At 51.7% G+C, this 71,010-nt stretch overlaps 1 protein-coding gene across 1 annotated transcript; it reads left to right on the top strand.

The window, feature by feature from the left end:
• The first annotated feature begins 10,497 nt into the window (after positions 1-10,497).
• On the top strand, positions 10,498-61,893 carry APCDD1L (APC down-regulated 1 like). The gene is made up of 4 exons (XM_047746863.1): positions 10,498-10,831; positions 51,380-51,518; positions 54,420-54,972; positions 59,599-61,893. The coding sequence occupies exons 1-4, from the start codon at positions 10,783-10,785 to the stop codon at positions 60,364-60,366; spliced, it is 1,509 nt and encodes a 502-aa protein (XP_047602819.1). The 5' UTR covers positions 10,498-10,782; the 3' UTR covers positions 60,367-61,893.
• Positions 61,894-71,010: the final 9,117 nt, after the last annotated feature.

Raw genomic sequence — 71,010 nt, 5'->3', positions numbered from 1 at the left:
AAGGTCTCTGCCTTCGGCTCGGATCATGGTCTCAGGGTCCTGAGATCAAGCCCCACATCGGGCTCTCTGCTCACCTGGGAGCCTGCTTCCTCCTCCTCTCTTTCAAATAAAATAAAATAAAATAAAATAAAAAGTAAACAATATCCATCAAAAAAATTTGATCTGGATCTCATACCATATATAAAAAATTCACTCAAAATAGATCCAAGATCGGGATGCCTGGGTGGCTCAGTTGGTTGGACGACTGCCTTCGGCTCAGGTCATGATCCTGGAGTCCCGGGATCAAGTCCCACATCGGGCTCCTGGCTCCGCGGGAGTCTGCTTCTCTCTCTGACCTTCTCCTCGCTCATGCTCTCTCTCACTGTCTCTCTCAAATAAATAAATAAAATCTTTAAAAAAAAAATAGATCCAAGATCAAGATACAAAATTAAAACTATTTAAAAAAAAAAAACTTTGGGAGAACACATAGAAGAAAATCTTTGTGATCTTGGCTTAGATAAGTATTTCTTAGGTATGGCCCCAAAAGTACAATCTACAAAAGAAAAAAAATGATAAAATATACTTCACAATGAACAATTTTTGTGCTGCAAAAGACACCATTCAGAAAATTAATAGGAATGCTACAGACTGGGAGAAAATATTTGCTAGTCACATTATCTAGGAAAGGACTTAATATATAAAGAACGCTCAGAGCTCAACAAAAAGAAAGCAAACCACCTAAATAAAAAATGGACCAAGATCCAATCAGATACCTCGGAAAAGAAAGTAGATGGGTTCCGGAGAAGCCCACGAGAACGGGCTGAACGTCATTGGCCCATCAGGGAAACCCAAGCTGAAACAGAGGGTTCCTTTCCCTTGGCTATAGGGAGAGCTCGCAAGTGTTAGAGAGGTGTTGAAGACACACCAGCTCCCAAAAGAGATGTTCTCTTTGACGGAACACCTGAGAAAGGAGGCCGTGAGACTCTCGCCCCATCTACACGGCCCCTGCCAACCAGACTTCCCGATTGCTGCCTCCTCTCTGGGCTCTTCTCCAGCCCTTTCCCAAGCATCCGTTGAATGATTGGCTACTGATGGAGACACCCTCCACCCTTCCTGGGGATGCTTTCCTGCTTTCCTCGGTTTTCCATCATGGGAATGTGTTTTATGTTGGAATCCGGAAAAAAGAGAGGAGAGAAACCTGCACCCAAGGTACCTGCCAGTTGTGGAAGTTCCGTTTCTCAAGATTGGCAACCGTACACGTCACACCTCCTTCCAACACACTGGGGCAGTTTTACAGACGAACAAGCTAATCCAGAGGGGGACAGGGACCTGCCAAGGGCACACAGGAGTCAGTGGTGGTTCAGTGAGGAGGGAGCCAGGACCCCGACTCCTCCTGCCTCTGCCTCCTCCTCACCGAAGCCAACATTCTCCAACAATCACCTTGTGCCACTCACTGGGTTGTGGCCTCACGTGAGTCTTATTGATCCAGAACAGCCCTCTGAGAACCACACAAAGCCGGCTCGTGGTGCCATCCTAGCCCGCCAGCAGAGCCCACGGGACCCGCCCTGGGCCGGGGCAGAGCTCCCTTCAAGAGGCAGGACCACCGGTGAGAGTTCTGTGGTTCCCTCCCCAGCCACGAAGCTTCTGTGGGAGAACAGACGACACAAACCCATCACACACTCGGCTTCCCAACAAACCACACAACCTTAGACCCAGCAGCAGCCAGCGGTTTTAGGTTGGGGACACAAGGCAGGCCACCCAGTGTCACCTTGGGAACCAGCTTCCAAGGAAATGCCCGCCGGTCTTAGGGGTCTGCAGGGGGCTCGCTCATGGCACACAGATGCCCACCAGCTTCCCCTCCACGGCCAGGCCTGAGGTCTGGTCACGTAGCCCCAGAAACCCCTTCTGTTCCCCTTCCATGGTAGCCAGGAGGCCACAAACAAATGTCCGACCTATGAGAAATGGGGAGAAGGTACTAGAAGAACGGGTCCCTCACAGCTCTCGGATACACTGTGGCCTCCCTTCCACCCATCGGCGCCTCTGCCTGGGCCTGCTGCTCCCGCGCGGGGGGCCGGGGCCGCTGAGCGGGGTCTGCGTGGAGATCCCAGGCCTTTGCCCGGGTATCTGGTGTTCGTTTGTTCCAAGTGTTTGCTAAAACCAACGGCACGTTTCTTAATTTCCTGGAGCTTTGGAGAAAACAGGCTGGGGCAGAAAAACCAGACTCCGATTCATTTTCTCGCCACCTTCCACGAACGAAAGAGAAAGCCGAACTCGTATCTGGCTGAGAACCGTTGAGGGGCTTGAATCAAGGCCGCGGCTCCCCGAGGCGGGACAGGCCCGCGCAGCTCCCGAGGGAGCCGGACGCCCACTCTCCCTCCGGGTTTCAATCCGAGTACCCGGCCGGCCACAGGGGCGAAGGCGAATCCCCGCAGCGTCAAACCCAAGTGTTCGCACCTCCCAGCCGGTGGGAAGACTCTTCGAGTCGGGGTGGGGAAGAAGGGAGAGGAAGGAACAACACATCCCGTGGACCCTTTCTCTCCGGGGCGTTTGCACCATGACCGCCATCGCAACACACAGCTACCTTGGCCTTGAAGAACTGGGACGTTCTACAGAACAAGCTAGAAATCCTCTTTTTTGGAAGCTTAGCAGGAGCCCAACATAACAGGTATCTGTCCAGGCCTGTTTCAGAAGGAGAAACCCCAGCCAAGCACATAAACAACCCCCCACCGAGTTTTATCGTCGAAAGGCGGCCAAACACAGGTTCTTACTGTTATCTCATTAAGTCCATTAAATATGTAGGAAAGAAAAATGCCTTCACATCTTGGGTCTGGTTTAAACTATCAGGGAACAGATTAGAGTTAATTAATGCCGTGAACTCTGAAACCGCCAGCCGGGAGGTTCCCATCGGAATCCACACCTGTCACAGACGCCGTGTAGAAAATCTAAGTGAGCACAGACGCGTGCCCCCGCCCCCATCCCCACACCCCCCGTGCTAGAACCCTGGGTGCCTCATCTGTGACTTCTGAATCTGGATCAAGAGATAACCCCCGCCCTGGGACACGGAGTCGGTGGACTCCAAGCAGAAACTGTGCAAAGGTCTCTTGCTGGTGCTCAGGAAATTGCCACGGGTGCCAGGCCGCAAGGCGAGGCTGCTCAGTCCCTGCCGACAAGCTGGAAAGAGCTTATCAATTATTCATGCAGCTGGATAAACAGGGATTTTATCTTGTAGCATGAATCAAGAGATAAAAATTCCATTTCAAGAGGGAGGGTGCAGACGAAACCCTGAATGTTAATTGTAAACTGAAAAAAAGAAGGAGAGAAGAAATCGGTAAGGGTCTTCTGCCTCGCCTGTCCAGCAGCACCTGTAGGCTCCTCCGTCCCCAAGGGCGTGCCTTTCACCTTGAAGGTAGCTTACCTCCTCACTGCACGTGGCCCAGCCTCTCCACTGACTCTCAGTGGATGGTGGGGGCACCTTTGGATGGATTTTGAAACTCCCAAGCCACCCCACCTGTCAGGTATTTCTATTTAAAATCAATTTGCTGCCTCCAGCCTGAACTCAGAAGCAGAGGAAGGTTCGTGACCTAGTACGGTGAAAGGTTCAGACAAAACAAAACACGGGCAAAGCGATATGCAGGATATCGGGATCAAAAAAAAGAGAATGACTTTGCTTTCTGCCCTCCTGTGCCCCCTTCTCCCACGGCCTTGCACCTGCCCAGTCCTGAAAGGCTGGTAAATTAGCCCAAAAGATGAAATTGGGGGAATGAGTGGTTTATTTAGACATTTACGTTATTAAATGTGACGACAGATCGGAAGAAAATTTATGTAAGGGCAGAAAACAAGCCGTGGTGTTTGGGCTTGTTCTCAGGTGGTGCCGTGCGTGACTCTCGTTTGTGTTCTTTCTCTCTGCATTTTCCAAAGAGTGTATTAAGAGCACTGTTGTTTTTATAATGGGAGAGAAATAATAAACTTTGTGCTTTCTAAGCGTATTAGATATATTAGCTAATAAATTAGCTCTGTTAGGTGCTTTTTATAATGGGAAGAGAACAATAAACATTATTGCTGGGGAAAAATCAACAGTCGGAAGCCATGCATGTCCCCTGCCTTCCTTTTTATTTGCCTCTTCCACGAAAAGCCCCTCAGACCAGAGGAATCGTCCCAGGAGGTTTGGGCCGTGCCTCTCAGCTGGTGGCCAGCGGTGGTGGAAAGGGGAGGACCCCCCCCCCCCGCCCCCAACCCATTCTGGGCGGCCTGTTCTGCAAACACCTGCAGGAATGAGGAGGAGGCTGGACCACGCTGCTGAGTCTAGGCACAGAGGGAACGATCCTGACTCACCCACCGCCGTCCTGGTAATCCCCTGCCCCTTGCTGTGCCTCCGTGTCTTCATGTTTGAGAAGAGGGAGTCAGTGGTTTCCCACCTCTTTTGCTCAGACGCAGAAAGTTGCCATAATATCACTGAATTTATCTGTGGAAGGGCCCTCACTCGTATTGACGGCGATTTCTCCCTTCCCGCCTCCGGCTCCCGTGCCCACTTCCCTCGTACAGGCATCCAGTCAAACACGCCTGATGTCCTGCCTCAGATACACACATACCTGAAAGGCATGTTGTCTGCTGTGTACAGTCCTGTGCTTGAAGTTTACATGAATGAGCCCTTCTGATTCTTTCCTGACACGCTTCGCCTCCTAGATCTCTCCGTGTTGCATGTGTCTCATTCATTGCTCCAACGGCCGAGGAGCTCATGTTTGACAGAAATGCGTAGGGGACTGCCGCACCCCCCCCCACCCCACAAACAGCTAAGGCTGCGGAGGACGCCGCTGAGGCCAGGGAGGAGGGAGAGCTGCCTCCTTTCCCATGTCCTCCTCCTGAGGAGGCCCCCAAGGAACCATCTGAAAAAGAACGAGCTAGAAGATCTCCTGAGGCCCTCCCGCTCTGACACCCTGCAGAACGGAGCCCAGTGTGAGGTCCTACATCTCTGTGTTTGGGGGACACAGCCACAAAGGGCAACAGCTACCGTCTTACCGAGGTCACTGCACCCACCAGGCCCCATGCTAAGGGGCTTATAGCATCACCTCCCAGGATCTTCCCCCAAACCCTCCAAGAAGCCTCACTTTTGATGAGTCAAAGGCTCAGAAACGTTGCCCAAAGTCCGGCTCCCCATGAATGGCAATGCCAGGAGAAGAACTCCCTCAGACACCCAAAGCCTCCCTTCTCCCCTGAGGCAGGAGCCTCTCCTCAGCCTTGGTATCGACACTGAATGTTCTTTTTTATTTTCATTTTTTTTAAGATTATGCCACAGGGAAGATTCCTATGAATCTTTTTTCTTTTAAGATTTTAGTTATTTTTCAGAGAGATGGAGAAAGAGAGTGCACAAGCGGGGGGAGCGGCAGGCAGAGGGAGAAGTAGGCTCCCTGCTGAGCAAGAAGCCTGACGGGGGACTCCATCCCCAGACCCCAGGATCATGACCCCGCTCTGAAGGCAGACGCTTAACCAACTGAGCCACCCAGGTGCCCCAACACTGAATGTTCTCGTTTCTCAGGTAAAATGGACTGGACTAACCCATTCTCTCTACAATCCACCTGTGAGCCCTGGTGGGTCTAAGTATCTCCAACCTATCCATCAGTCCAGAATGGTGAGGACTGACTGGGTGTTCTGTGGACAGACCTACTGGCATCGGACTGGGTGGCTCCTCCAGTGATCCCACAGCCAAGCCTGAGCAGGCCTGGCATCACAGAGGCTGGGCTGGGTGGGGGGAACCTGGAGATTTACAGGGAAAGCCAACCCCAAGCCTCCAGTTAAGCCAGCCTGGCAACCCTAGAGCAGCAACCTCCTCTTCACTCAGCGAGAGGCTTCAACCCTCCCCACCATGTTGGCTGTGTGGCTACTCCTAGGGGAACACAGGGTCCCACCCTTGGAAGAGTGCCCTTTCAGCACAGGAACTATGATGCAGCTCCCCAGTTTGGGAATCTGTAATCCAAGGGTGAGTGAATGCATTAATGATCACTACTAATTAATAAATGTGATGATACAATGAACAAATGACTCAGCTTAGGCACCACCCAGAACAATTGTGACAACTGTGATGTTAGTCATTCTATCCACCATCTATCCACCTGCCCACTGTACCTGCCTCCCATCCATCCATCGATCCATCATCCATCCATCCATCCGTCATCCATCCATCCATCCATCACCCATCCATCCATCCTTCCATCTACCCAACCTACCTACCCGTCCCCCTAGTCATCCATTCACCCATCTGTCCCCCCATCCATCCATCCACCCTTCATCCATCCATCCATCCATCCACCCATGTTCAATGAACACTTATGCCGGGTGCTGGGTTAAGTCCTCTAATGCCTCCCAGCTTCTACCACGGCCTGATGGAGCAAGAAGACGGACGGGTATAAGGAATTCTGGGTAGGGGGAGTTTCTGGGAAGCCCAAGGCATCTTCTCCGGGGGAGGCAGGTGAACAAGAAGGCATTCAGGACCCGAGCTGTTTAGAATAAGGCTGAGCAGCCAGACTGTCAAGTCCCAGACCACATAGTCATCCAGGCTCCATCTCACACCGGCTGTGTGACCTTTGACTCTTCTCCAGAGCCTCAGGACCTGAGAACACTGGATCCTCTACCCCAAGCTCATGTCTGCAGACACCGACTTCTTAGTCCCACTGGGCAGCGCAAGCATCATCCCCATTTTCAGAGGAAGAAACCAGGAGTCAGACTGAGCGGCAGAGCTGGGGCTAGGGTGAGGCCAGTGAGGTGCCCAGGACTCAACATGTGAGGGGGCGCTCACTCTCAGGCTCATATAGGTGCAGGGTGAGCATCTGAGAGCGAGTGACCCCTTCCATGTTGCACCCTGGGTGTCTCGCTTGCCTCGTCCTAGCCCCAGCCCCAGCCAGCTGCTAAGTGATAGCATTAAGAAGCACGAGCACGTCTTCTGAGGCAAACCCAGTGCTCATTCTGTACCACTGCTGTGCTCATTCATCCGTGCAGCAAAGATGTGGTGAGCCTCCGTGACACACAAGGTATGAGCTGGGCACAGGCGTGCATTGGGACAAGGGGAAGAAGGCCAACACCATGGCAATTACCTGATGGCCTTGGGCTCCCCTGGATGGCAGGAACATGGTTTCCCTGCCTCAGTTTCTCCATCTGGAACATGGAGGCCCCTGTGAGGATCTGGCCTATGTGACACTCTGTAGGTAAGAATGGTCATCAAGAGGGGTCCAGCCACTCTGGCCTGTCCCTCACTTCATCCAAGGCTGCCCCCCACCCTCTCCAACCAGGGAAGCCAGCCTGGCTATTTATTTGGTTATTAGATAACCAGGTCTGTGCACTGTTTCTTTGATCAGACACCCCTGATAACAAGCAGAGCAAACAGACCATTTTATAGTGAGATTTCATGGGGCCATCGTACCTTCCCACGGTGTTTTCAGCAGAGACAAGGATGAGGAGGTAGGTGTTTGGTGGGGAGGGGAAGGAAGAGGCTCTGTTCTGCGGTGCTTTCCATTGACCCGTCACTCCCAGACGTGGATATGGGGGAGGGTGGGTGGGAGATAAGAGCCAAGCCTGCCCGGCTGGCCTCCTCCTCTCCCATCATGGACACCCGGCTCAGGGCGGCCTCCCTTACGCTGGCTGTGCATGGCCCCAAAGCAACATACCCTGGCCCCCCTCCCCCACCTCCACGCCCCCCATCCGCTGCCCCCCTGACTCTGATCGCCTGGGGAGGGTCCCTGCAGTTAACAACCGGAAAAGCCCAGCTCTAGAGGCCAAAATGTGATCATGCCCATGGATGTGACCCAGCCAGAGCAGGGGCTTGAGAAATAATTTGCTTGTTCCTCAAACAGCCTTCTAATTACCAGCATTTGAGATGTTCTCAGGGGATTGCTCTGTATGCCAGAAAGGGGTGAGGGGCGGAGCATATACCCCCCTTCCTCTGGCAAAATGCACGGTCAGGACAATATAATCTTTTTCTTTTTCTTTTTTTTTTTTTTGTTAAAAATAAATATATGTTTGAAACCTGTAAGTTTGAGCGCTGGCTCCTTCTTTGTCTTGTTTGATCTCCTTGTAACGAGACCAGAGTCTTGTTCAAACTGTTCATTTTCTTTCCTTTTTTTTTTATTTTCGGGAGTAAAATCTGCTTTAGACCAGGTAGCTCGCCGCCCTGCACTTCTGTTCCCTAACCGGGGGAAGAGGGAGCGTCCTGTCCTCTCCAGATGCCCTCTCCCAAGGGGCCCCCTGCCATTCCCTTGAAGAGGGCCGGCTCCCACCCCTCACGGTCAGTCTCCACAGGGGGGTCTAGCTAGGACTTAGGAAGTGCTCTGTCCCCATGCTTCCCCCTCATCCCGAAGCCTCTTCCAAAAAAGGCTGTTATTATGGCATGGGTTTTCCCCTTTAGGATCTTCAGGCTCGGAATGGAGACAACAGCGCAGGGAGACCGGACACCCCCAAGGAGACACAGAGCGTCCTGGTCACAAGCAGCGTCTCTGCCACCTTCCAGCCGTGTGGCCTGGGGACAGCAGCCCAACCTCTCCAAACTCAGTTTCTCCATTCTGTAAACGGGGCCACAATAATTCCTACTTCTCATCGGGTCCTTTGGATGTAAGGTACGCGCGCCTAAGGCACCTCGCCCAGCCCAGGTTCTCGCTACACCCTTGGCAATCCCTCTCATTTATAAATAAGCCAGCCCAGCAATTCCTAAACGGGCACCATACTTCTCGGGGAAGTCGCACATCTAAGAGCAGTATAGTAAGTTCTAAAAACCCCAGATTATCACCCCACCTGGGACATCCACGTCACAGCCCCTCCCCATGCCAAACCCCATCAGCAGTCTGAGACTTGAAAGCACCTGCATTCGGAAAGCCCAGAGAGCCTCCCTCAGGTCTGGCCAGGACAGCACGCAGGTCTTGCAACTATTCGGAGGTGTACGTTCTGCAGAGGTAAAGACACATAATTACCACGAATAACCACAATTATGCAATCATAAACAATCATCCTGAGCAACTCCCCTCCCGCCACGGAAGTCAGCCGTGCCACTCCAGGTTCGTCTGTGCAACAGCCCAGGTGCCCGGGGAGGGCTGGACTGGCCCCGCGATGGCAAGGCTGCTCTGGTCTCATGCTGTCCCCTGCAAAGCAGAGAGCCCAGAAAAATGTCATTTTCAGGAAGGGAACTGATTGCTTCTCTCACATTTCCATTTGTGTAAGATCATGCTGTGGCCTCATTCTGCACTTTCCGCTCATCTCTGCTGCCCCCAGAGAAGAGGGAAGTGAAGACCCAGCTGGGTGGGGGTGTCCCCAGATCGAGGGTGCCTGACATTGCAGTTAGCTGAAGGGCTCCCAGGGGCCGCACCTAAGCTTCTGGCAAGGAAGCCAAAGGAGGGGTGCTGTCTTGGAGCCCCCCACGACAGGTGCAGACCCATCGGTCTACGAATCCTTCAGAGGGCAGCCAATGGCTTGGAGTGCACCCCGGGCACAGATGTGTCCTGAGGTCCCCTCGCCCACCTCGGGGCACAGCCTCCATCTCTTGTCTTCCCTCCCCGTCGATCGCCTCACACTTCCTCCCTTGGGTCCTGTCTCTCCTCTTTCTCTCTTTCCTGAGTCTCCTCCTTCGTTCTTTGTCTCTGTTGCCCCCCTTTCTCCCTTCCAGTCCTCCTTCCCTCCCTCCTTCCTCTCTGGGTCTCTCTTCTTTTTCCCTCTCCTCTGTCCTCCCAGCGAAAGGCAGCATGGATGGATCCTGCATCTACGCACCCCCAGGCCCGCCCCACACAGCTTTGCTTTCCGGCACCCAAAGGGTCCATGCGGGCAGGAACTACCCGGCTGAAACCTTCCAACCCCAGTGATGCTTTCTCTCTGCCTCATTCACAAATCCAACAGCTGGCAGAGGACCTCCTTCCCAGATGCTCACAACCTCCATTCAAGGCTTGCCTGCCACTCAGAGAGGTGCCCCGGCCTGGGGTGGGGGGCAGGAGGTGGCTAGTTTGGGGGCAGGGTGTCTGTCCTCCCTCCTCCTCCTCCTCCCAGCTGCCTTGCCTCTGGGCTGCCACCCTAAACTGACTCACCGGGATGAGGAGGGGGTGGTTGGAGGAGGAGTTGGGGTTGGGGGAGGAAACCCGCCCTGGTCCGCTCCACACTGTTTGCCTAGATGTTCTCTGGAGCAGGACGAGCTAATTACAGGGAGGCTGCTGGCTGCTGGGCACCCCGGGTTGGCCACTTTCACTGTGTTCCTGCGCTTACCAGGCTCCAAGTTGAGGAAACTTTTCCAAGAGAATCTGAAAGGCCTGACTAGAAACATTGGGGGTCCAGGGGCCCAGCGGGGCAGAGAAGAGCCTCCCACCAACCCCTTGCCCTTCCAGGGATCCGCGCGTGGCAAGGGGAGCTCTTTGGCTGTAGACGCGTGCACGGCTCTGGCTCGGCCTGGGCAAGAGTTTGAGGGAGGCCTCTGTGCTCACTGCGAAGACTTTGCGGGAGGCGAGGACCAGAGGACGGAGGGGGTCGGCTGGGGGGTCTGAATGGCAGGAGGAGCCACGCCAGAGGGCTGGCCGCGAGGCAGGGGTGTGCGCGCAACGCCTGGGGCTGTCTCCACCTCTTCTGGCAAGTTGGACCTATGAGTGCGCAGCTCGACTTACAACTATCAACAGCCTGGGCGGGTGAGCGCGTGTGAGCGCCTAGGGGGGCTCAGGACCCTTGCAACTTCTTCGCGGGCCCCCCGCTGTAACGCCAGTGTCCGCTGCCACAGGAGAACTCCGCGCGCGCCTCCTTTCCAGAACAGTGGAGGCGTCCCGGGGGGGCCGTCCTGCCAGCCCGGACGGGATGCCCACAGCCATGCTCCCCTACGCCTGCATCCTGTTGCTTTTGGGAGGTAGGTGCCGCCCTCCCTCCACCGGCTCGCTGCCCGAGTTCGGAAGGGAGGGAGCTCGCCGTCTGATGTTACTGGGAAGCCCGAGGGGACTGCTGTGTGGGCCTGTGGGCTGGGCAGGTGATGCTGCGCTCTGCTCTGCGCGCTCTTGGGGGCGGCGGCGCTCTTCTCTGGCCTCACCTGGCCTGCGCCTACAGCACCTCTAGGGTCCTGCACCACCGGGCAGTGCTCCGCGCTGTGCGCCTGTGGGGACCTGGTCTCCAGGCGCCTGGGGCAGCCCCTTGCGCCAGGCCCCAGGGGGGGCCGGGGCTTCCAAGAAGACGCAGGAGGATCCCAGGCCCACTGAGCAGCCCAGTGGCAAGTTCTGAGCCCCGGATCCCTTAGCCCAGAGCTGCAGGTTCGGTCTCGCCCACTGAATCCCGAAGCTGTGGGTGTTCAGGGTCTGTGCCCTGCAGTGGAGCTTGGAGCGTGCAGTGCCCCTGAGCCCATGCTGCTGTCCAGTAAGCCTGATGGCGTGGAGGGAGGGCAGCCAGAGGACCCCGGGGAGAGGAGGCAGTGCCTTCTCCAGGACTAACTGCTCTCCTGCTGGTCCTCTCTAGGGCGTGGGCATGGACAAAACTCTCTGAAAATGCCACCTGACCACGGTGTGTCACCATTAGCCAAAAGGACAATAACAACCACAGTCGTGGAAGGGTGTACAGCCCCGGGCTCAGCCCCGAGCACCCTCACATGGTTCAGGATTAAGAATTCTGGCCCTGGAGTCAGCTCACCCGACTCAGAACCCAGATCACCGTCAACCTGCGTGGCCTCGGGCAGGCATGTCCATTAGCTGTCTTAGCCTCAACCTTCTCATCAGTCCAGTGGGCTTACAGAATCCCCCCTTCACCTAGGACCTATGTGAGGTCTGCAGGGAAGCACTAAGCGTGCTATCTGCACCAGGGAAGTACTCAGTAAGGGGCAGCTGGTGGGATGGGTCTGTCGCTCCCACCAGGCTCGCTGCTCCATGTATAGGCAAGGCACGTCTGCTCTACCTACAGGAGCTCATCAGCTACGCTCTTTGCTTCCCAACCCCCAATTTCTAAGCAAGATATTTGAAGAAGAGACGAAAGGGGCCTGAAAGAAGGTCAAGGGAGGGCTGGGTTAGCAGTGTGAGACCCCTCACAGGGACATCCACCCACCGGAAGGGGCTCTTTTGCCTCCTGCCAGGGCTGGAAGGGAGCAGTCCCACAGCTATCCTTTGCCTTAGAGTCCTCCATCCGTGCAAAACCAGGCCGGGCCACCCTGCTGGTCCCCCGAGGGGCGGAGGGAGCAAGCAAGGACAGAGGGCAGGGTGAGAGCCTGTGCAAGGAGGTCCCGCACTTTCCTCTGGGTACGGAGGTGGGAGGAGGGCAGGGAGGAAGCCCTCCACCTCCCTCGGGATGGTGCCATTGAGAGCAATAGGGCAGATCACCCCAGAAACCTTTGGTCTTGGTCACAGCACAGGGCTGTTGTCTTTGGCAGGCCCCGAAGTCTCGTCATGCCAATGAAATCACTGGAGGTCTCGCATCGCGGCTTGCTCTCGGGGAGCCCCGCTGCTTCGCTCCCTGGCGACTTTTCGCCACAGCAAGTGCCACAGAGGCCACAGGAGAGACGCTGGGGGGCCCGGTGGCCCCGGTTGGGCAGACGGAGGCCCCTCCACAGCCCGCCGCCCCTCGAGGCCAACACAGACCCTAGAGAAGGGAAGGGTCCCATGTGGGCAGCCTTCACACTCCCTGCTCCCAACTCGGGCACCATTCTCCACTGAACGCTTTCTTCCAAAGTTCTTTTCTCCACTGGCTGCGTCGCCAGACACCAGATCCTTTTGCTTTCGTGAAAGGAAACAGAACCCATTTAATCCTTGAGATACTTACATAATTTTGGTACCTGAGCTGGGGCATGCCCGAACGTCAGGTCTGCAGTTGTGCGAACGCGGTATAGGGTGGCACACAAGCAGCCCCTGCCCAGTGAGTTCCTACTGAGCGCGCGCACGCACACACACACACGCACGCACGCACACACACACGCGCACGCGCACACACACGCACGCGCGCACACACACAACACACGCACGCACACGCACACACACACACGCACACGCACACACACACACAGGGTTTCTCAACCTCAGCAGAACTGATACCGAGATCCAGCCTGTCCTCTGCTGTGGAAGCCCTGTAGGATGTTCTGCGGCATCCCTGACCCCTCCCCTACCAGAGGCCAGCAGCTGCATCTTCCCAGTTATGACAACCACAAAGGTCTCTGGACACCGCCCTGGTGTCCCCTGGGGCTGGGGGGTAGGTTGGAAAGGAGGCAGGGGCAAAACCGCCCTGGTAGAGACCCACTGGTGTGGCGAGAGCCAACTCAACTGGTAGCTTTTCCAATGATTCTGTCAAAATCACCGGGTCAGATGAATTTTTGTTATTTTTGCTCTAAGCAATCAGGAAATCAAAGGCACAGTGAGGACCCAAGAAAAACAACACAGCTTAGGGAGTTTCTAATTTGGACGCTGATTTCTCCCTCCCTCTTGTCTCTGAAAATGTCCTCCTCGGGGGGCGACGGGGGCAGGGCCGTGGGTCGCGGTTAGCTCCCGCCACGGCAGACGTCCCCCAGGCCCCACGGTGCCAGGCGCGCCCTGTGCCAGGTCGCCGGCCTCTGGCTTGGGTTCGCTCCACAGCAATTTCTGGCTTTTAAAAATCTCCTTACTCAACAAGTTATGCTTGAGGGGGGAAAATGAAAAAAAAAAAACAAAAAAAACCAAAACCCACAGCTTCTTTTTTTTTGTCTCCCCCCTCATTTGTATTTCTTTTTGCTAATTTCAGTCCTGCTTTTATCTCGAGCCATAGACTTGGGGATGGCAAGTTATCATTTCGAGCCAGATTAACTAGCACCGAGGGACAGGCTATTCCATCATAAATGAGTCGTTGATGTGGGACTCCGTTTCGAAACTGGGGATAAAAACTGGGAAGAGAATGGACTTAAATGGGCTCATCCGAAAATCAAATGTGAATAAAGATCGGTAATTGAATTAGTTATTCAAAACAAAGAAAATTGCCATCGGAAACTCTCCCTTGCTGGGGACGGGTCACGGTGGTGGGCTGTTTAGCTTCTCTCCTGACCAGGGCTCTAATCTCCAAATTCCAAGTAACCGGCTGAAGGCAAATAGAGCCACTTCCTGAATTTCAAAACCATCTGGATGGCAGACCTGTTAGAAGCCACACATGAAGAAACACTCGGGCGATGTACTGGAAGTTAACGATGTTAATGAAAGCTTCAAACCAGAATGAGTCCGTGATAAAACCTTCCAAGACACACTGCTTTCACCACCAGAGCCGCCCTGGGAAGTGAAGATCAGTAGCCCCGTGCAAAGGAAGGGAGGGCACGGAAATCAGTTTGAACTTGAGGACAACAGAGCTGAGCTGGGGGGACAGTCGGGGAAGACCTAAATTCCAAAGCCGGCACCTGGGGGGTGGCTGTGAATTGTGACCAGGGAGTTAAACCAGAATGGCTTTCAGGATCCCTCTGTGCAAAGCCGGTCCCCTGTCCTCCTGGGAGAGTCAGAGAATTTCCAAAAGACCCTGATACAGGAAAGTGTAAATGCTAGTAAGTGAGCTGCAGAGCAGGGTAGGGTGTGAAGGCGTCAGAGAGACCAGCGTGTCCCAGACAATGTCAGACCTCCCAGGGGGAGGGCCAGCCTGGGGTCCCGAGGGTACTGAGATGGCAAGGGCGGGGGACGGAGGGACAGGACTGCTGTGCAACTACGACCTCCACCTGTGCGCCCTGAGGCCGGCTGGGCGGGTCTGAGTCCCACGTGGCTGTGTGTGCTCTGGGGAGCCGGAGAGTAGCATCTTGGGAACTGGGCAGACCCAGTTCCCATCCTAGCTCTGTCACCTTCCCATTTTACCCCTCCATCCCCATCAGTGAGTTGGGAAGAGTGACTGGTGTAGCCTCAAGCTGTGCTAGAAGGGTTCAGTGATACGATCTGGGGTCAGGGCTTGATGGAGACCCTGGTGAACCCTCCGAGCTCCTACCAGACCCTGCAGGAAACTCGCCAGCACACACACCCCCTGCCCCCACGGAGGGAAGAGGCAGGCCCCTGCTCTTGTCGCCGGTCCAACCTGCATTTGCCTGAGTCTCTTAATGTCCGTCTCCTTCCCACTCTGCTGTCCTGCGTGTCCCCGAGACACCGTGGCTGCTGGAATGGTACCGACCACTGTGACAAAATGAGTCATTGCTCGTCTTTAGGGGTGACGCAGGCTCAGCTGTCCTTGTACGGTGCCTCCTATGATCCTGAAGCCTCGGCGGCCGTCCCCGGTCCCCTTCTCTGTGGAATGGGAACTCGGGCAGCACGTACTGACGGTGTCGGGTGAGGCCAGTGGGGCGGCGCCCACGGGAGGCTCGGCTCCGCGGCCCGGCCCTGGGTGCCTCGCTGTCTACACATCACCTGCTGGGTGGTGGCGCTGAAGATAGGGTCAAAGGAAGCAGCTCCCTGTCCTCGCGGAAGTCTGAGTCAATCGGGCGACGAGATCCTAAATGAGCGAATCATGATGGGAGTGATGAGCGCCACACAGAGTGTGTCCAGGGGCATCTAGCCGAGGCTGGGAGGTGACATGGCAGGTGAAGCCTGACGAAAGAGCAAGGGTTAACTGGAGGAGGAGGAACAGCATCGGGGCAGAGGGACTGGCAGGTGCAAAGGCCTAGGTGTGGAAGAATCCGTGTCGTGTGGGGAACCACAGAGGAGGCCCCTGGGGCTGGTGAGAGGAGAGGGAGGGGCCGGGGCAGATGTGAGCTCAGAGGTTGATCAGGGGTCCATCATGGAGGACCCTGGGGGCCTTGGGAAGGAGCTGGGTTTTGTGTCAAGGGCAGTGGAGCGTCCACTGAAGGCTTTTTGGCAGCGGAGGAATGGGATGGCTCCAGAATGAGTGAGTTTCCCATCACTGGAGGCATCCAAGAGCAAACCGAAAGATGTGGGGGGCAGTGCTGGTAGGAAGTTGCCTGGACTTGCTTCCATCCCCAGATGTCCCTGAGTAAAAGGAGCCCCACCACCCTCCTGGCACAGGCCACGGGCTTTTGACTGTTGTTTCTGGCCCCCACAGATCCAGATCCCCAAATCCAGAGCCTGGCAGTAATGCTGGGAAGGGTGGTGGGCTTCGCTATCCAGTGGCCCACATGTCCCCTGGGCCCACGTTCCACCTGGCACCCGTGTCAGCCACAGGATCCACGGAGGCAGTCCCGGTGTGACCCCCAGCTTATGGGGTTCCCGGGGTGAGGACTGGTGGGACACACAGCCCCTCCCCAGCCACCGCCGCTCGGTCATCGCTCTGGCTCCCGTTCCTCACCTCTTCTCTACCCCGTTGCCGACGCATCTAGTGGCGGCTCTCAGCCCCTTCCGGGGCACACTGAGGTTTAAAGTGCTCCCATTCTGGGGCGCCTGGGTGGCTCAGTGGGTTAAAGCCTCTGCCTTCAGCTCAGGTCATGATCCCAGAGTCCTGGGATCGAGCCCCACATGGGGCTCTCTGCTCCGCAGGGAGCCTGCTTCTCCCTCTCTCTCTGCCTGCCTCTCTGCCTACTTGTGATCTCTGTCTGTCAAATAAATAAAATCTTAAAAAAAAAAAAAAGTGCTCCCATTCTGTCAAGATGTAGGGTGGAGGAAAGCGTACCGATGGCATCACTCAGGAAGTGTGGGACTCAGTCTCAGCCACATCCTCCGTCCAGTGCAGCTGTGGTCCCCCCTCGTCCCTCTTCTCTCCTCCCCTTCGGGCGCTCCTCCACCCCCAGGTGACCTCACCTCCACGCATGTCACAGACCAGCTTTCTCCCCTTCAGAGAAAACGGCGGTCTCTAGCTACCACCGTGCGCAGTCACATGAAGTCCTTTCTACTGCCCTCTCCACACACACACAGGCTGTTCCTCCTGCTTACAACTCTGCTCCCTTCCCCCAGCCTTCCTGTCACCTGCCCATCTGGGTATAAATTCCTAACAGTGGAATTGGCACAGCAGAACGTGTGTGACATTCTTTCACTGGGCTTCCTTCCCAGTGGGTTGCCCCAGTCAACACTCCGCACAGACAGCCCACGGGAGCGCCAGTTTCCACCCTGGCCAACCCTGGTCATTATCATTCTTTAAGAATCTTGCCGGCAGCGATGCTTGGTTGTCTAGGTTTGCAATCCTTTGATTCCAAGTGGACAGGAACATCTACTTGTATTTTATGGGCCCCTTTTATTGATTTCCTTAGGGTCTCTCTGGTCATGTCCTTTGCCCATTTTTGTACTGGACCTCTGAAAAAAAATCTTCTTCTTGTTGATTTGTTGGTGCTCTTTATATATAGAAGATAAACTGTGTCCTGTGGATATTGCAGGTTTTTTCAGCCTACCATCCGTCCTCCCAAGCTTTCCACCTCCTTCTCACACGCAGCAGCACACATTACCAGCTAAGTGTGCATGTTTCCCCAGAGGCGAGACTAGATGGTCGGGTATTCGTACCATAACTGACCACATGTTGAGCATTGTGCGAGAGACAGACAGAGAGACAGAGAGACTGACTTTCCCTGCAGAGAGGGGCACAACTCAAGTGCTGTGCCAAGGGCACTGGAAGATTTCCCTGCTTTGATTCCCATGACCCCCTCCCCACCCCGTGTGATGGGCATATTTTATGGAAGACAGAGGCAAGCCCAGGTACCTAGGGCCACCCGGCAGCAAGCCCAGGGCCCAGACTCATGGGCCACGGAGCTTTGTGCCTCAACTGCCCCTGCCAGTGATGGTCCAACTCCAAGCCCAGGAAAGGGCTTCCCTGCCCCGTTGCCTCCCTCAAAGAGCCAGGGTTGGGTACCAAGTCTGGGCACCGAGAGATGTGCTCGCCTGAGGCATCTGGGCTGATGGTTTCTCATGCAGGGAGCATGGAGCAGAGAGGCATGCTGGCTAATCAGGGAGTCGTGGAAGCAGGAAGGACCCTGACTGTCCATCTGCAAAGATGGCAGAGTGGGCTGGGCTCTGGAAGCCCCTTCCCACATTCAAACTCCAGCTGGTCCCTGGCTTGTTAATTACTTGATCCTTCTTGCCTCAGTTTCCTCCTTTGCAAAATCACACCTACACAGGAGGTTGCTATGAGGAGTCAGTGAGACCGTCCGGGGCGAAATGTTAGCACAGTGCTTTGTGGGGGGGTCACTCCCACCACCACCGAGGCATAGGACACTGCCTGCCCGTTCCAGCCTTGGGAGCAAGCTACTGGTTCTTCCTGACAGCTGCAAGGCATTCTGGGACAAAAGGAGCATGGCTGAGGTGGCGGGGCGGGGAGGAAGGATCAGAGATGACGGCTGGACAGGGTCAGAGGTGGATAGGCGTGCAGAACACAGGTAGGGAGGTTAGAAGCCCATGTGTAGCTTCCGCTGTTTGCTGGCAATCCGTGGCCTTCCTTGACTTTAGATGAGCCCCTCCCGTGTCTGCCTGTCCCTGTCTGTCTGTGCCTCCTCACCCCTTCCTGGAAGGAGACCGGTCACCTTGAACGAGGGTGCCCTCATCACACACCGCAGGACCTCATCTTAACTATTTACATCCATAATGACCCTATTTCTAAATAAGGTCATGTCTTGAGGTACTGGGGGCTAGGACTTGAATATATTGGGTGGGAGGGAGGCAAATCAGCCCACGACACCTTGTGTTGTATATGAAGGGCCCACTGGTGGGTGGGATGGCAGCGGGCGTTTCTGGGAAGTGGAGATTCTAGAAGTTACATGATGAGCCTGCAGCTGAGAGTTTGCGGGGCGGGGGCGGGGGGCAGTGTCAAGCCAGATCCAGGGACCCAGGGAGGGAAGGGAGGCCAGGAGACCGAAACCAAAATATTCCACCACTAGGCAATGACCTGCATAAATTGTGAGGGAAAATCGCCCACAAAGAGTTCCATGTACAAAAAACACTGGGGGATATGGAAGATATTTCTGATATCACGTTAGAACAAAACCGCAGTGTCTATACCTTTGATCTTGGTTTTATGTGCATTGGCAGGGGCTCCCTTATTCTGTAAAAATGAACTAGAAGGGGGCACCCAGGTGGCTCAGTCGGTTAAGCGTCCCACTTTTGATTTCTGCTCAGGTCACGATCTCAGGCTCAGTCATGATGGAGTCTGGTGTCGGGCTCTGAGCTGGTCGTAGAGCCCGCTTAAGATTCTCTCTCTCCCTCTGCCCCTCCCAACTCCTTTTAAAAAACATTTGAAGAGGGTGCCTGGGTGGCTCAGAGGGTTAAGCGTCTGCCTTCGGCTCAGGTCATGATCTCAGCGTCCTGGGATCGGGCACCGCATCGGGCTCTCTGCTCAGCGGGGACCCTGCTTCCTCCCTCTCTCCGCCTGCCTCTCTGCCTACTTGTGATCCCTGTCAAATAAATAAATAAATAAATAAATATCTTTTAAAAATAAAAAAATAAAACATTTGAAGAAGATAAATCAGAGGAAAACACAGGAGGGGAGTGGTGATCACTTGGAGGTGTGATTATGGGGGATTATGTCGTTTTTCTGTATTTTCTATGGGATCAGCTCCGTCTGGGCTGGGTTTGCAGCCTCCCAAGCTTGCAGGCTTCCTCCTCCCCCCGGTTTGCCAGGACCTCAGCAGGAGAGTCTGGTTAGGAAGTCTCGGAGGGTGGGGCTGGCCGAACCCGCCCGGCTGTGGAGGGGGGTCCTGGTATTGGAAGCGGACTCAGCCCCGAAAGGCACCAGGGTCCCAGGCAGGAGAGAAGCTCCCAGGCAGGCTAGGGTTCCCGGGGAATCGACTTGGGGAACAGCAGAGTTCCAACCATCCAGACACCAGGACAGGACCCTGGCCCACGCCGTGCTACAAGGCAATGGGGATGCCAGAGGTGTCCGGACAAGCAAGCAGCTGGGGCTTCAGGACGGGGAACCAGAGTCCATCCGACAGGGTACCTGCGGCCAGGCCAGAGCTCTGGGCGGGTCAGTATCAGCAAGAGCTAACGTTCCCCAGGCACCGGCTCTCACTGAGCTCCATAGGGGACATCATATCATTTCTTCACAGCCACCTTGTGATTCGGGTCCTGCTGTCATTGCCTTTGACCCTGGAGAATGCTTCAGGAGGACAGAGGCCTGGAAAGATGGCAGCTTGGCGGGCTCTCGGGTGCTCAGGAGCCATTCAGAGCATGAGCAGTGCCAGGCCCCGGAAGCCCACAGCTCACTGTCCCCTGGCGGCTCCGAGGGGCCAACGGTCCCTGCACAGGCAGCCCAGGGGCCAGAAGACCCACCGCTGACCACAGAGAGGAAGGAGGGGAGGTGGGGTCCCTCACCATCGCCAGGAAGAGTTGCTGTGCTACTTGTTGGTCCCTTGGCCCCGAGGAATCCCCACTCCCAGACCCCCTTCTCGGGTCCTCCTTGCTCGAAGCAAAATGCATTGGACAAATGCCCCCTTTGGCGCACAGCGAGATTCCCCCCATTGGCTCTCATCCTGGAGGACGTGATGGTCAAGGAACCTCCCCTCCGGCTGGCCAGAGTCTCGGGCTGGGCAAGTCGGGTACTTGCTCCGGGACCTTAAATCTTGGTGCCATGACTGGCAGCTTGAGTGGGTCATGCCCGCACAGGGGGCCTCAGAGGCACTCCAGAGTCATTCCCACCAACTGGATTCCCGGGGCAGCCCTTAGGTCAGTGAGCCCCCACGCCCTTCGAAGGGGCTCTGTTTCAGTTTGCGTGAGTCAGGTGTGGTCTCGTTGCTTAACGACCACGGCACCTAACCAAAGCCTCCAGAGTCCACTTTGAGTTAGCGAAGTGCCGTCCACGCTTTGGTCCTCCACTGTTGGCTATCCCCAGAGCTCAGCGTGCATTACAAAATCTGAGTTACCATCCCCCAGTCTCAGTGTTAAGTTATACAGAGAAGGGGAAGAAAGCAATAGCTCACACCCAACTCCACTCTTCCAAAAAAAAAAAAAAAAAAAGCATAAAAACAGAGAGCAAGACACAGATATATTTAGCTTGGAATCACCAGTGACCACAGTAAAACTAAATTACTTGTTCTTTGAAATATACAATTAGAGTTGTTTCAACATGTGTTTTTGGTGGTTGGGTGTGGTTTCTAGATAGTTTGAAACTTAAGTCTACTGTTTGGCCCATCAGCTTTATCCAAGGCTGTTGGGCTCTAATTTCCTTAACAGCGACCCGCAGTTACTGAAATGAAAACCAGCTTGCCCGTGATTAAGAGTGCCTGGCATCTTACAGTGATTGACATTCCGGCTTGTTTTCGTTTCTGTGGTCTTCTAAGACTTCTGCATGTGCCTTTTACAAAAAGGATCGACTTAAAGTAACCATTGAAAACAAAGAAGGTAAACATTGATACCTCAGAGAAAGTAACTTCGTGACCGAATGACAGCGGCCGTTTCCTAACAAACCCCCCCGCCGAGCATTCAGGGACTGTAAGTGCCTGCTCAGGGCAGTTCAGAAACCGTAGCTCCGATGCTGACGGTGCAGGGGACCGCCTGACTTCCTGAAACGTTGGCGTGTCCGGGTACAGGCGAAGGGCTAAGTCCATTCCTACCCAGGGCAATCATTATTGCTTCCATTATTGCATTCATTATTCCCCGGGCGGGAAGACAGGCAGGGGCCCTGAGCCCCATCCCCCGCCCCACATCCTGTAAGGGCTTCGCAGAGGACCCAGATTCACCGTGGCTCTTGCACATTCATCACCGGAGATCCTCCAAGTGTCTAGGCTGGGGCTGCTGGAGTTCATCATTAAACAGGTGAAATATACTCCCTGTTTACACAGATAAATTGCCCAGAAAGTTCTCTTCTTTTTTTACATCCCACTTAAGTACAAAGACAAACTTCTCTCTCTCCCTACTCCAGAGTCTAATTCGGGAACTCAGGAATGAGCATGTAGGTACTGGGTGTTCAGGTAACTTCCTGCAACTTCAACTCAGCGGTGGAAATGACTCTCCGTTCAAATACTCTGTTCCTTCCACAGGGCACTCAGGGGCGCACATTCTCCACCCTGGGGCAGGGTGACTTGACAGTGAACAAGATGGGCCTGGTGTGGCCCTCGGGGGGTCCACATTCTAGTTGGGTGCTGGGGTTGGGGCGGGGAGGGGGGCACAGGCATTAAATAGGAAAACACGAGAAAATGACCAGTGGTGACATCTCTACAAAAAGGAGAAAAGCAAGGGGATGGTGCGATTGGCGGGGAGGGGGAGCTTCCAGATGAGGCGTCCCTGGAAGGAGGTGACTTTGAAGCTCACTCCAAAAAGACAAACTGTCAAGAAGTCGACATCAGCAGGAGAGGAGGCCTTAAGACAGAAGTCACTTCAGGCAGTTTAAGGAACGGGAGGAAAATCAGAACAGCCCGCATGGGAGAGGGTGATGGAGACAAGTCAGAAAGGTGGGCGGGTCCGCTCGCGTGGGAGTGGAAGGCCTCCGACAAGGTTGTGGTCAAGTCCAGTGGCAAGTTTAGGGGCTCAAAAAGGCTCTCCCTTTGCTGGATAGAGAATGGATCTCTGGGGGGCAGCAAGGAAGGCGGGACTGCAGGGTCAGAGATGGACAGAGGCAGAACTATCTCCGAACAAATGCAAAGGCCAGACACCAGGACTTGTCACTGGATTGGATGTGGGGGTCGTGTGAATGTCCTGGGGCTGCCGGAACGAGGTACTACCAACTAGGTTTAAAACAACAGAAATGTATTCGTTTCTATTCTGGAGGCTGGAAGTCCCAAAGTCAAGGTCTCAGCAGGGCTGTGCTCCCTCCAGAGGCTTCCAGGAGGCTCCTTCCTCACCTCCTCCAACTTCTGGTGGTTCCAAGCATTGCTCGGCATGTGGCCATGTCCTTGCGGTCTCTGCCTCTGTCTTTCCACGGCATCGTTCCCTGTGTCTTCTGGATCTGTGTCCAAATCCCTGTCTTCTTCTCAGGACACCAGCTACAGCGCCCACCCTCAGCCAGCATGACATCATCTTAGCTTGATTGCCTCTGCCAAAACCCCGTTTCCAAGATTATACTCACAGGTACTGGGAGTGAGGACTTGTATCTTTTTGGGCAACACAATTCAACCCATAACAGGCGACAAAGAGATGACTCCTAGATGTGTGATCTAATATTGGGAGGATGATGGAACCTGGGGCAGGGGGATGAAGACTTTGGCGGCTCAACCATGTACTGTTGGGTAGGTTGTTCATTCTACAAGAGTGAAATGCTGTCTGTGCTCCACAACCCCAGCCAAGGGCCCTGGTGGGGGCTATGCCTACCCAGAGGGCCACCTTTTTCTAACTCACTTTCTAACTTCCTCACTAGCCTTATGGGCTAGCTGTAGCCCACGTGGGCTGCCTGGAGTGGGGGAGATCAAGAATCCTGTTTGGCTGTGGCGCACTTCAGTTACCCAAGAGCAGGGATGGTCTTAGCTGTGTTAGCGCCCCCAGAAGGCTCTGCCTCCCAACTGAAGCTGCGGTGCCTCCTTCACAGAACTCACAGAGGAGGCTGCAGAGAGAGAGATGTGTGAATGACAGCAGTTACAAAATCCCAGTGCAGGTGGGAGACGCTCCATGAGGGTGGGCTGCGCCCTTGGAGAATTAGAAAAGGCCTCCCCGAGCACAGGTGTTTGGGTGAAGTCTCGAGGGATAAGTAGGAGTTGGCCAAGAGGACAGGAGGAAGGGTGCCCCATACCACCATCATTTCTGGCTTCCAGCTGTGGTAGGAGGCAGAGGGATGGAAGATGGCACGTTGCAGTGGCCCCCCAGCCTGGCGCAGGAGCCTGGGCTCCATCCGGGCCGGAGGGGGGCTTGTCAGTGTGCAGCCGAGGAGCGACACCCTTGGGTTGGCACAGCAAGGTCGTACCAAGTTCAGATGGACAGCCTGTGTGGTCAGAGGGTTGCTTTCTGTAGTTTTTAAACTAGGTGTTGTCTTTGTTTAAAAGCCAAAATTCCAGGTTTCTCAATCGCACGATCTTGTGAGAGACAGACGTGCCGGGCGTGTAGTAGGCACGCACACAGGACACCTGTTGGAAGGCTAAGTGGAGGAATTGTGGTGTTTCCAGACGGGAAGTGAGGCCAACGTGGGTGATGGAGCTTAGCAGGCATGAGCGTCTCTGAAAAGGGTAGAAAGTTGTGGAGAAGGAGAAGGAGAAGGAGCTTGGGAGAGGAGCTGCTGGGGAGCGGCCCAGAAAGGGGGACTCTGGAGCACAGGGGTCCCTGCACTCCACGACCCTGAGAACATGTCTTGCTGAAGGAGGTGGGATGTCACCCCCAGAGCAGGACAACCAGGGAAAGGGAAGGAGCTGACGAGGAGGAGCCACACCCAGAACTCCAGCACGTCTGGGGGCTTCTCTCCAGCAGCTCCTGGGGCAAGGAAGGTGGGTCCTGTGACCGATCGCTGTGAAACCAAGCACCGAGGTGCTGGCTCCGGGAAGGCTGGTGGCAGACGAGAGTGAGAAATCGGGGGGTTGGCGTGGGTGTGACCAGTGGGGGAGAGGCGCCCCAATACCCCTTCTCCTTCCTCTCCTACCGTTCTCAAGCCCCTTCTGTTGGCCTCGAGGCCATCGGAGGCAACACAGCGTCCTCCAGTCTCCCTTGCAGCTGGCGGGCCACCGGCTTGGCCATGTGCGCGACTCACAGGACGCTCCTCACGCTCAGAGCCTGGTTGGCGGGACACGCAGGTGACAGTCACACCCAGGCAGGGGGCAGAGCAGAAACAGACTTCCACCCGCTTCCTCGACTCTTCCTCAGTGCCCCACCCCCCATAGCAGCCACAGCTGTGTCCTCATCAGCACTGCAGGTGCAGGAAGGGAGGAAGTAGAGGCTTCTGGAGCCAAGGTGGGGACCGGCCACCCAGATGGACACTCGACAGACCCGAGACTCCAGGGAAGGGGAGGGAGATGTGAGAGTGGTGCCTGTGGCTGGAGATGGCATCCACCAGGAGGTGACACCACAGAACAGGGAGACGCCTCCAGCGACAAGGTGCTTTGGCCCGAGGGAGGAGGAGGCAGTTTCTGGAAGCTGTACTAGCTTAGGGTCTGCGGTCGGGGACACAGACACACGGGTGGAGAGCGAGGCAATCAGGGACGGGGCTATGGGTTTGGCCGGCGTCCAGACCTGGACAGAGCTCAGGCGGCCACTTCACACGGACTCTCCTAAAAGTGCTCCCTTGATCCCACTGGCCCCTTAGGACTCTGCTCCTGGTCAAGCACACCCCTGTACCCTCCCACCTCGACCAGTGCCATGTGGCCTATTTTCAGAGGCCAAATGGGGGAAACGGAGGCTGTGAACAGAATCAGACCCTCATTAACCCGGCACTGTGACCTGTGGACTGGCGTTAAGCAGCCTTTCATAGGTTCCCAGTCACCGAGAGGGTGCGTGTGGGAGGCTAAGAGCAGAGCTGCGTGCGGCCAGCCTCCGCTAGGCTCTGATCAGAATGCTGGCCCCTTGGAACAAATTTCATTATTGAACAAGACACTTCTGAAGCTAGTTTACATTGTCTTTGCTTGGCTGACCTTGTACGCTATTGAATTGGAAAATGTAGTTTGTATTGTAAGGCCTCTCAATAATGTATTTTTTTTTTGAAACAAGGGACTTTTCCATTGCAAATGAGACAAAGAACACCATATTTAGCACAAAGAATGCCTCAGTCTGTTTTGAAACATAATTTTCATTAGCCAGGTTTTTCACTGTAACAAGGATTTAAATTTTATTTTTAAAAACAGCAGGCCCCCTCCCTCAACCCAACAACACAAATTTATGTATATTCCTCCATTTAAAAAGGCCTGAAAGATACACAGATACAACATAATGGTTGTTGCCAGGAAGAGGGAAGAGTGTTGAGGATACTAATAGGAGAGTCTGCTTCCCCATGCCGGATTATTTTTTTAATAATGAGAACGTGTATCAGTGGAGGCCGGATAGCGAGCCAGGGCTCCGATCAACAGTGTGAGCTTGGGTAAGTGACGCAGGTTGAACCACGTCCCCCCTCCTCCAAATTCATATGTTGAAGGGCCAACCTCAGTAGCTCCGAATGCAGCCTTATTTGCAATAGGGTCTTTACAGAGCTGACAGATTGAGACTGAGGTCACTGGGGTGGGCCCTCCTCCACCAGGGCCGGTGTTCCAAGGAGGGGACACTTGAAAGGCACATGGAGACACAGGAAACAGAAGACAACCATCTATATGCCCAGGAGAGAAGCCTGTGAAGGAACTAACCCTGCCCACACCTTGATCTGGGACTTCCAGCCCCCAGAACCTGCAAAGAATCCCATTTCTGTGGTGGAAGCCCCCAGTGTATGGTGCTTTGTCCCAGGCATCCAGCTAAGTCACGAGGGGGTCCAGGTCCCTCTGTGGACCTGGTGTTGGGGTGGACCCGAGCTGGACAGGAAGCCGCGGACGTGGCCCTACACAGATGCAGGCCTCCTGTTTGTCCCACCCAACACCACCTTCTCTAGCCTCCACCCAGGCTGCCGTGCACCTGCCCTTCCACCTGCCCTCCCACCAGCACTGCCACCAGGCCAGCATCTTGCACACGAGGTGAGCGATTTGGGAAGGATCTGTATCGCCAGATCTCACCCACACTGGCCACTCCCAGAGACCCGCACTGTTCTCCGCCTTCTCTTGTTCAATCCTCGGACAGACACCTACAATCCCTGGAACATCTTGTCAGGCCTCCTGGGCCCTCTCCCAGGGTTCCCCAGACTGATCCCAACCCCACCGCCTCCCCAGGGCTCCTTCTGAGCAGGCCCTGCCTTCCTCCTCCCTCTCTGTTTCCAGAGGCCCCCCACAAGTGCCAAGGAGGCCCACCCAGCTCTCCATCATCTGCTCTGACAGCCCTGCTCCCTTGTGGTTTTGCTCCTGCGCCTCTGTCTCTTGCAGGCCACTGCCCCTTAAAGCAGAGTGGCCAGTGGGCACCGAACACCGGCCACATAGGCAATTTTAATGTCTAGCTGGCACCTTTTTAAAGGGTAAACAGAATGAGATGAAATTCTTTAACTATGTTATTTTAATTCATGTTTAATCATATATTTAATCCAACATTTTCTTTAACCCAACAGAGCCAAAATATTGTTATTTCGACATGGAATCAATATTGTAGAATTACTGAGCTGGCTCCCATTCGTTTTTCACAGTTAAATCTTCAAACCCTGGCATGTAGTCTACCCCTCACGGCACGTGCCGTTTCAGACACAAGATTTCCATCAGAAATCCTTGATCTATATTTTGGTTTCATACAGTTCACAGTTGAAAAGGACAAGCACCTACCCAAGGGGCCCCAGGACGTACGTTCTCCCATCACTCTACTGAATTTTAATGCTCACATTCAAATTAAATGTTAAATCCCATTTAAAAAAGGGGTGCGAGGCAAGAACTAAGGAAATCTGAATGAAGAATAAACTTCAGTTAATGATGATGTATTACTATGATGGACGACGGTACTAGTCTGGAAGGGGGGGAGGTGTGAGGGCTCTGCACTGTCTTCCCAACTTTTTGGTAAATCTGGAACTCTGCTAAATTTAAAGTTTATTAGTAATTCCAAGTCTCAGCTCCTCAGTCACCCTGGCCAGGCATAGGTGCCCACCCGTACTGGCAGTGGCCTCAGGGTGTGTCCACCCCCCATTCCTCCCTGCTCAAGCGGACACCCACGTTGCCCAGACTGGCCTTGGAGAGAGAAGGGCTTGGGTGCGTCCTTCCCAGTCCATTCCTCAGGCCTTCTCCGTGGACCCCACCCCAGTGGGCCTCCCTGGAGACTCAAAGAGAAGTCAGTCCCCGGGCCAGACTGAGGCCCGTACCCGCCCCTCAGGCCTCCACCCCTCATGCACACTGGGGGGCCCCAGACAGCTCAGACTCAACTCCTCAAACCACAATCACCATCCCCCCGAAACCCGCTCTGCCTCCAGGGCTCTTAGCTCCAAGGGGCTCCGGAGCCATCCCCCACCCAGTCCATGCAGTGGCCCACAGCCCCCACCCCCGCAGCTGGCCTTGCGGCCCCTGCGCACACGCCCTCCTACAGCGTCGATCTACGGGGACCTCATGACCAGGCCTGCTCGCTCAAGTGTTGTAATATGTGCATGCAAATTCGAATAGTGGCTTTTCTGTTTCGCGGAGTTTGGGTAACCTTTTTTTTTTTCCACTTCACAGTAGATCAGAGTCTTACTACTGACACCCCCTTTCTTCCGTGCCCAGCCCAGGCCTCCCCCACCAGAAAGCCCCCCAAGGCTCTCCTGTTCCTGTACCCTCTCTGCAGGCTCAGGCTTCCTGGGCTGCCTCGGCTCCCTGCGCCCTCCCAGGGCTTCTGATGCCTCTGGATAAAGACCAAACCGCCCCCACGCGCGAGCCTCGTGGCCCACCCTCCCACCGCAGACGGGGCTCCAGCCACAGCCGCTCTCTCTCCTCCACGCCCGAGCAGGCGCAGGCTCGGCCCCTCCTTGGGGGCCTTGCATGTGCTGTTCCCCCCATCACTCTGGGCCCCACCTAGGCAGCCCTGACTTCCTCCTCATGGGTCACACCCCAAAGGCCCTTCCCGGGACCCCAAACAGGAGCCCTCCTGGCTTGCCTTCCTCAAAGGAACCGCTCTTATCTGCACGTTCGCGCCGGGTTTGTCCTTACGTTTGACCTGTGAGATTATTTGAACAACATCTGTCCCCACAGACACCTGCGGGGCCAGTCAGGCTCTCACGCGGCCCCCAGTGGGGCATCTGCACGTGGGCCCTGCTTCCCCACCACGTGGAGAACAGGCCCAGGCCCCACCCCATGGCAGCATCACCCCCCCGCCCTCCAGCCCACTGCTCAGCCACGATTCCTCTGGGGTCTGGCTTCCGAGCAGGGCTGGGAGCCCCTCTGTGCTACTCTGTGTTTTATCCCCCTTCGTGGCCCTCCCACGCCTGGCCCAGAGCCGGGCGCAGGTTGTGGCTGAATAAAAGCAGTAATTGCCTGCGCTAAAATTCCTTTTCAGGATTCAGAAAACCAACCTGAACTCATTAACCTTGAGGGAAGCGGGACTGACTAGAAATGCCCCTTGCCCTCATCTGCTCGTAAAAATAGTCATAAAGAGCGAGCAGCTCTCCGCCACCCTCCGTCATGTGGTCTGCACTCCCGGCTCCGGGAATGAGCGATGTGGCTGCATTAGCCCCAGGCTCGGGATGAGGGAACAGGTGTGGGGAGGGGGCCAGGTGCCCGCAGTCAAGCGAGCAGTGACCTTTGAGCTGGGGGTCCTGGCCCCCTCGAGCCAGCTGAGTGCCCAGAGGCATTGGTGGCCAGGATGACACACCCCCATCCAGAGCAAGGGGCCTGCACCTTTCTGCTTCTGTGCAGCACAGGAACCCCCGCCACACACACACACACACAGGCCGAGGCTTTTCCTACAGTCAGCACGGATAGCCCCTCCCCTATGTGACCTCTTTCCCCACAGCAAGCTTCTGAACCCACTGAACAGATGAGGACATTGAGCCTTCCTGGGGCAAAGCACAGGCATCTCACATGAGGCCACATGCGCTGGATTCCAAGCTAGCTTTGGCTGACCCAGCCTGGGCTCCAGTCACGGGGCCTAATGGCCGCGGTCCTTGCCTTCAAGGAGCCTCGGGCACAGGGAGGAGGAAGAGCGGTGTGTGCCGGGCTTGGGAAGCAGGGAGACCCTTGCCGGCTCCCCTCAGAGAAGCCAGCCTTCGGCAGCGAGTTCAGGCCTGTTCATGGTTAGGTCACGCACTATGACCCCAAGGCCCCGTGCTGTGCTAAGGCTTCAGGTCTTCCTACACTTATCCGCAAGAGTGCCAGCCTCGTGGGCATGGGGCTTGGGTGGGCCCACAGAGTCCCATGCTGAGAAGGGCCCCGCACTGGGTTTAAAGCTCTGCTATCACTATCCTGAAATTCCTTGGTTTCTGAATATGGACCCCGTGTTTTCAAATATGCACTGGGCCCCAAAAACCAGGTGGCTGGTTCCAGCAGCCGTGTTCACTGTGAGACTCTGGCAGACGTGGCACCAGGCTTGACAGGTGACAAGGTGAGTGAGACAGAGGCATCCCAGCCCTCCCAAGCTCACAGTCCCCTGAAGAGACCCACGATCAGAAGTGCCCTGACCTGCACTAACAGTGGTCAGTGCCGAGAAGGTAGTGACCAGTACTCCCGTTGTCCCCTGCTGGGAGAAGGGGAGGGAGGAGCAGACTCTAGGGGCACCAGAAGGCCCAACTCAGATAGGCTCATGGGTAAGTTCTCATCAAAGAGGTGACACTTGAGCTGAAGGATGAGAATGAGCCAGAAGACCCAAAAAGAGCATCCCTGGGACAGTGCCAAGTGCAAAGGCCCTGGGGTGAGTACAAGACTGGTGTGTCAGTCATTTCAGGCTGCTACAGAAAACGCCATAGACAGAAAGGCTTAAACATATAGTTCTTGAGGTTTGGGAGCCTAGCAGGCCCAAGATGCAGGCGCCAGAAAATTCTCTGTCTGGACAGAGCCCACTTGCTGGTTTACCTTCTTGTTATGTCCTCACGTGGGTGTCTTGCTATTCTTGCGAGGGCACTATAATCCCATCATGGAGGATCCGTCCCCATGACCACATCTAAACTTCCTATCTCCCCAAGGCCCCACCTACACATGCCATCACACTGGGCGAGAAGGGCTTGAGCCTACGGATTTGGGGAGGGCACAAACATTCAGCACATCACACCAGGTGCGATTTAAAAAAAAATCACGGCAGGTCAGTGTGCACGGTGCACAGAGCTCCAGGAGAAGATGAAGAGAGGAATCCCAGGCAAAGACTGGATTTGTAGGACTTACAAATGGGAAGAGTTTTAACTAGGAGAGCAACTCGATTGTATGTATGTTTTTATTTTCCAATACTCGATAAGAGCAAGATTCTGTGTCCTCTGAAATATACAACACGTTGCCATGAACCCCCTTCTCACACGATGAACCAGAACGTGGCCAGTGACTTTATCCACCCGTCACCTTCCCTTCCTTGTGCTTGCCCTTTCCATGCCTCCTCAGGACAGGTGTGCCCTGCCTATATTTTTTAGCTACTGCTTATTGTTGAGCGATCTCAGAGCTATTGGGACCACCATGTGTTAGTTATTCTGCGCACTTTTGTCATTCCGTACTATGTTTTTAGAATGTTCCCAGGATGTGGGTGTGGTTGGGTGTGGGCACAGTGGATCCATTTTTCCCTGCTGTCTAATTCTCCAGTATATAAGGCGGCTACAAGTTATTCCTCAGTTCCTGGGTCAACAAACATTCTATTTGTTTCAGGTGTTGGGCTCTTAGAAGCAAGTTTGTTACAAACACTCCTGGACTTGTGAGGTGACCGGGTGGGGAACACATGTGCCGAACACGTGTGTAAGAATTATACAATCAGAGTGGTGATTTATTGATGGGTTAGGAAGTCACAGTGGCGGGCCCCCCCCTCCAGAGGGATTTCTTCAACGAAGGAGAAGAGAATGTTGCAGAGTAGAGAGCTAATAGTGAGAGCCGGCCTTGTTTCCTAAAATGTCTATTTCCATTATAAGCATGGGCACATGTGTATGTGCATGAGTGTGCATTCGTGGGCAGCCTAGTGGGTGTTAATGTTAAACATATTTCTAACTGCGAGTCACAGAAACCGCTTGTAAGCCATAGATCTCACATTGTAAACTTTTTATAAAGTTGATTTACAAGGGTTGCCTTACAAAGTAATTATTCCAATTTACGCTCCCCCTGGCAGGGCTCCCACCAAGCTCCAGCTACACTTGCTATTTTTGGGATTTATAATTCTTGCTAATCTAATGAGTATAAAATGTTACTTTGTTGGGCCTTCATTTGCATGACCCTGACTATTAATGGCTCTGAATGTCTCCACATGGCTTTATTTACTATTTCATTTCCTCTTCTGTGAAATACTGGCTTGTGCATGATGCTTATTTTTCTATTGTATTGTTTTGTTTTTTTTTAAGATTTGGAGGACTTCTTTACATATTCTGTATATTAATTCTTTGCTGGTTATTGTGTGGCAAACATCTTCTCCCAGTTTGTGGCTTTCCTTCTCATTCTCTTTACGGTGTCTTTTGAGTCACTGAAGTCCCTAATTTTAATGTAATCATATTTATCTTGTCTTTCAGCGTTAACGCTCTCTGCACTTTGTTTCAGAAATCCTTTGCTACTTTGAGGTCCTAAACATATTCTTTCACATTTTCTTCTAAAAGTTTTAGTGTTTTGCATTGACATTTAAGTCTTTCATCCACTGGAAATTGACTTGGGGGCATGGTGTGAGGAAGGGCTCTGATGTCTTTTCATTCGCTGCATGGATAACCATTGTCCTGGGCCTGACTGTTGGCTAGCTATCTCTTCCCCACTGATCAGGAGTCCCATCCTATATCAAGCTCATAAATTTCATGAGTCAGTATCTGGGTTCTCTATTCTATTGGTCAGTTTATCTCTTCACAGAATATACAATGTTATAATTACTCAAGTTTTCTGTAAATCTTGATCTCTGATACAGTGTGCCCCCATATCCTATTTTTCTTCAACTTCTGGCAACTTTGCTCTTTCATATAAATTTTATAACCACCTTGTTAAGATCCTTAAAAAATGGGATTTTTGACTTGAATGAGTTGTGTCTGTGGATCCGAAGAGAACAGACATCTCTTGATACTTCTATCCATTAATACATCACTTCATTTTGTATATCTTTATTGTCTCACAATACATTTTTATAATTTTCCCCAAATGTGTCTTTCTTACTTTTATGAGATGTATTCCTAGGTACATTCTACTTTTTACTACTGTTGTAAGTGGTGTTTTTTCCCTCCAACTATTTGTTGCTGTTATAGAATATAATTGATTTTTTTACATTGATTTCTTTTATCCAGTCATCTTGCTAAACGCTCACATTGTTTCCATTTTTCTGTAGATGTTGAGTTCTGTACAAGATAATTATGTCATCTACAAATAGTGATCACTTTATTCCTTTTCTTATACTCATGCCTTTTCCCCCCCTTACTCCTAGGACCTTCAGTAAATGTTGAAACTAACTGGTGGCATTTTTTCTTATTCTGGACCTCAAAAGTTCAGTATTTCACCATTAAGAAATGTCACTTAATGTATAAATTTTAGTAAGGCCCTTAATCAGCATAAGGAAATTTCAAAACTATTTCTCTTTTGATAAGAGGTTTTTTTTTTAAGATTTTATTTATTTGACAGACAGAGATCACAAACAGGCAGAAAGGCAGGCACAGAGAGAGGGAGGAAGCAGGCTCCCTGCTGACAGAGAGCCCGATGCGGGGCTCGATCCCAGGACCCTGGGATCACGACCCAAGCCAAAGGCGGAGGCCCAACCCACTGAGCCACCCAGGTGCCCCTGATAAGAGTTTTTTAAATTGTGATTGGGTATGGGATTTTATCAAATGCTTTTAGTGCATCTATGAATAGTAGATCCTATGGTTTTCCTCTTTTAATCTGTGAATGTGAATGACAGTGACAGATTGTTCTAGCATTAAATATGTTTGCATCATTGGGATGGACCCAAGATGGACATAATGCCTGATTTTTTTTTTATATGCTACTGCATTCCACTTGGTAATATTTTATTTGGGATTTTCGCAACCACGTCCCAAAATGAGGTTGTCTCATAACTTTCCTTTCTCATCCCATCCTTAATTTTCCTTCCCCACACTGTCTTCAGAAGGCTTCAGGGTCCTTTTCCAAACCTGGAGAGAGGCAGGAGCCCTAGCCACGTGTTCACAGGGACACCAGGGTCTGCAGACTCTGAAAATGGAAACTATTATAACATTAGCCAGTTAGATGACGTTCTCTTCCTGCTTCTGGTGGGCTCTGTCCACGCTGACTTCCTTCCATCCCTGCCTCTTGCCTTGAAGTGTTGCAGTGACCACAGGCACTTTGGGGATCCAGCTTAAGGAGAAGTTGAGTTGGGAATCCTTTTACTCCGTGGAGTATGTTCATGGGCTTTGCAGCCATTTCCCTGTGTGGTTAAGGTTAATTACTATTATCTGAGCCTGCGTGGGACTGGCCTCAGGAGTACTCTTGCTTCTGGGTAAGAAGTAGGAGCTACTGTCATGAGGGACCCTCCATTTGGATCTGTCCTCTGGCACCAGTCACCAAAATCACGCAGGTGGTGTAGAGATAAGGCGTGAAACACAGAGATCCAGAGGGAGCGTATGCAAAGTACTTCACATCACATAGCTCGTGTGTGACAGAAATTTGGTAGAGACTTCCCAAGTTTGTTAACACCCCACAAAATGCATGACCTCTAACAGTGAGTTCATGAGGCTAAAAAAAAAAAAAGTTTCTAAACTATCAATAACCAAAAATCGTTTCAGTCAACAAAGACAGCAGAAAGCCTGAATGACCTTTCTACTCTAGCCATAGAAAAGGAAAGTACAAAATCTTTGTCATACGAAGAGGTGACCGAAGACAATATGATCCCAAAAATGTTGGAAGGAACCGCAGTTTGATTGATAAGGACAGTGTGCTGTTTTCCTGGCTGTTGTAATGTTTGTGGTCTCTTCCAACTTTATAAAATTTGTAATTTCTTGTGCTGTTTTTCTCCTTCCAAGTCAATATCTACTTTTATTTGATGTGTGAATACATTTGCCCTTTTTTCTGAAGAGTGTTTCCCAAATTGAATAAACTTTGGGCCCTGCCCTCGGTACAAAGGACTCACGCAGGAGGTGGGGTGCCCTCTCTTCTTCTACTTCATTGCAAGAGTTTATGTAATAAAGTTTAGTAGAACTCATGTAGAAACACTCTGGCCTGGGTTTTTGGTTCATTTCCTTTTGTTTTGTGTTCTGTTTTGTTTTCTGTTTATTTGGGGGAGGGGACAATTTCAAATCAGTGCTCATTTCTCAGTCATGAACCTGTTCATCGGCAGCTGAACCAAAAGCTCCTTTTCACAAAAATCTTTCTGCTGGACCTGCAGTTATGCCCCTTTCGTTCCCGATTTTATTTCTCTACTCGTCTCTCCCACCCACCATTGTTCTGTTCTTTCTTTCTTTTTTTGTTAAGTCTTACCAGAGATTTATCTAATTTATTAAGGATTTCAGAGAACCAACTTGGGCCTCATTTATTCTTTTATTAATGTCTGCTTTTTTTTTTTAAATCTCTTTCCTTTTACCTTATTTGGGCTTTTTCTATTTTTCTGGTTCTAACTTTTTAAATTGGATAAGTATCTTTAATTTTCAGGCCTTCCTCTTTTAAATATTTGCTTAAAAGCCTTTATTTTATATGCCTAAAAGCCTTGTTTTCCCTGCCTTCCACAAGTTTAGGTAGGTACTATTTTCAATTTTCATTATAGCTGTAAGTTCTGTAATTTTTTAACTATATTTTTTATGTTGATGTATTCATTGATAACTGGGTGTTTTAGTAATGTTTTGGGGGCACGCGGGTGGCACAGTGCGCTAAGCATCTGACTCTTGGTTTTGGTTCAGGTTGCCATCCCTTCTCGGCCTTTTGGCTAAGATCAAATATGTTCAGGTTGCCATCTCAGGGTTGTGAGATCAAGCCCCGCGTTGGACTCTGGCACTCAGCGTGGAGTCTGATTAAGACTCTCTCTGCCGCCCCCCACCCCCCACCATTTGCTCTCTTTCTCTAAAATAACTAAATAAATCTTGGCGGGGGAGTGGGAAGAAGAAGTGTTTTTAGCTTGCAGACACATAGAATTTTTCAAATGTTTTACTTTCTGATTTTTAATTTAGTTGCATTGTGATCAGGAATTATGCCTGTGTGATACCAATTATTTGAATTTGCTGACTTATTCTTTGACAGACTACAGGATCAGTTTTTATAAATACTGCACGTGTACTTGGAAAGAATGTGTATTCTTTCATTGTTGAGCACGGTTTTAGACACAGAGACACACAATACACACATGTATGCACACATGCCCATTTGTGCATGTACACACACACATGTAAAATGAATTAGATTTGTTCATTGTGCTTTTAAATCTCCTGCATATTACTAACTTTGGTCTGTTTACCCTATAAATAATTGAAAACATTGTGCCATGTAATCTTCCATCAGGATGATGGATTTTTCAATAGTTCTGTATGTCTATAGCAATTTTTGCTTTGTATATTTTCATGCTGCTTTATGATCATATCTTCCTGGCAAATTGAACCATTTGTGGAGTGGCTTCTGTCCTTAATAATGCTTTTTATAGTCTATCCTCTTTTACCTGAATTCAGTCTCCTTTTATTAAGTATTAGTAAGTAAGTGGCTTTCACTCACTTTACTTTCAATCTTTTCGTGTCCTTATGCTTCAGGAATCTAAATAACATAGAGCAGGAGTTCTGAAAATCCAATTTGATAATGTCTGCTAACTGGCAAGCAAGTCAGATTTGTTTCTAGTCTCTTCTTATTTTCTACAAATTGTGCTTTGATGCTTTTTTCCTCCTTTCTTGTCATATGTGTGTGTATGTGTACACACACACACACACACACGACATATATATTTAAAAAATGAGTTGGGTTGTGTTTGTTCCTATTACTTTTTTCCCCTTCTTCTGGTTTATAAGTTATATGGTACTTCTATTATTTATTGGCTCCCTCTGAAATTTTAACACCTCAACACTTCACTGTTGTTGAAATTTTAACACTCAACACTTCACAACACCTCAACACCACAATATCTTCACTGTTTTCTGATAACACAAAGAATTTAGAACACTAACCCTAAATATTCCTCTCCAAAATCATGTACTGCTGTTTTCCAATATTTTAGTCATGTCTGGTGGTTCTTTTGGGGGGGTTGACCCCACAAAATTAGAGATTATTAGTTTACTTGTTTTGTGTGTGTGTGGATTTACAATATTTTCAAATTCTTTGTTCATTAAATCTTTCTAAAAATCAGACCTTCCTTCTTCAGTTCCCTTGCATAAAAGGCTATTAAGGTAGTGGTCCTCTTGGTACCTGCCACACTTGGTACTGTTTAGTTGAAGATGCCTTTGTTTTATCCTTGTTCTTGAAAGGTTATTTTGCTGGGTGCACAAATCTAGGCTGATGGGTCTTTTCTCCTCTTTTTACTCTTAGTGTTCTAGAGGTTCAAAGGTTCATTTATTTTTATTAATCTTGCTTGATACTCACTGTTCTTCCTGGCACCCTTGGTTTTTGGTGTTCTTGATCACTTCTGGAAAAATTTGAGACCTTGTTTCTCCACCTGCTGCTTCTCTGCTAAGCTGCCTTTTCTCTCCTTCTGGGAGACATTAGACTTTCCCCCTACAGCTGCTATGTCTCTCCATTGTCTTTCCTAAGTTTTCAGTCCCCTCTCTTTCTTTCCTGAACTTTGGGTAATTTCTTTACATCTATTTTCCAGTTCACTAATTCCCTTTTCAACCGTGTCTAAACTGCTTTGTGATCCAGCCACTAAGTTTTTGTATCAAAAATTATATTTTTTATTTCTTAAGGTTCTATTTGACTCTTTCCAAATCCACTTAGTTGTTTTTTATAGGCTCGTGTTTGTTGCTCTTTTTTTTTTCATTCTAGGTTTTAGTTTATGAAACATCTCATACATACTTTTCTTTTTTTCTGTGATAGGAATTCCAATATTTACTGCTCTTGGGACATAAGTTTTTTCTTTCTGCTAACTCTTAGTATGTAGTGAGCCTTTTACTTGTGCATTTGGTGATCTTTAATTGGGAAGTCATGTTTGTTTGGTCTTAACCCATGGAAACTCTTGGAAAAAGTGATCATGCTTTTCTCAAAAGAACATTCGTATTTGTATCTCCCAGGAGCCAAGGGGTGGCAGTAATTGGGGACCACTGTGACCTCTGGTTTGCCCCCAGATTCTCCAGATTGTGGTTCTCAACACAATCAATGCTGACTTTGACATTCGCCCTCAGAACGTGTTCCATTAGTCCCACTTCAGCTCAGTTTGGGGGCCAGGGATCTCAGGGGCTTCCCTACTGTCTGAAAAATTATATATTACCTCAAATCTACTTGTGCACAGCAAGGGTGTCTTCAGAAGAGGCAGAGAGCTACACTGCAGAAACAGGAGGCTGACCTACATTTTTTTAAAGATTGCACTTGCTGCTCCATGGAGAATGGATTACAGGGGGCAGAGCAGATGCTGGGAGAATGGTGAGGGGCAACTGTCAGGTTTTCAGGCGAGAGATGATAGTGGCTTGACCCAGAGTGGTGGTGGTGAGAATAAACAGAGGGGTGGAAATCCACGTTACTGGAGTATCTGCTTATTAACTCGTGTCCCTCGTTTATTTCCAGGCACAAAAATGTGCGATTAGCCACAAATGTTCATTAACTTGTAATTTCTCTTCCACCGTTCATATGCGAGATAGGAGAAAGTGAAAATTTTGATCATACCCAGTGTGGCCAAATTCTCTTTATACCATTGGTGGAGGCTAAGTTGAAATAGCATTTTTGGAGAACCGTTTGGTTCAATCCAGTAGAATATTGAATATTGAATATAGAATATTGTACAATTTCTTTGTTAGGAATTTCTCCAAAGGACACATGCAAAATGTATGCCAGATATGTTAAAACATTAAAACGATGTCCAACATACTGTTGTATGTAATAATAGCAACAGACAAACCAACCAAAAAGACACACCACGATCTAAATGACCATCTGCAGAGGACTGGCTAGCTAAAACAAGGTTCATCTATGTAAAGGAATACTCTTACCTTTCCACAAAGGGGTATGTCTACGGTGGAAAGATAGCCCTGATAATTTAAGTGTAAAAAGCAAAATGCAGAACGATGTGTATAGAAAGATTGCATTCATAAAAAAATTTTAATAGCCAAATAAAAAACATATGCATTTATATGCAGAGATAGGCATGAAACCATTTTCTGGGAGAATGCACAAGAAACTTAAAATGATTCACGTTGGAGAAAGCAACCAGGGCTTCGGGGTAGAAAGCAACTTTCGCTTTTCATTTTATACCTTTTTATACATTTTGAAAATTCCACTGCAAGCCACGTATTGCTTTTGTTTGAAGAGTTTAGCATGTTTTTATTGGACTCTTCTTGATTAGGGACCTGCTTCTCTTGGTTATTACTCTGCTCGTGGCACTTCATTATTTCCTCCAGTTCCTCCCCTGAAAACAGTGAATATGCCTGAGTCCCTCCGGTCCTAAAATGCCCATCTTCCTCAAAGATTTCTAAAATCTATTACGAAGTTAAAAACATAGATTTCAAATAATATGCATACAACAGTCCCATTTTTGTAAATAATAATGGGATTAATGCATGTATCTGTGTATAAAAGAAAATAAAGTGCAGAAAGATTTATCCATTCATTCAGCAGAAACGTACTGTGTGCCTGCCATGGGCCGGGCATTGTTACAGAGACAGAAGTTCAAAAGGTACCACAGTCCCCACGCTCTGCCTCTCCCTGCTGCCCAGCCTCCAGGGTCTGAAGGGGACTGTGTGCCAGCAGGTTAATGGCAATACACTGTGGCTGAGGCAAATGTGGGTGAGCTTTTCCATCACCTTCATGCCCTTCTGTATCTTCTGATTCATTTTTTTTTCTTGCCCTGTGTATGTCATAAAAGATCTTATATAAAAATAATAATTAAGTAATAAAACACAATCTCTCTATCCCTCTGGTTTTGTGTCTCTCTCCTGCAAACGCCTACACTCATCAGTGTGATATCAGAGATACTCTACTACTAAAAAGTGTTGCGTTATGTACCCGGAAATCAAATGCTAAGCGTGCGTCTTGTGTTTAGCTGCAACCCTACTTTTAAAGAACCTGCGCCCAGCACTTGTGCCCCTCTCTGGGTGGCCCTCCTTGGGCCCCATCTGGCCCTTCCCTTGGGGCCGCCGCCCCTGGCCAACTTCTACCCTCGCCCCGTGTGCGCATCGTGGACAGGTGGGCAGCCCCAATGAGCCCCCCAGGGGAGGGCTGCCTCCTCCTGGATGTCCCAGCCCCTCCTCAAACAGCACAGCCCAGCAACAGAGCTCCCCAGGCCTCAGTCTGGAGAGTGGCCCCACCATCCCCTCCAGGCTCCAGGCTGCAAACCCACACACCCACAACACCTCTCCCCTGCCCTCGCCCCACATCTCAGCAGCGCTGGCCCCTCCATGCTGCCTGTCCCGGCCTGGCCTCAGAGCCTGGGATTTGAGGTGGTCACTCATGGGCTCCAGCCCTTCCTTCCCCACATCTCACCCCTCTCTCACACACACACACACACACACTCACACTAGATCATCCTCAACACGAGTCAGGAGACCTTTGAGCATATGCCACCATGACAATTTGGCCACATCTGACCACTACTGTCCATAATTGGGTCGCCGTTTCTCTCTAAAGCAAGTAACTCATTTTCACTTATTTCAGAAAAAACAACCTAACCCTGTATGCGTTAGCCTCGTGCTAACAAAATCCCTGGCTGCATGTGTCAGTTATCGAACCGAATCAAAATGGGGACATGTCACTAATCAGATGCAAGCTGTCCAGCGTGCTCCCCCCAAACGCTGGTCAGCGTCTCCCCAGATAGGCACAGAGTCCTTGGAAAGCACTGTCTTTCAGAACGCCCACCTGACCTCAGCCCCCCGCATGGCTCCCTCTGTTTGAGGAACACCCCAGAATCCCCAAAGTGGCTCACAGGGCCCCCCGCATCTCTCCCAGAGCTACCTGCCTCCCCCTTGCTCCCCTGACAGCCCTCGTCCTGTGCCCACACATCACAGGGACTAATTACGTCTCCCTCAGCCTGTCTGCTTCTTCACACCTCCCTGCCACCTTCGCAGCCTCAGCCCGAGTGCCCATTACGGCTCTTGTCCACCTGTCAAGCAGCTCCTTGCCCTGCAAGGCTCTCAGGGAGCATGTGGGCGGTGAGGCCCCTCCTGGAGGCCCCTTCTTGTATCTCCCATCAGCAGAGGGGATCAGCATTGGGCAGAACATCTCCAAGGTTCTATTGATCGCCCTGCTCGGAATAGCAGACCCTGAGCCATCGTAGAAGCATCTTTGCTACTGTGGGGGCCAGGCACACAGTAGGTGTTCAATAAATGGGGAGGAGGACCAGGGGCTGCAGGGAGGTTGAAGAAAGCCAGGAGGGACAGGTATCAGACCTGGTTTGGAGTTTGGGACTTTCCACCCACTGACCTGGGTAACATTCTCAGACTCTCCTTCCCCGTGCCTCTGTTTCCCCATCTGGAAGATGGGGCGATCACAGTTCCCAGCCCCAAAGGCTCGTTAGCACAACCGATCGGAGAAGTAAATGCAGGTTTGGCAGACTTTAGAGCTTTACAGAAATGTGGACTCATTCCCGGGACGGTCGCAGGACATGGATGACGAATCGGTAGTGACCGTCCCCCGCACACCGACTGCATCCCCGCTGTGAGCTGTGTGTGTCTCCCCAGTGGCGTGAGACTGCCCTGGCCCAGGGTCGCAGGGGAAAGCAAGAATTACAAGCCTGTTTATTTAACATTTAGGAACCAACGCATTTTCCTGGACCTCGTCTGCAACACTTAAGCCAATATTTGCGTCTTTGGGATTCTATTTGTATGGTAATTTAAAAATAGGGTTTGGACTTACAACAGGCTTTTCTCTTGAAACTCTGAAAGCACATTAATTTTCTAGACGGTAAAATAATGCCATAATTAAATATTACCATTTCTCTTAAAATAAAATCTGGTAACTCCTAACAAAATGGGTTTTTCGAAACATGATGTAGGTTTTCCCACAAAATTGCTCTCTAGGGAAATTCGTTATTTTCAACGTATGGAAGAGACCACGAACTTAATCTCAACGCAATGTAAGAAAAATTGATTTGTGAAATTACAATAATTTTCCTACATTTAAAATCTCCGTGCTTCCTGTCACCGCTGACCCAAAGGTCCCCCTCCCCCACCTGCATCTTTAGGGAAAGGCTCAAGGAGGCAGGATGTTTTGTTTCATTGTTTATGAAGCTTCCTAGATGCTCTTTCTTGTGGTTCCCATTGGAGTTTCTGTTCTGGGCTGCAAACTTCTTTGAAAGGAGGCAAGGCTAGTGACCCCATTACCCATGTCCTTCAGTCTCCAAATATGTTCTCTGTGGGAGCGGACACGATGCCCCATGGGAGAAAGCATGGGGCCCAGCGCTGGCCTTCCATGGGCTCGCTCTTCACCAACGTCAGGATGGATGAGGAAGCCTTGGTGGTCCGGGGCTGGAGGCGGGTGCTGGAGGAGGTGGTTCTCCGTCGCACCCAGGGCGCCCAACCACCCCAACCAAAGCTCAAGAGGGCCCCCTTGTGGAGACTCCCACAAACAGCCCAGTAAGTGGTGTACTTCCCCCAACGCGGGGTTGCTCCCCGCGACCCCCCACATCTCCCGGGAGTTCTCAGGCCCAAAGACGCTCAATAGAAACCACCAAACTCCATCCTTCTCTCTTCAAGACCTAACATTTCCGTGGGACAAGAACGTTCTTGGCCCCTCCAGGGAAGAACTGGTGGAGAAGCAGCTCCCAAGGCCCCATGAAGAGTTGAACTCCTCAACATACGGCCCGAAGATCCCTTTTCCTTTACTTTTTTCCAGAGTCTTCACCGCGATGACACACACGTCTTCCTTCTTATTGAATATGTCAAAACCTAGTGATTATCTTACCAAATTCCTGTTCTATAGAACAATGGAAGCTTCAGTCTTCTGCCAAGAGGGCGAACAAGGGAGACTTTCGAGACACACGTTCTATTGAGCAAATCCTGACTTATAACTTACACCCTCATGGCAAACACCAGGGCGTCTGGCCCAGGCACACTCAGAAGGCCTGGGGAAGCCCACGCGCTATCCTTCCAAGCCCCCCCACCCCTCGCCTCCTCCTCAAAGCACAGGATGGAATGCTGCTATCAGTGGACAACGCTGACTGGATTCGGCATGAATTATGAACATCGGAGGGCCAGCATGCAGATCTGGGAACACAGGCGCTAGAGTTGAGCTGACGAGGCCTTGTCTCCAAGACACCAGAACATCTGGGTGAAAAGGCAAAACCTTCCATCAATCACCCTAATGCCTTGGCTATTTGCTAACAGCTGGGCTTTGGCTGGGCTTTCCCAGTCTTCATCTGGGTGGAAGTCCCAGCCAGAACGAGCAGTAATTAGCATTATCATGGGGCCGAGGGAGAGTTTTGATGTGAACCGGTTTTGTTCTGGAACATTCCTAAACAAACAAACAAAAAAAACGCTGGCTGATGAGCCAGGCCTGGTGGGTGAGACTCGTCTCCCAAACCTCCCCATTCCTTTCCCATCCCAGGAGCTGTACGTTTCCTTCTCCCTCTGCAGAAAATGCTCAGCACAGGCTGGAGTGGGGGCTGGGGCAGCTGTGTGACTGGCCGCTCCCCATATGAAATGTTTCCAATTTTGGAAACCAACATAAAGCAATCCCCTCTTCCAGCGGCACCGAGTGAGACCCACCTTTATCCACCCACCCTGTCCATGGTCGCGCCTGACCCGGGACTTTTCATGGAGAACTGGGTAGACGGGGGCAAACCAAGCTCGACCCTTCACCAGCCTTTCAATAACTGACATCTGACTCTGATGCCCTCTTCCTTCCCGCCAGCTGGAATCCACTTCTCCGGCACCCAATCCCTCCAGAATCCCCCGGGGGCAACTTTCCACTCTCCCAGCTCCGCCAGCAAAGGAGGGCACGCTTCGGGGTCCAGGATTCTGTGGGGCGTGGACGGTGGAGCGGACTTTGTCTAGCGCACACCATGTCTGCGTTTCCCAAGAACGCAAGCCCATCTCCCCCCGCCCCGCCCCAGCACTCGGCCTTGAACACGAAGGCCTCGGATTAGATGGATGATGAGTTTCAGTTATGGTCAAATGAGGGACATAGAAGGGATCTGAAGAGCAGCCATCCACACCAAAAAGGAAATTTAGACTCCTTAGGATTCCGAGTTTGTCTTCATATTTCTGCGATTGCCTGGTACTGTCGTAGCATGACGATCTGTAGTCTTCTCGGGGGAGTTTAAATGGAAACTCTGCGTGCCTTTCGTGCAATGACTTCATTGGAAAGCACAACACAGCGACGGCCGCCATTTCAACAGCTGGTTTCCGAAGCTTGTCGGCCAAGCTGCCAGCGCGCACCGATAGGCGCCCGCACATCTCAGTCTGTAAAGAGCAGTCACCTCTAATCAAGAGAGGTTCTTTGCTGGAGGGATTTTCATTTAAATGTGCATAAGCTTCCAAGTCCAAACATTCTAGGTGAATTACCTCAAGCTGAGGATTTTGAAATAAACCAGAGGATTTCAGACTTTTTTTTTTTAAGCAAGAGAACACTTTTTTTCCCCCCAAAGCAGATCTTTTAATCAGCATCCCACTGTATAAACCAGGGGCTACTTGGGCTAAAGCTGGGGGTGGGGCTAGAGCTCCACTCACTAGGTTTCCCCTCTGCTCCCCCCTCAGATGCCAGTGGTCTTCAGAAACCAGCTTGAAAAACTCCAATACCACAAAATGGGGGCACACACACTCCATGCCTGAGCCAGAGTTAGGCTGCCCAGGACGGCAGCCACCAGCCGCATGTGGCCCCGAGCCCCTGAAATGCAGTCAGTCTAAATTGAGTTGTGTCAAGACTGTCAACACATACCTCATTTCCAAGTCTTTTATGAAGAAGAAGCATATATCTTAATAGTTTTCATACTTACTACATGTTAAAACACAATATTTGGGGCTGAACAAAATATCATTAAAATTAATCTCACTTGTTACCTTTTAGCTGTTTTAACGTGGCTACTAGAAAATGTAAAATCCCCACACGGCTCACATTTGTGATTTCCATTCTGTTTCTACTGAACAGTGCCAGGAGCTAGATGGAGCCTTCCCTGGGGTGTGCAACCACAGCAGGGTCCTGGTTTAGCTGGGGTGGGTTCCAAGGTTCAACAAAGGCTTTCGAGCAAAGCACCTGGCATCAGGTCCTGGTGCTGGATCCAGCCTGTCCTCAAAGCTCTCAGCAGAATTCAATGCCCACACTTATATCTCCACCTACTTCTCTTTCTTCTCTATTTTCTTGGTTCATCCAAGATCCCCAGCCTGCTGGGAATTCCCTTACTAACCATCCTTCCACCCTTAGCCAGATTGTTAGTTATCCCAACAACTATAAGCCTTCTCTTTCTCTGCTTCCATTTCAAGCCTGACTCTAATAGCCACACACATAATGGAAATTACCAGCTGATTTTTAAGAGAAGAAACCCCAAAGGGTGGGAGAAGTGTCAACAAGGAGCTCACGTGCATCAGTCTTCTGGTGCACAAGTCATTCATTCATTCAACTAAAGGTGCAATTATACCTAATGTTTATTGAGCACTTACTATGTACAGTCGTCATTCTAAGTGCTTTCATGCCATGACAAAAAATATGAATTGAGCATCCATCAGGCACTATGCTAGGTGCTGAAGAACCAGCAGAAAGCAAGAGAGATAAAGACCTGTCCTCATGAACAGGCAGATTAGTGGGAAGACAATGAGAGAAAGGAAGGAAGAAAAGAGGAAAGGGAAAGAAAGGGAAAGAGAAGAAAAAAAGAAAGGGAGAGAGGGAAGGAAGGAAGGAAAAGAAAGGAAAGGGAAAGAAAGAAAGAAAAAAGAAAAGAAAGAAAGGCAGAGAGAGGGGAAGGAAGGGGGGAAGGAAGGGAGGAAGGAAGGAAGGAAGGGAGGAATGAAGGAAGGAAGGAAGGAAGGAGGAAAGAAGGAAGGAAAAAATTGAGGAACCTAGAGGGACACTCCAGCAGCAGTGAGCACACCCAGCACCCAGATCTTGGTTTCTAAACACCATCCTCCAAAAAAAAAAAAAAAAAAAAAAGAACCAGGATTCCTTGAAGAAATGGTGGATTCCAGAGCAATGAGCCTAGAAGGTCTTTCAGTACCAGAAAATAAGGAAATGCTCACAAAAATGACAAGGTCATGTAGAAAGTTACATAAGAGCTAAGTTGAATGATCACCTAAAGACCAAGTCAGGGACAATTCAGCAACAAAATGAATAGATGATAGCAATGGGTCGTAACTTATAAAATATATATATCTGGGTTCATACTAATGCAAATAACAATTAAACAAAGAGATGCGTGGGAGAAAAGAAAGTGCTTCCTTACAGCACAATTCCAATCAGTACATTCAGAAAAGATGATGGAACTCGGGAACGCCCATTTGGAAACACTGCAGGAATAATTGTTGTAGGCAGGAATCATCAATGGTCATCAACAGATGCTAAAATTAGTGGGGGGAACGTATAATGAGAAACAAGCCATTTACATTATCTAAGTCTATCCCCATAAGATAATTATTAATTACAAAGAGAAATGTAGTAATTTAACAGTGTGGAGAAACATGGCAGACACCTCCTAAAGCAACTAACCAAGTGAACATCACCAGTATTGGGACAAAGTGAGACCATGTGCTTCCTGAGCTGTTGTCCTGAGAGTCACACATCACCTCTATGACATTCTTACCAAAACTGCAAAAGCTGACTTGAATCATAAAGAAACATCAGACAAGCCCAAGTTGAGAAACACACTACGAAGTACGGGCCAGAGGTCTTCAAAAGGCTGAGTCAAGGTTGTGAAAGACAAAGACCAAGGAAGTTCTTGGTTAAAGGAGACTAGAGACGTGAAAAATAAATGGGATGTGTGATCCTGAACTGGATCCTACACCAAAGAGGAGAAAGTCATGGGGGAGTTGGTGAAACCTGTCTAGGGCTTGTAGATTACTTAGTAACACCTTACCAATGTCAATGTCCTAGTCTTGATCAAGTACCATGTCTGTGGGTGATAGTGACATTTGGGGAACTGGATGAAGTTTGCTAGAACTTTCTATTACTTTTGCAACATTTTCCTAAGTCTGAAATTATTTCAAATGGAAAAGTCAAAAAATAAAAGTACATAAAAGACAGAAAGCAAAAAAATAATTGTCAGCTGCAATGAGTGCTGCACAGAACAAAAAGGGAGCAGAAAATAGCAGAAGGGAGTGTCCGATGTCAACCTGCTGGGAGCTGCCATTTATCCTCAGACCTCCGGGCAGAGGGAGAACACAGCACTAAGCAGAGGAACAGTGCTCTGCCCAAGGAACAGCATGAACAACAGCCCTGAGGCAGGAAAGTTTCATCCCTGTCCTTCTCTAGGAACACCTCATAAAGAAATATGATGGGATATGTCGGATGACGCTGGAAAAACAGGAAAGAAGTCCATGTGTCGATGGAGGCAGAACCCGGAGCAATGCACCTCCGGGCAGAACCCGGAGCAGCCAAGGAAGGGCTGGAGTCATCAGAAGCCAGAAGATACCAGAACAATCCTCCCCTACAGCCTCAGGAGAGCATGGCCCTGCCCACACCTTGGTTTCAGACCTCCGGTCTGCCGGCTCTGACAGAATGAAGTTGTGTGGTTTCATTCACCCCACTTGTCTTTTGAAAGAGTTGCTCTAGGACACACAGCCACTGCCCTTCTGCATGGTTGGGGTGCAGTGATGAGTGAACCTCACGCCCGTCCCCCCTTGTTCTGTGTGCCCCTCGGGCTATAGACGAGTCACTTATGTATTTACTCATTAGGGATTATTCACGTAAAGCATTCTTTAATATTTTCATATCAAGCACAGACCAAGCCCCTTTTAAAATTCAGTCTTGTCCTCAGCAATGTGGACCGTGCAGCCCAAGTTGCTGTGGGAACTGTGGCTACTTTTTAAGACCCTCTGAAATCAGTGCAAAACCAGCCGGCTGAGTGCTCGCCGCCGCCCCCGAATCACCGGGCTCACCTCCTGGGACCCCAGCACAAGCCAATTAGGATAGGAGATGCGACTGCTTTTCTGTTGCTTTTTGTCCCCAAAAGAATGACCTCCAAAGAGCCAATGTTTTACTGCCTATGCACCCCGTGTCTCTTCCCCACCTCCTCCCCTTTGCACTCGGCCCCATATTTGTCGTGATCTTTGAAGAAAACACGCATCGTGGAGCGGGCTGTGAACCTCTCTGAGCCTGCATTTTCATCTCTAAAATGAGGATCACCACATCCACCGAACAGACGTGCTCCAAAGGCTGGATATGAGAAGAGCACCTATTTGTAACGCCATTTCTAGGAAAAACCCAGAACAAGCCCATCCACAGGGACAGAAAGCAGATTAGTGGTTGCTGGGGTTTGAGAGGAGAGAATGGAGAGTGACCACTGATGCGTACAGAGCCTCCTTTTGGGGTGATAAGAACATTCTGGAACCAGACAGTGCTAACAGCTGCACGGCCTGGGGAATGGCCTACATGCTACTGAATTTTAACTCGTAGGCTTTACGAGGGTTAAAATGATGAGTTGTACGTTGGGTTTATTTCGCCAAAATTTATTTTTTTAATTGGATAAGAAGCGTCCGTCTGGGGTAAGTGACACCAGCCAAGTAACTCCACTCTCTGAACCTGTTTCCTCATCTGCAGAATGGGGGCATGGACAAAACCTATGCCCTGGGTAGTAGTGAGACCACGCCAGCTGGTCCACAGACATGATGGGCACGTGGAAGGCACAGTCAGGCCGCTCCCTCTGGGATTGCTACGAGGACTCAGCAGCCGCTGATCTGGAGATGGTCTCCGCTGGGTGCCTGCGCTCAGTCGAGAAAATCAAGCATTTTCCCCCTTAAGATCCCAGGCAGGCTCCCTATGGTGCGGGCCTGTGTGGGCTGTCTCTGGCATCCTGACTCACGGTAACACGTAAAGGTTGGAGCAGATCATATTTTAAACCCCAGAAGCTCGCTCTGAGCAGTTGGGCGCTCTGGATGTAATTCTGCAGGTAATTTGAACGAGGCTATCTAATTTCAAATGTCCCTGCTCTTACGAGTGCAAAAGCAGCATAATTTTTAATTAGTGGGTAAACAGTAAATAATGGATGGCGGTAAGTGGACACCGCTGTTAATTAAAAATCCATGGTTGATAAAAATCAATTTGGCCCGTGCATTGAACTCAGTCTAACAGGTCCCTGTGAAAAGTTGTGCAATTGGCCTGCGGTACCATCTGCTTTCAGATGTTCCTTTAGCTGAGACTGTTTGGGGCGGGGTGCAGCGGGGGGTGGCGAACGGAGGGGGGGCAGGAAAAGGGGAGAGAAAGAAAAAAATAAAAAAGCTACTTCAAAAGCTACAACAGAACAACTTGCCCAGGTTCATTTGTAACTGGTTAATTTAATTTTTGCAACCTTTAAATTGAAGCTCTGCAAACGGCCAAGAGGCCGAGGCCGGCTCTGCTCCGGTCCTTCCACAAAGGCCTCCAGTTGTGTTTTGTATTTTGTGTGTCTGTTGTGGATACAGCGAGATTTTGTGTCGTCTCCTGACTTCTAATTAAATCCTAATTTCTCACTGAAAAACAAGACAGACTAAAACACCCTCCGCAGGAACATGCCGTCTGAGAATTCACAGCAAAAAAGCAACATCTAGGGCCTTCTCGGTGCTTCAGGGAGTACAGGGGGAAAAGGCCTGTTTTGCTTTCAACAGAAAACATTTCCTCAAGAAACAGAGCTTTGTGGAAACAATGTCAATATAATTTTCAGGGCCCGTTTGCTCTTTTTTTCTGAGATACAAGCTTGATCTTCCAACCAGGCAAGTAACACTGACCCCTTTGGTCCTTTTCTTCCCTCTGCTTCTCCGAATCAACATTCCCCAAATCAAAACATTCAGATAGATTTCCTTGACAGTGATGGTGTTAACGTGAACCCGCAGACTGAATCCAGGGGACCCCGTGTCTCCCGAGGAGGGGCTTGCAGGAGCACAAGAAGGTTGGAGAAGCTGACTCGGAGGCGGCCCTGGCTCGGGTTCCCTGACAGGGCCATGCTGGCCATCTGGCCCGATTTCAGTGCCTGCCCACATGCCACAAGGTCCTGCTTCTGGTCCTCAAGAAATGAGATGTGCCCAAGATACTGCGGAACTACCCACAAGCTCCTTTCTCAAGACTCCCCTTGCCCGTGCTCCCCGTGAGCTCCCTGCAGAGTGGCCATGTGTCGTCTGGGGCCAGGTCAGCCCCAGCTGACTGGCCGGTGGTTTTCGTTTCTCCTATTTGGCTGGTTAAAACCAGGGAGGACACAGCAGGAATACAGCAAGGGCCCTGAGCTGCACCAGCAGGTCTGCCGCTCATCCATTCATCCATTCATCCATTCATTCAGCAAATTCATCCCCCCCAAGTCTTGAAAAAAGCCCCGTCCCCCTGGCTGTGATGGAAGACGGCCAATGGTGGAACCATCAGGCCAGTCTGACCATCTGAGCTTTGTCCTTTGTCACATCTGAGCAGCATCTGGGTCCCCCCAGGCTGTCTCTCTGCCCCAGAAAGGAAGCAAACGCTCACGGCCATCTCCGAGGGTCGTCACGAAGGTCAGGCGGCCACTAAAACCCATGGGATGGATACACGGTTTACAGAACCAGTGGCTGCCGTCACTGCTGTGGCAGGTCCCACCTGCGCTTTCTCTGTGTCTGTAGGTCTCTGGGGACCCCACGAGTCTCCAGAGGAGCCTCCGGGCCTCCAGGAGGCGAGGGATCTACTCTGCCTCATTTTCCGGAGAAGCTGTCCGGGGCCACCCGCCCCATCAGACAGCTACTGAGGGACAGTGTGGGGACCTCAGGCCTCCCCAGGCCTTCTCTGGTGGCGCCGGGAAGCTGCAGTGTGTGGTGGAGAAGGGGGCAGAGTGTACCTTTCACGTGCTTCTCATGCAGCCCACAAGCCTTCCTGGGCGCCCCCCGGGCCCCTCTGGGCCTGTGTCCCCAAGCCGGCCCCCGAGCACTTGGCCCGCAGGCTCGGCGGGAGGAAGTGTCTTTGGCAGGCCTGCTGCAGGGGCGGCCAGCGGGTCGAGGCGGCCCCTCAGCACAGCCTGTTGCTGTAATATTCGGACCTCGCTGGCCGCCAGGCTTCCCACACATCCCGCCATCTGGGCTCTGTCAAGCCCAGCCCTCTGAGTGGAGATGACGGTTTCTGGGGAAATCGCTGCTCTTTAGCAGCTGAAGGCCCTGGTGCTCTCGCCTTGGGACATCACGTAGAAGAGACTGGGCGCGCTCCCAAGGCCACACCTGGCTTTTCTCCATAAGATGAGCACATGTGGGGTCACTCAGGAGGGTGTGAGGCCCCGGCTGCTCACAGCCGTCCTCCCTGAGCCTCCGATTCCTCCCTGGCCACCCCGCCAGCTGCACCCATCAGCCCCGCTACCCGCCGCACACTTCCCGAGTACCTGCTAAGGGCCAGGTGTGGTCCTGGGGCCCGTGGTGCTCAGGCAGGCAGCACACGGGCCTGGCACCAAGGAGGGACCATTCCACGAGCGGCCTCCAGAGGCTGGCGGCAGTTCTGGTCTGTTCCACGGGGCAGAGGTCAAGGAGAACCTGGGCTCTTCGGGGCGGTGGGCGGGGGGCGGGGGGAGAAGTCCCACTGCCCCAGCACCTTGGGCTGAGTCTAGAGGGCCCCTTGCCCTGGAGTGTGGAGTCCTTCAGTCACCACGTGCCAGTGCCTGGCTGCACAGCAGCTCAGGATCCTAGGGTCGTGCCCCTCCATGGTGGAGACGCAGGTGACAACTCCAGGCACTGACCCAGGCACCCTGACTCAGGTGTGGCTGAGGCAGAGCTGGATGCCCCGGGGCAGGGCCACTGTGCAGGTGGCGGCAGACCCCGGCTGGCCTCTGACCCCGCTGTGGCCCAGGATGGCTCGGGAGGGCAGGCAGAGTTTCTGGAGCGCGTCAGGACCCCTAACTCCTGTCTGTCTGCTTTGCAGCCCGCACCACAGAGGCGACTGGGACCGCCGGGGGTAGCCGTCTACACCGGGAACCCCGCTGCCAACAGCCCGCGCCCAGCAGAGCCCCCGTCACTGTGCTGCTGCCCCCACGCCTCGACGGGCCCTGGGTCTCTACCGGGTAAGACCCTGAGGTCGCCCTGATCACAGGCCCCCAGGCAGGGAGACTGCACCCCCTCTGGGCTTCAGTGTCCACACGACCCGATTCAACCAGTTGTCCAAGAGGCCTCTATCGGACAAATGTGTGGCTCCACTGACCCCCCTCCACAGCACGAGCCTGGTGGGCAGAACGTGTCCCAGCCAAATGCGGCCATGGATGAAATCTATGTGTGTGACGTACTGAGCACCCAGGCTGCAGTACTTACTGAGTGCCCACTAGGGACGGGGGAGCCACTGTGGGGACAGGCAGCAGACATGTGGACCCAGAAGTAAGTGTGGTGAACCTGAGATGGTGCTAAGCTCTGCCACGAAAGACATGGAGCCACGGATGTGAGAACCAGCAACCCGGGGGGGGGGGGGCGCTTCTCAGAGGTGGCAATGTTCCGCTGAGAGCTAAAAGAAGAATCAGCCATCCAGAGGCCCAGGGGAGGTGGCCAGGCAGAGGGAGAAGCTGGCGCAAAGGTCCTGAGACAGGACGAGGCAGAGGAGAGGGTGGAGAGGGCCCAGCCATCCTGCTTGTCTGTTGAATTTTCTTCCTAACCGGACAGGCTTGCCTGACATTTCAGAGGCCCTGTTCACTGCTCTGGGTAGTGGGATTTGTGCTCTGATCCTCATCCTTGGGGCACAGATGCTACAGCAGCTGTCTAAGTCCTCCCTCCTGAGAGAGGGAGAAGGGCGGCCGTGGCCTCCTCCACACCTAGTACATCCTTTCCTCCCCCGCCATCCCCTTGGGGCCAGTCCTGTTCTGCAGTCAGGGACTGGCCTCTCCACGTCCTCCATGTACCTCCTGGGGTCAGGGAGAAACTCAACTGCCAAACATCTGTTAGCACTCTGGGTGGAGGGAGGGGACGTGAGCACTACTAAGCCACTTTGGATGCGTTCCCAGGCTCTGTCCCCATCCTGACTCCACAGTCCAGGTGAGATCCAGGCACCACCGGTGTGGGTCACCCCAAGACAGAACTGGGCTGTGGGGAAGGTTAGAACTGGGTGCAGGCTCCTTCTGCCCTGAGACAACAGCGTTCCAGGACAGTTCTTCTAGAAACTTCTAGAACTGTCTTCCTAGAAAGTTCCTCCTCATGTTCTCCAGACAGGCTTTGCTGCTTCCTGGAGGCAATGCAGGGAATGATCTAGAGTCTGGGGCCCACTGAGGTTGTTCACTGTGACCTGCTGCCTCCCGTAGGCAAATCTTTTGCCCCCAGCCCTGTCCGAGACGCAGGTGAGGACAGGACTATGTCTCCCAGCTCATGTGTGTGAGTTGCCTCCCTCCGTCTTCAACGACCTCCTGTACTGGCATTTCTTTACCATTTTTCTCTACACCAGCTTGCTTTTGTTTACCTAAATATATTCATCTATTTTTCCAGCTTTATTGAGGCATAATTGGTAAACAGTAAACTGTACACATTTACAGCGTACTGCAATCATTTTTAAAGGAAGCGTAGTATCATCCCGCAGAGGGAGGGCAGAGCCTCCTGCCATAAATAGGAGGTACCTGTAAAAAAGAAAGTCAATGAAAACGAAACAACATAATTAGATTCTCACTAGATTCGTTACCTGCCTTGGGTCCTGAGTCCGTTTTCTCGGGAAGAGAAGGGAGGTTGGTGTTACAGACACGTTAGCTCCAACAGAGACTTTCTCCTTAACATAATCAGAAAGATTGGAAGAAAAGAAAAGGGAACTGTTTTCGTGCTGGGTAAGAACATGTTTCTTTCGCTCCATCCATCTTGCTATGAAAACTACTATGAGAGTTCACAGCAGCGTGTAAAGGGGGCCTTGTCCGCTGTTTCCCCCTAGAACTCACCCAGCCGCCCCCCTGTCTGCGCCCTCAGTGCAGTCTCAGAGGCTACCCTGCCCCCAAACCCAGCTGCGGCCGTGGATCTAGGAGTCATTCAGCTTCCCTTTGTGCCCAACCCCACGTGCTTGTATTACCACCAGCGGAAGTGATCCTGGGGGCCAGGCCTGGCCCACCGCCTGTTTTGTAAATAAAGTTTTATTGGCACACAGCTATGCCCCACCTTACCCCATTTACTTATTGTCTCTGGCTGCTTTAGCGCTAGAGACCAGCTCGCGCACCCAAACAGAAATACTTATTACCTGACCCTTTACAGAAGAAGTTTGGTGATCCCTGGTTTAGATCAACAAACCTGTCATGAATGGAACTTGGTCAGGGAAGTCAACTGAGTGAAGGGGAGACCGGAAGTGACTGCGCATCAGCCACGATTCCCTCCATGAGGCCCTGGGGAGGGTCTGCTGTGTGCCAGGCTCTGAGCCAGGGGCCGAGGATCCACTGGGGCAAGAAGGAGGCCACTGCCTCCTGGGGCTCATGGCATGGGGCCCCCCAAATGATGCAAAAGAGCCTGTTTCCTAAGCACCTCTCGGGCACCACCACCATTCTTCACGTTTCCTGGAGACCCTGACTGTGGGTCTGACGCCTCCGTGTCACAGAGGAAGGAGCTGGGCATTATCCACAGCCGCTGAGGGACAGGAATGGGATTTGAACCTGGGTCCTCTGGCTGCAGAGTCTGCATACTTCTTGGGCCACGAGGTATCCACAGGTATGAGGACCCATGCCGTGAGGGAGGGTGATGGCTAAAGGAGGCAGTTAGGATCGGAGGAAGCAGAAGAAGGCAAGTGAAAGGCCCTCGGCCTCTAAGGGGGTGGCTGAGACCAATTAGGGAAACTGAGGCTTATCAGGGTCCAGCTCTGGACTGAGGTCTGAAATAGAGGCTATGGGAGCAGGGTCCAGCTCTGGACTGAGGTCTGAAATAGAGGCTATGGGAGCAGGGTCCAGCCTGGAAGGAGAGGGGCTCACCAGCAGGCTCTCCCTGCTCTGCCCAGCTCCTCTCTCTCTCTCTCTCTCTGACAGCTGTGAGGTGCGCCCGGGACCCGAGTTCCTCACCCGCTCCTATACCTTCTACCCTAACCGCCTCTTCCGAGCCTACCAGTTCTACTACAGGGACCCTTTCTGCCGGGAGCCTGCCCACTCCCTGCTCATCAAGGGCAAAGTCCGCCTGCGCCGGGCCTCCTGGGTCACCCGAGGGGCCACCGAGGCCGATTACCACCTGCACAAGGTGGGCATCGTCTTTCACAGCCGCCACAGCCTGCTCGATGTCACCAGGAGTCTCAACCAGACCCGGGTGGGCCAGGACTGTGCCCGGCGGCTGCCCCCAGCCCGGGCCTGGCTGCCCGGGGCCCTGTACGAGCTGCTGAGCACCCGGGCCAAGCAGGACTGCACGGAAGCCCTGGGCTTCACCATGCACGAGCTCAGCCTGGTCCGCATGCTACGGCACCTGCAGCCGCAGCCTCGGGCTGGGCCCCGGCTGGTGGAGGAGCTCTACCTGGGGGACATCCACACTGACCGAGGGGAGAGGTGGCACTACCGGCCCACGGGCTACCAGCGCCCGCTGCAGAGTGCCCTGGTGAGTCTGGGGCCCTGGGAGGGTGAGCTCTGGGCCCCAACCCAGCGGGCCCTCTACGATCTGGTCCCTGCCTCAGACCCTCTCTGTACCCCCTTGCTGGCCTGCTGGCCTCAAGGCATTTGCACATGCTGTTCCCTCTGCTTGAGATAGGTCTATACAGGGCTGGCTTTTTCCAAAGGAACCGCTGCTCAGCTTGTCTGTGCCTGGTCCTCCTGACATCCTTCTTGTGGTCCCCACATGGTCCTCTTCTGCTCGTGCTGGGCACTTGGGCAGGTGTGTCTCAGTTCTCAGATCAGCTGTTCCCTCCAATCCCTACTCTGCACATTTCCCAGCACTCAGCTTCCCGGGCTGCATGGTTTGTTCACTTGTTAATTGCCACCTTCTCTAGCAGTAGACTCTGCACGGGTGGGGCCCTGTCCTCTCCTGGGTCCCTACACACGGCCCAGGGTCTGGCACACAGTGGGGGCCAATAAAGCTTAGTGAATGAATGCAGGAGAGGTCAGTCCTCCTCCAGGGCTCTGCTGGACGGCCACAGAACCCAGAGAAGGTGACCCCAAGAGCCCCGCGTGCACCTCTTTGGTGTCTGGAGCCAGAGATGCTGAGTGTACCCATTCACACTAATGCTGGGTAAAGCAGCACTCCTCGGCCCCTGTTCTCAAGATGCCATCACCTGGGCATCTTCTGAGAATGCAGAGTCAGGTCCTGGGGGGGTCTGGGGTGGGACCTGGGACTCTGCATTTCCAACAGGCTCCCAGATGGCCCACGGACTGCCCTCTGGGCAGGAGGCTGCCCTGTGAAGGGAGATGTACTTCCCCCAACCCAGCTCCAATGTGAATTTCACTTGAGGTCCTTAACCTAGATTTTAAATTAAGTGATCACAGCACACTGCCCCCATTTGGGGGAGACCTGGTAGCCCTTCTCTGCCTGACGAGCACACAGGCAGAAAGAATCTGCTCTTCACGTGTGTGAGATGTATTCTGGGCACGTGGCATAGAGCCTGGCCCTTGAGGCGTGGAGGCTCAGGACTTCTCCAATGCAGCTGCTTGAAGACTTGGGACCACCACACCACCCCCACCCCCAGGAAAATGTTTGCAGAAGCATCAAATAGCGAATTTAAACAGAAACCAATTCTACTAAAACAGCTACCCAAGTCTTACAGCATTAATTTGTGACCCAGGAACCTTTATTCTCCCTAATTGAATGCAAACATGTTCCCAGCATCTGCAACATTGTTACTAGGAGACAGGAAACAAAGCCAGAGGTTCCAGAAACTGCAGGGCTTCCTTGCCTACACCCACAATTACAAGTTAACTTTTATCAGTTGGGGTTTCTTGAAACTGAAGTCAAGGTAGGATGCCATGAGAAGAATGTCTCTACTAGGTAACCCAGGAATATTTTTCAAAAGTGAGAATGAACAGACTGGAGGCATGAGTTCAGGAGCCCCTACCAAGTGAGCTCTTGGGCAACCCTCAGGTCATTCAGCAAGTATTGAGTGCCTACTGTGTACTCAGTACTCAAGGAACTAAACCAGATGGGCAATTTCTCACCTCTGGGAGCAGCTGCTTGTCAAAGGACCCCAAAGAAGGGTACTAGGGATGAGCCCCGCTGCCCTCTTCTCCTCTCCCACCCCCTCCTCTGGGGAGCAGAGAAGCACAGAAGTCCTCATAATCAGAAAATCAGCCTGAGTTCTTTCCATGACCTCAAAATTATGCTCTTTTTGGCAACCAGTGTTCTAGGCTGGTCTGACGTTAATCCTACTTAGAGAGAAGAAGGTGCTGGCAGTGGGGTGATGACAGGCACCCACCCCTTCATTAGGAGGGCAAACTGCTCAGAACATGGACAGGATGGACCCCTGGGGCACAGCGAATGACAGTTTTCATGTCTCCCCAGGCAGGGCTCTGGGGCTGGAGACCTCTGCGTTCCTGCTGCCTGACCAGCCAGCGTGGCTGACACAGCCCACCCTGTGATCGAGCAGCAGAGCAGGAATGTGGGCAGAGACGAGCAGTGCCAGATGTGCGCACATTAAATTAAATACCTGCTCAGCAACTGCCTCCCCCACCGCGCCCGGGGGAAAAAAAGGAGAGAGAGAGAGAGAGAGAGAGAGACATAATTTCAAAGAAGAAAATGCTGCATATAAACCCCCAAGTAACGAATCAGTCGTTACGTTATGCTCTCCAGGGTCTGAGCCTCGTCCATGACCCAAACCAGATGGTAAACATGAACATTTTTAGAAGTTAATTTAAAACCAATTTGATCCCCAAATTCATTGCCTGGATGTAGAATCCTAATCAATCAGCCAACACTCAACCAAAATCATCTAAGCCTGGCGTCACCTCTGGGGGTTAATTAGAAACTGTTATATGCTGTTCGAGAAATAACTTTATGTAACAGGTTTGAACCAGTAAGAGTTTGGCTCCCGCGCAAGTGTGAATTCTGCTGGCTGGGGCCTTGCTATTATTAACACATGCATCTCCGGACCCCTGCAGAATGACGCCAGAAAGGGTTTTCGTTTTTCATCCCCTTCGAACACTTAGGAGGAGGAGATGCCTGTCCTTGCTCATCTCTCACCTGAAAGGCTCACTAGCTCTCAGTTTGTTTCTGTTATGCAGAAAGCCACTTGCCCTGCCCGAATGACCAACTAGGATCTCAAATGTCCTGCCTGCAGGAGAGGGGCTAGGCGGGGAGCACAGCCCTAGTATTATTTTGATGTAAGGCCTTCTGCTCTGTCAATACACATCAGCATGACAACAGTCGGAATGTGGGTTAAAATGCCTAATTAGACTCTGATCAGCCAGACTTCCAATTACCAGCTCTCCAGCTTACCACCCAGCCGGCTCATTTCTTCCCATCACACTTTTGGACCCATTTACTAGCATTTCAAAGAGCTTTGAGGCCTCTGTCCTCGAGTCAAAATCCCCCAAACCAAAAATAATATAATCTTCCATATTATGGAAATCAAGGCAAGTTTAGGTTTATCACAGACACAAATAAGAGCTGAATATGTGACGAACTGAAAAAGAAAACAAATAGTTTCTTAGTTCTCCGATAGTTTTTTCTAGACAAAAAATCCCGAACACCACTTGTCTGGCATAAAACTCACCCAACAGTAATCTCCAGAAATCTTTTGTTTTTTGCAAGGAAAAGAAAAAACGGAGCTATTTCCCAGCTGGGCTCTCCAAATGTCCCTCTTCGCCCTTGCCCGTCCTGCCTGCACCCCTGGCCTGAGGTTTCCTTCTCAGATGGCAAAAGCAGGGGATGTCTGCTAGTTCCCACATCAACCTTGCTTGGACAAGCCGTTGTTCCCAGGACGTTTACCTTTCAGAGTGATGCTCTGAACTGAATTCTGGGCAACAGCTCCCTTTCAAAACACAAAACAAAACGAAAACAAACAAAACAAAAAAAACCACACCAAGATGTCTCTATCTGGTTCCTTTTTGGCCTCCGTTGAGCTCTTTCTCTCCAAAATGCAGATTGATGACACCCACACACTTTGGTTTGGCATCTGCTCCCCGTTGACGTGCTTCACGGTAAGCCCAGCTCCATGACTCCGGAAAGCACGGACAACTGTAAATAAGGCCACAGAGAAGGCAAAGCCAATGCGCAGCCTGGGACAACGGGGGCCGAGGCCGTAGCTGGCCACTGGAGGGCGGCTGGTTTCCCCCATTATAAATAACACTACAGTGAACATCTCTGTGCACCATCTCTTTCCCACTACCTCCTCAGGACAGACTCTAAGTGGGGGAGGGGGGTACACGTGCAGGAGTATTTTAATGGGACTTTGTCCCTGTCACCACACGCACTCTCCAAGGCAATGAGGGAACGACACTCACCTTCCCCGGGAGAGGTTCTTGGAGCTAGAAGAGCCTCTCTTCTCCACCCAAGGTGGGGAAGGCACCTCTGTGAGAGCACGGAAGCTCTCAGTATGGAGGGGATGCGGAAGGGACACCAGGTGGCACGTTCTAGCCTGTCTCCACCACTTCCGGGCTGGAGACGTGGCAGGTTGCCAGGCCCACTAAGGCCCAGCATCTTTGGCCCGGACACGTAACACTTGCCTGAGGAGGGCTGAGCCCAACACCTGGAGCTTGGGCTCAGGGGAAGGGGGAGTCACAGTGGGCCAGGAGAAGGGAGATAAACTTGAAAGGTCGTATCCCAGGACCAAGCAGGATAGGTGTGGAAAAGGCCCCTTCCAAACTCCAAGGCCTTTCTCCTTCATCCATCCATCCATTCATCCCATCAGCACGAGGCTGCTATGAGCTAGGCCCTGTGCCAGGCCCTGGGGCTGGACGAAGTAGCCACAGGGGCCTCCCGGCTTGGGGAGCCTACCATCCAGCGAGGCAGAGGGGTAGAGAAAGAGGAGGCGGAAGCGACAGGTCTGTGATCTGCAGAGTTCTCGCTAAGGCCTCACTGAGCCGAGACCCAGACCAGAAGCAGCCCACCAGGCCCCGTGTGGGAGGCCCAGAAGAGGGAGGACTTTCCTGAGATCCAACAAGAGCAAAGTGGCCATTGCGGTGGGAGGCGGGGAGTGACCCACGGGCGGGACCCCACGATAGACCCACTCCCGGCTGCAGCCCGACTGCTCGTGCGGCTCAGACGATCGCTATCCTGTTTCTGTTTGTCTCCTGCCAGCACCACGCCCGCCCCTGCCCTGCGTGCAGCCTCATCGCACGCTCTGACGAGCACCACCCACCCGTGCTGCCCCCCCAGGCGGCCCTGCCCCTGCGCCTGGGGGGCCGGTGGGTCAGCCCCGGGTGCGAGGTGCGCCCCGCTGTGCTGTTCCTCACCAGGCTCTTCACCTTCCATGCGCACAACCGCTCCTGGGAAGGGTATTACCGCCACTTCTCAGACCCCGCCTGCCGCCAGCCCACCTTCACGGTCTATGCCGCGGGCCACTACACCAGGGGCAGGCCCTCCAGCAAGGTCCTCGGTGGCACCGAACTGGTGTTTCAGGTCACGCGGGCCCGAGTGACTCCCATGGACCAGGTCACCACGGCCATGCTCAACTTCTCCGAACCGAGCAGCTGCGGGGGCCCGGGGGCCTGGTCCCTGGGAACCGAGCGGGACGTCACAGCCACCAACGGGTGTCTACCGCTGGGCATCAGGCTCCCCCACGTGGAGTACGAGCTTTTCAAGATGGAGCTAGACCCCCTCGGGCAAAGCCTGCTCTTCATCGGACAAAGGCCCACGGACGGATCAAGTCCCGACACCCCGGAGAAGCGCCCCACCTCCTACCAAGCACCCCTGGTGCTCTGCGACGGGGTGGCTGAGGCAGTGTCTGGACCCCTGCAGCACAGGCCTCTGCCGAAGCCCTTCCATGGTGGGGGGCCGTGTCCTCCAGCGGCCCCTCTCCCCGTCCTGCCCCTGGCTCTAGGGCTGGCCTTCCTCAAGGGGCTGTGAAATCGGTCTCTGAGCTCTAGACCACCGCTCGGGACACTCGGTGCCCCGCGGCCTCCCTCCAGGCACAGACTCCTCTTGCGTTGGCGAGAAGGGCCCCTGCTCTACCCTCCGCTCGGCTGCGGATCCTCCCGGTCCACTGCTGTCCGCCAGCCTGGGCCCCACAGTGCTCAGCCCCCGAGTCCCACGGCACCTGCAAGGCCTGCCCTCGAGTGCTGGCCGTGAACCTGGGCGTGGCCATGGCCAGGGCTCTGCGGCTCTAAATGCAAGCTCCTGGTTTTCTGGGGTGGTTGGAGGACAGCAGCCCCTTCTCCCACCCTGTCCTTGGCGTTTTGTGGGACGGGAGCGAGGCCCTGCATGGGGAGGCCACCGCCACTCTGCCGAGCCTGTGGATTCTTGTTTTAAAGATTATTAGTTTGAATTTAGCAATACAAACTCAAACCAGGGCTATGCATTAAAGATGCTGCTTCGGGCTTTCGGTGCTTGGTGGCTTTCTGGGAGAATGCCTGTCTCTTCGGGGCGACTCGGCTTTCCTGGGTTTGACTGTGAGTCGGCGAGTCAGGCTTGGAGCTGTCGACACCGTACGCGGCTCAATCCGGCCCTCCCAGGCCAGGATGTGAAGAAAGCCGCCTGTGGGGGCCCACAAGGGCGCTCCCCTCGCCCACACCCGGCTGGCTGCTGGGGGCAGGTCTGTGGGGGAGCGCAGCGCCTGCCGCCTTTGGAAAGTAATTAATACTAACGACAGCGGTGACACTAAGGTGCTCCGTAATCAGCCTTGTACAGGTGTCCTCTGCTTTCAGGATTCTCTGCACTCAACTGACGAGGAGGCAGAGACCTCCGAATGGATCTTTGGAACCATCCTAAGGAGAGGTTGGGGTCACCAGGCCGCATGGCAACCTCTGGAGGGGGACACAGCCTGCTTGCCCCTGTGCTAAGGTGCCAATGTCTTCCTCTGCTAGGAGGAGGCTGTCATCCAGGTGGGGGACAGGCTGTGCCTCTGCAGGGACCCTGCCCGTGTTCCCGAGGCTTCATCTGCACGCTGCGACATTGACTGGGATCCTCGTGGGCTCGAGGGTTTTGGGGACTCTGTACCTAGGACTCGCCCCTCCTTTCTCCCCCAGATCCTTATCTCTGGCTCTTACCACTGATCTTGAACAATTGTCTGTGAGGTTACTGATGCTTTCAGAGGGAAGCCCTGGTCCTCCGTTAGACTATGTGGGGTTCCATCAGCCCACTGAAATGGCTCTAACTTATCTACCCATTGTTCTTAAAAAGAAGAAAGACCCACCAAGTTAATATTCTCTGTAGGTCTCAGAGAGCTACGTGTGTTCCCAGAGTATTTACCAAAGTACAAGAAGTAATTAGATTATTTACGGTCTCAGACTGCATCGGGTGGGGGGTGTGGTTCCCAGTGGGGCAGAGGGTGGGTGGCGATAATGTGTCCATGGCTCAGCAAGTCTTGTATCTGAGGCTCGAGGCAACCATGACGCCATTTGTCATCAAATTTGAATCTTTTAATAAAATTAAACAGCCTGAAAAATGTTCTTGCTGGTTATTAAAGTCAACCAAGGGGATTACGGTTCTAAAGAAAGGAAGTGAAGTGTCTTCCAGGGAATGTGTGAAAGAGAATAAAACCAGTGGAGGTAAACCCCGGCTCTCTGTTACGCCCCTTTGGTTCAGGCGACTGCCCTGCCCTGTTGCAAATTCTCTGGAAGCTTCCGATGCACTGGGAAGAAAATCCCTGCCCCTGGGTCAGTGCTGTCTGTAAGGTCCAGCCATGCCCTGCCCCCCACCGCGCAGGCCGCACTGGCCTTCCTTCTGGCTCTGGATTGCAACAAACTGTTTCCCTACCTCGGGGCCTTTGCATGTGTCACTGCTGCTTCTCTTCCCCCAGATGCTCAGAAGCTTGACCTTTTCAAGTCTGAGACCAGATGTCACCTGCTTAGGGAGGTCAGCCATCAGTACCCCGAAACGGCAGCCTCTCTTCCCCTTCTGTCCTTCTGTCTATCCACCCATCCCATCATGCAGACCCTTCTTTCTAGCGCTTACTGCTCACCGTCGGAGTTGACCTCATCGGCTCTTGTTCTCTGCCTCCTCTACCACACCCGTAAGCTCCGTGCAACGGGAAGGACCAAGTCAGTCTCTGCCATCTTCTCCAGCAGAGCTTGCACATGCCCAGAACCACAGTCGAGGAAACAAATGTTTACCGTCCCATTTAATCCTCACACCAAGACCCACGACGAGACTACAAGCACATGGCTGGCATAGTACCCCTCCGGGCGCAGCAGGGCGGGTGGGTGGGGCACCCTAGAAGGCGAGGGGTGTGTCTCTGCTCTTGGGGATGCTAAAGGCTCGCAGAGGAGAATGGGCTTTGCCCAAGGTCGCCAGCAGCCGGGCCGCAGACCCCGAGGGCTGTGCATCTGTCCTGAGGTGTCCTTCCAGGGTTCCAGTTCCCTTCATAGGGGTAGGACTCCTTGACTGTATTTGGGGAAAGGAAGTCAGAGCTGCTTCGTGGGGCAAAGCATAAGTCATTTCAAATTCAAGTCTCCCTGACAGGACCGAGGTGCCCTCCCTCCCAGGGCCTCTTGGTTCTGGAGCAGTGGACGCCAGCAGAAAGAATCACGGCTGGAGAAAGGACAACAATCCCTTTCCCCCTGGGCTGAAACTAGAGGCGTCATCTAGGACCCAGGGGGCTGAGGGGGCTGGGGGAGAAGCCCGCAGATACCAGCCTTCTGGCCCCTTTCTTGGCTCCTTGGAGAACCCTCCACATAAAACCCAAGATAGCTTTAATCAACAGAGGGGAAAGTAAAACCCATACTTCTAGTTCAAAACAAAACAAAACAAAATTAATGTTCTCCATTCCGTGTTCAGTCACGTTTAAAAGGGAAGGGAAAAAAACCCGTGCAGTTTATAATTTCATAGTGCAAGCTCCCAGGAGAGTAAATGAGGCTTTCTTTCTTTTTTTTTTTTTTTAATAAAAAGTTTAAATTGTATACAGCTCTCAGAGGCCCATTAACTAACAGATGCTGGTTATCAAAAGAAGCTATTTCTTTGCTTTTTCTAAGTGAATGTGTTTAATCTCCCCATGGTGCTCCCAGCCTGAGAAAGAGCAGCTTGCAGTGACGCGGGCTCTGCCGCACTCAGGTCGGTCTCATGGGGCCTTGGTGACTCAGGCGTTAGGGAGGCTGGAGAGGACCGGGGCGGTGGGGGGAGCGGCAGCTCCTGATGCAGAGGAGAGGGGACGTGCATCAGGGCCATCAGTGGGGCCCCAGGAGGGCTTGGGGGACCGTTTCCGCTTCCCAGGGGTGAGCTTGGCCTGAGCGCCTGGAAGCCGATCCCCCTCACACAGACCCCACTAGCCGGGTGTGAGGACCGAGGGCTAACCCAGGCCCCCACCTGTCAGGGTCTTCTCTTCACCACCCCCCTGCCTGGAATGCTTCAGCATCGTAGTCTCACCAGTCATCATGAAGGACCCTTGTGCTTCATTTCCTCACTGTCGGCCTCTCTCCTCTAGGTGTCCCTTGACAGCTCGCCCTTGTCCATCTTGTCGCCCACCACGCCCCCAGCATGTGGACGGCACCTGACATAGCGGGAGCTCAGGAAACACAGGCTGGGTGGGTAAACCCTCTGAAGGCTGACTGGAGGCTATGAACTCAAGCAGCCAGAGGACAGCCACATACTCTGTCGAAATCTGGCTTGGAATTTTTGACATTGATTATCATTATTATTATTTTAATAAGATTGGCAGAGCAGAGCCCAGAGCTGTGACCTTGAGCACATCTGTTTTCTCCTACCCAGGCTCTTCCTAGGAAGGGCACTGGGGCCAGCTGCTGTCCCAGAATAGGGGCCGCACAGCCTGACATCGGCAGGACCCTGAAAGCCCCCTCAGGTTTCACATGTGTAAAGGTCATGGAGACGGGGAGACCCTCAGCCTCGTGCAGGCACCTAAGACTTTCCGACCTTAGCTACGGAGCGCCCGGCTGCAGTTTCCTCACCAGGAAAACTACTCGAACACCTGGAAGGTCCACGCCTGGCAGGAGGTTCACGAAGCAGCAATGTCGTGTTGTAAGAGGAACGGCTTGAAACAAAACTCTCTGTGAGGATGGGTCTTCTCCCAGCGATGCTGTATTTACTTCCTAAGGGTTATTAATTAATAATCTGCTACTCTCACTCCTATATTTGGTATTTTTTAATCCCACAGGAGAAAAATATTTAACAGAAAACTTATTTTTCTTGGTCATTAGCACTGTTAACATCAACAGTCAGTTTATTAAGGACTCCACGTAGGTACTGAGTACCCGGCACAGGCCAGGGGGAGCACACGCTTTCACATCTACTTCTTTCTGAAGCCCCCAGCAAATTCTGGGAATAGAGGCACAAGGTCACACAGATACACAGGAAAGGAGAAGAGTCAAGAAGAGATGGTAGCAAACTTCCAGAGTCTGGACGGCTGACGGGCAACAAGTTGAGAGGTGACAGAGAGCGGAGAGAAAGGTGCTACCTGGCCAGTTTCGGGGCAGGGGTCAGAAGCAAGTCCACTCATGCCCCCAAAGGCTTAGGAAGCAGTGGTCTAAGGAAGCCTGGGGGTGGGAGAGCCCTGGGGCTGAAAACAGGACTATCCGAAAGTCTACAAAGGAGTTTTATCCCCAGATCCTCTTCCTAACCCCTGTATGAAACCAGAAGGGCAAACAGGAGATGTCTGGATTTGGGAGACCATCCAGAGCAAGGTGTCACACTAAAAATAGAGATAGCAAAGAAAATTCTACCCATTAAATGGCTGGGTTGCACAGCCTCCTTCTCCTTGAGAAATAGCAGCCAGGCTTCTGTTGCCAGGCAGGAGACAGGAAGATTCCCAAGAAACGAGCCCATACTGAACCAACTGCAGATACTGACAGCTGGAAGTTCCCCCGAGGAGGCACCTGAGCGGTCCCCAGCCCCTTCGCTTGCACAGAGACCCAAAACCCAGTAAATCCCACCTACACAAACATAGCTCTTCAGGGCCTCACTCATAAATACATTAAAGGACATTCAAGGGTTACCAGGAATTTAAGGAAAGCCTCCAAAATGCTAGAGACTAAAACCCAACCCAAAGAGACTAGTAAGAGCCCCATACTAGGTGTAGAGATTACTGAAAAATAAATAAATGAACGTAAAAAACACTCAAAGTAACCAGTAAGAAGCAGATAATGCAGAGGACAGAACAACAAAAAGACCTATACTACCCTGGGTGAAAATAATGCTAACCTTTTAAAGACCATCAACATTTTTCAGTCCCTCTTATTTACAGAACAAGAACAACAACAACAACAACAAAAAGAGGAACTAGAATATCCTCTGTGAAAAGAATATAAACTATCTAGCAAAAGCAGGTTGTTAAAAAACAAATACTAGTATTTAGAAAGGAAAAAATTCTTGAAAATTATAAATATGATGACAGACAAATCAAGAGAAAGTTGGAAATTAAAGCTGAATTTCTCTAGAAATTAAAATAAAAGCATCAGGAGTTAATGGCATTAAGCTTCTTAAAGCCAACACTGGAAGCTGGCAATCAGCAAATATTCTCAGGATCCTGAACATATTTCCGACCCTGATTTTTATACCCAGTACAACTATCAGTTTAGTGAAAGGGCTGAATGGAACATGTTCAGATATGTAACCTTCTCAGAAAAGTTATCTCCCACATGCTCCTTTCTCAGAAACCAGCCTGAGGATGTATTCCACCTTAACAAGGAGGTAAAACAAGAATGAAGATGCTAGAGATCCAGGAAATAGGAAATTCACCCAGAAGAGAACAAAGGGAATTCCCCAGATGATGGTGAAGGAAGGGCCTTCCTGGGATAAAAGTCAGGCAGCAGCTCTGGGGGCCAGTCAGTCCACAGAGTAGCAAGAGAACAGGGAGCTCTCTAGGAGGGACCTTCCTGAGAAAATACATAAAAATCATAGTATACCAAATGTGTGAATGCTCTTACACGTCTGTCAGAGTCCGGGGCTGAATTAATGAAAGATATATAAGAAAGTAAGCAGCAGAGAGGTGCAGGGTTAAGTATAAAAGGGAAATAAAATCACAGAACAGACAATACCTTGCTGTGAATAATATTTAAGTCTCCATCAAGCAAAAGGATACTGACATAGCCAAAAATCATGACATAACCCTATGAGGGGGAGGGGAAGGAGACTGTGTTTCAGATAAGGGTGGAGAGAAAGGTTGCTGGAGCCACTTCCTTACCTTCCTTAGAAGGAAATCAACAGATAAGATCTAGAAGTGAAAGAAAAATATAGATGCTAATACGAGAAGACAGAAAGCGCTAACATGGCTTCCTCCCAGAAGTGGAAGCACAGGGCCAGGAGGGTCTGCTGGTTTTCACTATGAGCCTGTTAGAACTATCTGGCATTTTATACAATGCACATGAAATGCTTTGGTAAAAAGTAAAATGAAAAATGTCACAAAACACATCACACACGAAAAGATGGCTCCACATCACTCATCACCAGGAAAATGCAAGTCAAAACCATAACAAGATGCCACCTCACACCTCAGAACAGCTAAACTCAACAATACCCAAGAAACAAGACATGTTGGCGAGGACGTGGAGAAAAAGGAACCCTCATGCATGGTGGGTGGGAATGCACACTGGTGCAGCGATTGTGGAAAACAGCACGGAGGTGCCTTAGGAAGTTAAATGTAGAGCTGCCCTAGGACCCAGCAACTGCAGTACTCGGTATTTACCCAAAGAACACCAAAACACGAATCCAGAGGGACACATGCACCCCAATGTCTACAGCAGCACTACTTACAATAGTCAAATTGTGAATGCAGCCCAAGCATCCACCGACAGAGGAGCAGATAAAGAAAATGTGGTGTATGTATATGCAGGAACGTTACTCAGCCACAGAAAAAGTGCGACATCTTGCCACTTGCAGTGACAAAGAGGGAGGTAGAGAATATTATGCTCAACAACGTATTTCAGGGGAAGACAAATACCATATGATGTCACTCATATGTGGAACTTAAGAAACAAATGAACAACAGGGATAAAAAAGAGAGAGGAAAAACCAAGAAACAGACTCTTAACTACAGAGAACACACGGGCGGTTCTCAAGGGGCAGGGGGCGGGGGCGTGGGGATGAAGGCGCACACTTATGATGAGCGCCGGGCGATGGATGGGAGTGCTGAGTCACCATATTAATACCGGATGCTAACGTAACACTGTACGTTGGCTAGCTGGAATTTAAATAAAAACTTTTAAAAAATGCAAAACCAAATCCAACAACAAAATCTAGAACTTCCCTTCAAAGTGCTTTCAATCCAGTATGGACAGACTATGGCAAGAGAGGTGTCAAAACGCTTTGGGGGACAGGGCTGGTGAAGCAGGCATCCCGGGGCGGGGGGAGAGGGAGCAGCTAAGTTTGTACAAATCAGACTCGTCCTCAGAGTCTGAGACTAGAGGAAACAAGGGAGAAAATGCCCAAAGCACCAGCCGTGAGCTCTCGGCGAGTGGAGAGATACCTTTGGGTGGTTTTACCATTACGAACGGGAGACACTTCCTGTGCTTTGGAGCCGCACTGAGGTCGGGGACTGTGACTGCAAGGCTGAGGTTGAGATAGAACAAGGGTCTTGGCTTGACTTTCAAAAGCCTCCTGCCTGCCGTACACATTCTCCTAAGTTTTTGAAGTAGCATAAAGGTCCGTTCTTTGAAAAGTCTGTAGCACTTATGTGTTTCTCTAAATTTTTACTCTTTTTATCCTTCGAGTGATTTTAGTGGTCAAGCATTGCTAAGAAAACAAAGAGAAGTTCTACTTGGACAAGGTAAAGCCTCCACTTTAAGTGCAGACTCGGTGGCGGGGGGAGGGATCTGTTTCCGGCAGGGCGCATCTCCCCCCCCCCCCCATCCCAGGACCCTGGCAACTTCCCAGACAGCGTCTGTCTTCCTGATGCACTAAGATCGAGATGCTCATGAGAGAGAATGCCAGAATAGCTCCTGTGACTGCTGAGTAGAAAACACCTCTATTTCACAGCTTTAAGGATGACCACCATTTCTAGTCCCTCTTCCAGAACCCCCTGGGGTCTGGAACACTGAAGTGTGCCTCACTTGTGGCCTCTGTGATAAGGACCCCTGGGCAGCAAGACGACAGGCTCATTAGACTAATGCCATCAGGACGTCGCTAGCAGAGGTCAGGAATGAGAGCCTGATCAGTTGGCAATAAAGTGTTATTTATCACCCCTGCCCCCTGCCCCCCGCCCAATCCATTTCTATATCCTCTGCGGCAAGTGCTTTTCCCAGGAGCAAAATACTGTACATTCCTATTTCCACATTCGTAAATGTACCCCTGTACAACTGCATTTCTGCTGTTTCACCCCTGGCCCTTGCCGTGGTTAAGACTCCCCTTCCTTTGAACGTCCTTCATTGCTGATCATCACGTGTGTGTTCAAACAACCTTTACACAAACAAGTGGCTCAACCTCATGCAAAGAAATGGGGACTGAAACCAAGAAACCGTGTGCCCTTTCCTGATGAGCAAAGAAAGGCAAAAATCAGACATGGCAACGTGCTAGCAGTGGGTGGGGGGCGGGTAGACGGTGCTGGAACAGAAGCTGGCGTGTCCTCCGCGAAACCCGGTGGGGAAGTCACGGGACCAAATTTAAAATGCAGGCACCCCTAGGAACTGTGCCCCGTTATTCCCGCTCGTGGGCAGGGGTCCCGCTGTAGCTGTGTTTGTAGCAGCCAAGACTAGCAACAGGTGACATGCACCTCTGTGAAGGGCTGGTTCAGTCAGTTATGGGCACATCACAGAGAAAACCGACAGAGCCATCAAGAAAATGTGTGTGGACAGGAAATGATCTCCAACATGTGACAAAGTCAAAAAACGGTCATGACAGGGCAGGCTGCGTGTGCCGCCCTCTGTGTGTAAGCGGACACGGGCTGGTGTGTGCTCAGACATACGTGCGGAGAGGATCTCTGGAAAGAGGCAAATGGGAAATGGGACGTTCAGGAGTTTCTGGAGAAGAGCAGTGGGCGTGGGCTGGTGGCGGGGGGAGGGGCGCCGGTGGATCTTCATGCTGTCTTTTGGACTGGTGTTAAGTCTTAACGTTTGCCTGTTGCTTCTTCAAAAGAAATGAAAATGTTGTCGCTCACGTTTCGCCAAGACAACACTGTATGATGGAGAGCTGCCCACCACCGCTTAAAGCCAGAGGCTGCCCCACCTTGCAGACTTGCTAGCAACGTCCACCAGCCAGGGCTCTGTCAGTCAATGACCAATCCTCCCCACCCACCCCCAACAGGCAGGAAGGACAAGAATGCGTACCTGGCTCCCACACTGGGCAAAAGTTTCCTCATCAGTTAAACGAGGAAGCTCCCTTAGGTCTGTTTCTGTCACACGAGATATCTAAGATTTTTCACTTTAAACCGATTTTATGTTCCTAAGAATCAGTGGCAGAGCAAGGCGATGGGCTCTGGTGTTTTCTCTAAAGCATATCCAAATGCTCTTAAGCCATCCCTTCGAAATAATTTTACACCGAAGCATCCTTTAAACATATTCAGAGCACAGAATTTATTGAACAGAATACGGAGACAGCTAGTACAAAAGTTTATGCCTTGGCAGGGCGGGCTTCATCAGGCTGACACGGCGGAACATGTGAGAACACGCTCTGAATGGTTCTTTCGATCTGGACACTGCAGAAATACATCTCCTTCCCTCCGGGAAATGTAAAGTCAGCCATAAAACCATGAATTTATGACATATCCGATAACCAGAATGGATGATGGTAGAGTCCTTTCCTGCACCAACTTTTAAAATGAATTCTCCGTCAAAACAGGAAATACAACTCAAAATACAGAAAAGAAAAATTATGGAAACAAGAGCATTGTTAGACATCTCTTAAAAGACTCGATTCCCCCAAAATGTTAATGTACCTTGAAGTCAGAATGAAAACACACACGACAAACTGCAGAGATTTTTTTTTCCCCCAACACAGGGAGAAAGCTGTAAAGCAGAGGGGGACAGCGTGTGCCATTGAAATGACTTCTTTACTCACAAAGGAGAGAGGTGGTAAAGGGGACATTTAAATAGATCATTCTAAGTTTCTTAGAGAAGTTCCAAACGGCAGTGGTTTATAAATTCTTAAAAAAGTAAACGCTAGCAGCAGAAGTGAGAACCAAATGTACTTTGCAGTTGGCTCTCTACACGTAAGCTTGGAGCACTTTACTGAGGGTGCTTACGAATTGAAACGCAGAAAAGCAGATCACTCCTGCTGATGAATTCCTCAGAGTCTCCTCCGGTATCTAACGCAGCGCAGGTAAACCGATGAATGTTTGCCAAACGCGTGAACGTTGAAGGCAAGTGGTTCTTGCACACATGGTCTCGGGATTACAGACAATAAATTCTGACCTCTGAATCCAACAAGAGTCAATGGAAAAGCCTCGTTTTAAAAGAATGCCGCAGTGGAGGGTCATAGCTGAATGTAGTTGACTTCGTCAAGTACAAAAGAAAGACGGGAATGTAGGCGCCCGGTTCATAGAAACAACCAGACCTCTTCGTATCACGTGGAAAACCATTGAGCTGACATGAGAAACATGCATGCTAGTTTATTAGTGTTTTAAGTCACAAAAAGCTATGCATCCTTGCGAGCACTAAGCCTTAAGGAAACTGT

The sequence above is a fragment of the Lutra lutra genome, chromosome 9 (genome assembly GCF_902655055.1).
Source record: "Lutra lutra chromosome 9, mLutLut1.2, whole genome shotgun sequence".
In the NCBI taxonomy this organism is placed as follows: Eukaryota; Metazoa; Chordata; class Mammalia; order Carnivora; family Mustelidae; genus Lutra; species Lutra lutra.
The sequence above is the reverse complement of the archived record's forward strand: the minus strand, read 5'-3'. Positions and strand labels throughout refer to the sequence as shown.

Coding starts and splice junctions, on each gene's coding strand:
- APCDD1L (XM_047746863.1), top strand. CDS start 10,783: ATGCCCACAGCCATGCTCCCCTACGCCTGCATCCTGTTGCTTTTGGGA. Junction 10,832..51,379: donor CATCCTGTTGCTTTTGGGAG/GTAGGTGCCGCC, acceptor TCTGCTTTGCAG/CCCGCACCACAGAGGCGACT. Junction 51,519..54,419: donor GGGCCCTGGGTCTCTACCGG/GTAAGACCCTGA, acceptor TCTCTCTGACAG/CTGTGAGGTGCGCCCGGGAC.